At 26.6% G+C, this 65,813-nt stretch overlaps 1 protein-coding gene across 2 annotated transcripts; it reads right to left on the bottom strand.

Moving 5' to 3' along the window:
• Positions 1-36,546: 36,546 nt before the first annotated feature.
• LOC114130939 (E3 ubiquitin-protein ligase HERC2) lies at positions 36,547-65,352 on the bottom strand. Of its 2 annotated transcripts, none has more exons than XM_027996040.2 (76): positions 64,784-65,352; positions 64,553-64,717; positions 64,253-64,487; positions 63,934-64,191; positions 62,837-63,004; positions 62,662-62,773; positions 62,471-62,602; positions 62,203-62,400; positions 61,907-62,130; positions 61,677-61,771; positions 61,090-61,194; positions 60,825-61,028; positions 60,583-60,752; positions 60,094-60,294; positions 59,792-60,032; positions 59,624-59,731; positions 59,281-59,368; positions 59,034-59,200; positions 58,678-58,833; positions 58,426-58,611; positions 58,208-58,343; positions 58,006-58,147; positions 57,755-57,937; positions 57,528-57,693; positions 57,145-57,271; positions 56,888-57,074; positions 56,752-56,818; positions 56,553-56,695; positions 56,334-56,470; positions 56,085-56,267; positions 55,748-56,021; positions 55,490-55,688; positions 55,277-55,431; positions 55,011-55,202; positions 54,791-54,929; positions 54,511-54,722; positions 54,346-54,454; positions 53,042-53,245; positions 52,438-52,970; positions 52,172-52,372; positions 51,927-52,074; positions 51,684-51,844; positions 46,337-46,534; positions 45,734-45,868; positions 45,426-45,638; positions 45,191-45,352; positions 44,725-44,955; positions 43,920-44,162; positions 43,699-43,854; positions 43,362-43,587; positions 43,109-43,303; positions 42,958-43,046; positions 42,762-42,899; positions 42,365-42,530; positions 42,112-42,288; positions 41,842-41,988; positions 41,530-41,772; positions 41,245-41,465; positions 40,907-41,172; positions 40,612-40,826; positions 40,428-40,528; positions 40,255-40,361; positions 40,010-40,187; positions 39,716-39,865; positions 39,533-39,636; positions 39,373-39,479; positions 39,187-39,314; positions 38,793-39,080; positions 38,526-38,724; positions 38,257-38,451; positions 37,820-37,954; positions 37,580-37,745; positions 37,355-37,518; positions 37,135-37,289; positions 36,979-37,068; positions 36,547-36,909 (listed from the first exon to the last, which is right to left on the bottom strand). In XM_027996040.2, exons 1-76 carry the CDS (start codon positions 64,959-64,961, stop codon positions 36,766-36,768), a joined length of 13,221 nt encoding a protein of 4,406 aa, XP_027851841.2. In that variant the 5' UTR covers positions 64,962-65,352; the 3' UTR covers positions 36,547-36,765. The 2 variants fall into 2 exon arrangements, with proteins under 2 accessions (XP_027851841.2, XP_027851842.2); XM_027996041.2 differs by having other exon boundaries at positions 39,536-39,636.
• Between the last annotated feature and the right edge of the window lie 461 nt (positions 65,353-65,813).

Raw genomic sequence — 65,813 nt, 5'->3', positions numbered from 1 at the left:
TAATTAAATGGTAATTAATTAAATGATTAAAATATTACGAAGTATTATTTTAGATAAAAATTCAATTTTAATTTTCTTAAAATATAAATGAAATCAAAAGGATTTTTAAAGGTAACATTATAATAATTAATACACTAGTCATTACGATATAAGCCTCCACTCGCAGTATTAAAAAATGTATTTAAATGTCTTCTTTATTTAGAACATTTGATAAATCTCATTCAATAGCTATCATAGATGTATCTTTGAGAAACGATTTGGTAACATAGTTAACCTTACGTAAGTATTTATGCGACGCATTGCTGAAAATGTTCTTTGCAAGATGCAGAGCTTGTTGGAACGGAAAGTCCGAAAGTGCTAAATGTAGCATTTCATTTAAATTTGGAAAAACTGATTTTCGAATTATACTCTATAGGCCTATTTCACATGGATGCGTATCATACGCGACATATTTTGCGTTTTTAGTCCGTTCCCTTGCCGGTATAGCGTGTATGAACTTAATCAATGTAAATTAAAAACGTGCGCGTATACGATACACGTTTATGTGAAACTGGCTGTTTCAAATGCTCCAAATGATTGTTAGTCTTTTCTGAATATCGTTACCGATAATCGTTATCACCGATTATACTGATTGTTTAATGATTAATGATACAAAGATAAAACCACGCGTCTTTTCTTCTGAGTTCTGAAAAACGAGTGACGATTATTTTTGTATTAACTTTAATATCTTCTATTAAGTATTTATGTTGAAAAAACTACACTTCATGATTTTACATAGGGTCATTATATTATTATACTTTGTATTACGTACCTATACTGTAATATTATAGTTTGGAAATAACAAAAAAAAAAATAAAATAAAATATATTTTCCAAAATATTAATAAAAAAATTAAATGTTATTTTAAATTTATATTTAAAAATTAACTACCGTTGGTAGGACTAGGAATTATAAAGGGAACTAAAATCAAAATTGGGGAACTTAGTCCCCCGAATACCCTCTAGTTACACCTATGAATATATAATATAAACCTATAACTTACACACAACTATACATCATCAGGACATCAGATATAAAGCGTGCCTATCTATATGTGAATATAATATGATTATAATATAATTATATGAATGAGAAAGATAATTCATATTATGATGTATTGATATCTCGTGACGATGTAAGAGACTGTAAAATAATGAGCGTAGGTGCCAAGGGTACAATCGAAACGCAGATCACTGTCCATCGATAAACTAATTCGTTTTTAGATTTTGTTTTAGCTTTAATAATAATTATTATTTAAAATAAATGGAAGATGATAATATATACAATAAAATTATTTTTTATATATTAGAGAAATTATTATGATTAAAAACAAGTTGAGTAATTGGAATTTCCTAATAATAAATATTCGTTATAACATTTATACCTGTGGGCAATTGGCTATTAATTAGTTTTTAAATAATATTATAAAATGTGTTAAAAAATTGTTAATAGTAGGGATACTAGTATTATATAATGGTTGTTACTTGTTAGTACTTAGTAGGAATGTAGGATGACTCTAGATCTAACATGTTGTAGCAACTGCAGGGCAATTACAATTTTTGAAAGTAATTTATTTTGTTAATTAAATACACCAATGGTCTACCTGACCAATATAATATATAGGTTTAAAATACTTAGTAATATTAAAACGTTTTTAATGTTGGTAAGTAACTTATATTATTTGTGAAAAATATATTGTAATAATTTAATGATATAATATTCAAATAAATATGTAATATTTACAAAATAGTTAAATTATAGCTCTATAAAGTGTTGTCCTTTATAGACGTAAAGAGTGTGATTGTGTAAATGTTATTGATAAAGAACAAAACTGTACATTAATTATTACATATGGACAAAAGCAATCGCTATAATGTCATCATAAAGCCCATAAAGCTTGATGTATATTTTTAAAAAATCGTATATTATACATACAATTGAATTGGTTAAGGATCTTTTCATTGTAATTCATTTGATAAAAAATAAATAAAAAATATAAAAGATTGTAAAATAAATAGTTTGATACCTACATAAATAATCTAGGTACTAAATTTAATTATAAAATTGGTTTAGTATCCATTTAAAAATTAATGTAAAACATTTCACAAACATTTATTTAGAAAAAATATAAATATTAACATTTGGATAGTTATTTTACAATCCAAAGTAATATTAATATTACTTTTAGAATATAATATAGCATTTATATAATACGTTTCCCTTCATTTTATAAAGTATATCAAAGTTATTTATTTAAATGAATAATTTTTTTTTATATAAATATATATTATCTACAATTATAAATCTTAAAAATAATAATTATGTATTTTTTTATTATATTAAATAAAAATGCAAATTAAGAATGAATAATTAAAAGAATAATTAACATTGCTATTCATTGTTTAAATATGTAATTTGTCCAAACTGAGACCCAATAGTGTTTACAGTTTTTTAGATTTTTTAGTTCTATGTATAATGCACATAAGAACTTATGAAGAACAAGGTAGTAGCCAGGGGGAGGGTTTTAGGGTTCAATCCCCCCAAAATTGTTTATAAAATAAGATTAAATAGTTGGAATTTCATATTTTATTACATAATATAACATATTTATACTCTAACTCCCCCCAAAATATTTTTCTGGCTACGGCCTTGATCAAGAATCTTGTATTATTTTTTAAATCTTATATATAAACAGAATTTATTTATACATTTCTAACTAAGAATATGTATTGTTTAGAATGTTAAATTCAAATGGTTATCAAAAAAATTGTGATTATAAGTTTTTAATATTTGTATACTAAAATAAGAACATCTAATATAGCATAATACCATATCATACTTTCAAACTTTCAAACTTGTTGACCAAGAGAAAATTTTTTGGCATTTTAAAAAAACTAAAAAGTCGTAAATTTCAATTGTCTATAAATAGCTTAAAAAAAAAATTAAATACTTTGAAAATTATACCATGTAGGATAATATGATAACATCATTATTTTGTGTTCATGGTTATTTGTTATTGAATTGAACAAAATCTAATAATCAATTATGTCAATAACTATATAGTTAGGTAAGCTGTTTAGCATAAAATTCCAGTTCTCTTTAAATTTTTTATGGTTTTTTGATTACAAAAAAAAATAAAAAATACTGGAAAGTTGTAACTTTTGATCTCCCACCCGAAAGTATCAACTATATAGATAAAATTATCTACTGGAAAACCACTTCAAAACGACTTAAGATAAACTATGTGCTATCAAATTGTCTATTTCTCTCCTACAAAAATTGCAAGAACGTCACTGCCTCGTATTATAAATATAATATACTCAATACTATGAACAGTGAAATTTTAATGACACATAAAACACATTTTAGTTTTAAGAATCAATGCAATACATATAATTAATAGTTTTTCTAAAGTAAACATTAAATACTATGGCAGTCAATTTGTTAATAGGTTTGTTATTGATACGCTCTTAAGTGTTAGCAGGTATTTTATTTTGTAATTAACAAAAAAAAAAAAAAAAATAGTAATTAAACATCATGAAATAAAACATTAAAATTCAAATGAATTAATATATAGGTATTAATGGTATTATACTAATATTACAATACAATAGAAGGTATGTAAGTATACGTATTTTACTATTATTAACTAATAATAATACATAATATACGTACTAGGTTGAATCAATAATATTATAATAATTATAGCTGACTTTTATTTAAACCTACAAATCCTAATAATACAAGTAACATTAACCGACTTTAATTATTTCAAACTTTTTTATTTGAGAGCCTGGCTAAAATATTTATAACTTCATTTACAGTTTTTAGTTAAATAATAAATATAAGTATATAAAAAAAAAATATAAATGCAATAAGCATACATAAATAACCGTAAATTTTTAGTAGTTTTCACGACACTTCGTTGTATAGTATAATTTAAATTTGTAGAGTTAATTTTCCCCAAACTTTCAAATTATTATAGTTTTGTTTAATTACAAAATCTCTCCAGTCTTCACTATATGAAAAAAATACCTTAATTAATTGATTAATTTTAGTTAACGAACTGTCATCTATCTGGTTATAAAATCACCATATTAATTTTATAAAAATCAAACACGGAGTTTGAAAAATCCTTATCTAGATGTACCTAGATTAAAGAATCAATGCCATTATATAACACATATTATAATTGAATGTTTTAATAAATGCATTAAACAATAAAAATCCAATGTGACAGTTAAATCTGATACATCACAAACATACGCACAATCCAGAACAAAAATAAAAGTCATTTTGCTATTTGTTTCATAGTTAGTTGTATAGTTTTCTCATGAAAACTGTGTACAAATTTACAGTCTACAGTCCAATAATACAAGTATATAACATATATATATATATCATAAGTCATTCCAAAACCTCCAAAAGTCTTTCCAAAAAAATCTTACCTCTCTAAACACGGCCAAGAAATAAAAAAACTAAAGTGAAATGGTCCGTGATTTATTATAAGCTCGTTGCCAAAAAAAAAAAAAAAAAATAAGCACCATTAAGTAATAAATAATAATGTATATTTTAATGATAGGTGGTGACTTGGTGTGTAGTGTGTACTTAGTAAAATCATATTGTTCTAAATTTCTTTTTCTTATTACTATATACAATTATTATATCGCGTATAAATATTCAATATTTAAAATAAATAACAATACAATATAATATGTGTTATATATTTTTATGTAAATTGTCTGTTCAGTAATTTGAGTTATTAATATGAATAATTTATTTAAACAATACAATTATTATCAAGTATAAATATAATATTTAAATAAAAATAAAACTTCTTTTGAATGAAATAATATTTTTGTTGTTATTATGAAATGTAATAAATTGATAAATCCTAATAGTTGAGATTATTAAGATTGACTAATAGGTAGGAAATATTTTAAAATTAGAATTCATTTAAAATAATATATTTTTGTTAGTAAAGTTGTCAGTTTGGGTACTTGTTTATTTTTATTTTAAAATTAATTAAATAAAAGTTAAAATTTCTTATTGTAATGTACCTAAATTATCCGAGTTGTTTATTAAATACTGAACATACATTTATTAGTTATAGACATTAAGGAAGATTAAAATACAATATTATCAATATTCAATTTAGACAATTTAGTAGATAATAATATTAAGTCTATGGCATTTTAAACCATATTATATGTATTTACCTATAATATACACGGTAACACAATTATTATGATTTATAGTTCAGTGTTCAACTTTAAAAATATTATAACTTATTTCTTATAATTTATAAATTATCAGTTTTATATACTATATTATGTAAACTTAATTCGATAGAATTTCAGTATGAAATAAAATAATACTAAATATAACTCCAACTGGCAATCCTTTAACATCGCATACCGCAATATATACATCTAAGTTGTAAATTCCTCCTTTCTTTTCTTATATTCAATACAAAACAAATCTTTATCGTACTCAGCAAGAAACCGTGAATAAGGGTGTTTATTTTATTTATATATTATATTCATTATTACTTTATTTTTGACCACGTGTACCTATAACTAAACGTTTTTGACAGGTTCCGCTTGTAATGCAATAAAATCATATAAATGGGTGTACCGTACATAAACGATTATGAAAAAAAAAATGAAGGACTGAGTAAAAAAAACATCCCGGGCATGTAAAAAAAATAAAGCATCAGTCCCCCTCGACCTTGTATTCTTTCATTCCCATTGGTTGTAACCCACATTTTATTATAGAAGGGTTGTTTTTTTCTTTCTCAACCTGCATAATGAACTCGGGGACCTAAAAAAACTATACACCAATCAACGTTTCTTTTTCACTCCCATAGTCATAAAATATATCTACTTCATAAAAAGGGTTTGAACAAAAAAAAAGTAGAACACCGTCATTATGAAACAACTTATAACAGGGTGCGTGTATTCATATAGAGAAATCGTTTTGAAGCACATGTACGCATCGTGTAATATAATAATATATGTAATTATTGGACTATTAGAATCGCATTTGCTGTATTTTTAATTGATAAACACGCATACGTATACAATATATTCATTTATCATTTATATATGTATATACTATATAATAGTTTTAAGTTATATGCGTGTGCAAATCGTTTTTACCGTTTTTGTGCTAATGTTACCAGAATCTAATAAAAGAAATAAAAATCCACTAACGTAACGATGGGTAATTACTAATTTACTAAATTACTAATGAGCTAGTTCGAAAAAATATTAAGAAACCAAAGTCGTAATAATCGACTATAATGCTGTATTTTGTGAGCTAATATTACCGTAGAACCGTTGTACAGGTAAAATTTATTGTTTAAGACCAAGACACGGCACTATAGCAATAACCTGAATTTAGATAACAATTTTAAAAATTAGGTAAATGATAATATTTTTGTTGTAACTTATTATTTATTAATCATATAGAAGTAAAATTATTTACTGTATGTACTATTTATAGGCCTAAACTGCACTTAATTGCTATACTAATAATTAATAAAGTCAAATTGCTTGGTTTTCAGAGTATTTATAATTATTTATTATAAGATATAATTTAGATGTTTTTTGTCAAAATATTTTTTTAATACACAGCGTGATATGGTTTTGGGTAACACTTAATTTCTTAACTGGATTACTTTGGATTGAATAACAATTTTTTTTATAAGCTACCACCTAGGTGTATTAATGATTATATCATATTGTACTATATTTTAAATGACTTGAAATTTCTTTTGTTTTATCTCATATGTATAATTATTCTGTTGTTCAGTCAAAATTACTGTAAAAAATAGGCTTAGCTAGATATAGTATCAAAAATAGACATTGCTATTTATAAAAATACAAACTTTACTCCCCATGTACATTCTAAGAGAATTATATATTTATTTTAAATGTTCCTATATTGTTTAACATCTATACATAAATGGGTAATTCTTATTTTAATACTTATTTGTAAAAAAAAAAATCGCAATCGAATTAAGAAATTTAATGTTGTCTAAAGTATGATTTTAGACAGTTACTGTATAGTCTGTAAGACAATTATGACTGTTAATTAGGTTTGGGTATGTTGTATAGTAAATTAATAAATAAATATTCAAATATAAATACTATCAATTAATTCCGTCATTTTTACGTGTTTTCATCATATATTAAGTACGAAAATAAACTTATGTAAACTTATTTTATAAATTATACTATAGGTATTAGGTACTATTTATTAATTATAAGTTTGTATAAATATAAATATAATATTAAAATGTAAATAAAAAAAGATATATTATATTAACTATAAATAGTAAGTACTTACCTATGTTTTGTTCGACTACAGTCTATAATGTATTGTTGTAGTGTTCAGTGTTCATTCAATATAAATTAATATAAATAATATTTCTCTTCAATAATATGAATAGATTGATACGTCATACGTATTACGTATATAAGTATATTTAAGTATTTAGTTATTTGAATCAACTATCGATGTTTTGGACTAACAGTTTTATTCAAAGTATAATTTATTATTCAAGAATAGCTGCAAAGAAAAAAGAAATTTCTAGATGACCTGGTGCTGGGCTGGGTGGGTGGCCAATCCTTTTATTTTATATATTATTATTTATTTAGGATATTATAGAATATGCATTAAAAATTAGTTTATATTAAAAACCTTTCAATAACATGTAATGAATTTTTTGTTTATAATACTGCGCGAGATAGCACCAGGTAAAAAATATAACATAAATATAAACATAAAATTTAATGTAAAACAAAAATTAACTTATGCGTTTATAAGTTTCTAAGAAGTCGCGACGAACGTGAAAATACGGCCGGCCGCAGCTGGCTGATTGTTTTTATAAAACTGATATATATAAAATATTGTGGTTAAACGGTAGGTGGTATAAACCTATTGAACTTCATACAGTTCAATGTAAAACCACGGTCTTCTCAGAATACAAACCATTTCATAATATTAATCAACACTTATCAATATTGATAAAAGTCACCTTATCAACGTTTATACCGCGGTTGTCGCTTGTGTTTCGTAGATTTATAATTTTCACGAAAATTGCAAGAGATTGGTCAAGGTGACAACCGCTATGCACACAGAAATATTCAATATAAACCTAGCACTATTAATATTTTCTGTTTTTCAGTCTTCATCAGGAGTCGGACGTTTATTCTTTGATTGTGTTTAAATCGTATAGGTCACGTGACCGTAATTTCAATGAAAAATTTGAGCGTGCTATGTCAAATAGTTGTTTTGTTCTTGAAGATAAGTTGGTAAGTTCCACTTCTACTTAACCACAATATATTCGAATAGTTCATATACTTATAACCTTAAGGTTCCAATATCCAGTACATTTATCATATAGGTATCAATGGTGTCATAGGTAGATGCCTATAATATTAATTGTCTTGTTTAGTTGTTTAAACATTTCAATAAATTATCATAACGGCTTTTTTTTTTTTTTTTGTAAAGTGCAAAAGGCTATAATTTTTATAACAACTAGAAAAAGTGCTTACATTTTAAATGATAATGAACACAACTGTAAAAGTTATAATTATTCTTAAATTATTATTTCTATTACCTAACAATAGTTTTATAGAACTATATTAGAACTTTATTTGTCGGTGTGCGGAAAAATTTCTACTTATGTGAAAAAACCCAAAAAATAAACATATACTCCACGAACTTTAACTTCGTGATAGACAATAACCTGTGAGCCCGGATATTTTATTATTATATAACAGGTAAATTAACATATCAATTATCAACAATACTTTGCTGAAATATAATTTGTTCGTATCAAATTGTTTATATATTTAATAATATTAATAAATTAAATAGATATACTTTGGTATCTACCAGATCTACCATCTAGTTACAATTTTACTTAATTATAATAATTATTAATAGTAAAGATTCAGTAATTTTACAATTAGAATATTAGTCTAAAACTTATAATATCTTTAATTCTATTTAACATAATAGTACATTGTTTATATAGCTGGACTCGGTTCATGAATTAGCTCGTACACGTTTGGCATTAATTAAATAGCATTGATTAAATAAAATAAAGGTTGTAAAAAATTATTTTACAATGGTTATAAAGCATATTGGTAAATCAAAAATAACTTGGAGATGTTCAAACTGCTTCAAAGCCTGAATCGAAATCCAATCATAACTGTATGACGTAAGAGATAAATGATAATGATGGAGTAAATGTAGAAAAACCTTACGTATTATTATATTGTAGTAAGTCAGTACCCATAATTAACAAAATATTAAATAGAAAAATTATATGTCACTCGCATGAACTTTTATTTCCGTGGATTTTTTTTCCGGTGTATGCTTATTTTTTTGAGTTATTTCACTAAATTATTGTTTCCACACACCAACGACGCCGCATACAATTTTTTATGTTCAATTATTGTGTTGTTAAAAATGAAATGTATACGCTCAATTATGTTTTATCGAATTTTTTTACCTTAAAATTACAATTGGTCATTTGAGCGTCGATTTTTATTGATTCTTCATTCTAGTAACCAGTTTTTGTGCAGTTTTAGAGTTTTAGACACAATATATATATTTAATGTTATCGTTTATCAAAAATGTATTAGATCATTATTCGAGGTAAGTCATAATGTTTTCATTAGTTCTATTTAATTAAAATTTAATAATAATCATCAAAATTAACACAATTATCTTGTCAGTGTAATGTCATTTTTTTAGTCGTCAATCGTCAAAGTGAGTCTTTGATGTACACACGAACATTGGTATAATTATTCAGTTGTCATAATTATAGCTAGTCATCACTGATAAATTTTACCGAAGTCGTATCGTAAAAATAAGAATAATGTTACAATAACAATGGAGAACCGTCATTCGTTAAGTGCCCGGGTATTATTTTTTTTGGCTATAACACGATTGAGCATAAAAACTTCTGCGGTGTTACTATTTGCAATTTTAAACTATAATATTATATTAAATGGAAATATAAATAATTATACGATTTACCGCGGCAATAAGCGCTGCCGTGTGTTATTACGCGCGATGCAGATTATGCAAGCGGAATGGTTTTAGAACATCATCATTACGGTCGTCGCGGGGCAGCGAAGGCTAACGGGGCGGGCGCGGGTGCAGCGGGTAATTAACGTCGCGGAAGGTGTTACCCAACAGATCCCGTCGACCCGGGCGCTAGAGCCATCGCCAGCGCGCGCGCGCGCCGTATAATATAATGAGACGCAGACGCGTGCCACAGGAAATATTATTATTATTACGTTACATTTTCCCCCTCCCACCACACAGACACACACCTCTCGCCCGTCCGACCGTCAACCGCGCCGTTTCCCCACACCCGACGGTAAGCGAAATCATATATAATATACCGAGGTATGATATTGTACATACACACTCACACTCACCCTGTGCCGCCGCCGCCGCCGTCGCGTTTTACCATCTGCTCGCCGCCCTGAGGTTGCAGACGCACCACTACCACACTGTGCGCACACCTCGTCCCCGCGACGTGCATTGTTCGGCGGCGGTGCGCGGTGCGTTGGCCCGTGCTGCACGCGCGTATATTATTATTATTATTATTAATATTTATATTATTACTATTATTATTATATATATATAGGTACGCACTTATGTACGAAAACATTGTGGGGACTGTATGTCCGCCTACGATTTTCGCAGCGGTGTAGTGGCGGCGGACACGCGAACGGTCCGCGAGCAGTAGGTATCTATTATGACGTGTGCGCTGCGCGATATACCTATATTATTGTTAATACAATACGTTTTATATACATTTTATAATAACAGCTTTTGCGTTAGGAATAATTTATGTATTATGCCGACTACCACTGATAAAGTATATGAGTAAAGGTACAATTTATTATAATATTATAATATGCATTTACGTTTTTATCGTGTGCTAACTTTAAAAAAAAATTCTCATTATAAACCTATAAGCGCAATGTATAATACAACTACATCAATCGTATTTCAACGGGTAGCCTGAATTATAAAATAATAAAAATTTATTTTAATCACATTAATACATTGTCACTTAAATGTAAAATTTTTGAATTTTAATTTTATCTATAAAGGCTCGCGGTGATATTATTAGGCTTCACTCCATAAACTGCTCATCCAATCCCTCCAACTCGTATAAGTAATTTATTGTTGGTTATCTTTTTAACAGTTGTACACTTTAAAATTCGATTATGCACGTCGAGTCGCATTTCACTACAATTAATACTACATACATAAATAAAGGCTATTACAGATTAATATTATATTAATCAAACTGTTACTCTTTTTACATTTTAAATTTAAATTTATATTAAAGAATTTCACCATACATCCTAGCTAGAAGGTACGAAACTTAATTAATTATTAAATGCGTAGTTTCTATTTTTTTTCCATTTGTAGTGTACGATTTGTTTCACTTTTATTAACTACTCGTAAATTGATATAATATTATCACAGAGTTTGAAATAACATTATAGAACTAATTATTACGAGTTATTAATTATTATGAACTGTAGTATTTGATTTGTTAATCATTAATAAATGTAATCATTATATTAATATTATTTACATAAACAGTGTAATCTCTGTATCCGAAACATATTAAAGGACCAGAGTGTGTATTTTTTTTTCTTTACTTAAAGATTAGCTATAAAAATCAATAGGTTTCAATTAAAAAAAAAATCAATAATGAATCATAATATGTATAACAAATAATATACTAATATACATATACAAATTTAATTGTATAAAATATAAATAGTATAAAATTATTTTTTAAAAGTCGCGATTAGGTATGATAAATTACAATATTGATAATAATGTTTGAACCGTTTAGATTGAATGGTTTTTATTACTTTTATAGTTCTATATTCTATAGCCTTATCTTAATTTGAAAAATCCAATTTGGTATTATTCTGATGGAATTCGTCTAGGATTTAAAAAAAAATGAGTTTTTACCAGACTTCGATGGCTTGAAAAGTCATTAAGTGATGAAATCACACAGACGACAGGCGCCCAGATAAATAAATGTTAGATTTTAGTTGTAACTATAAGCATTGTGTATTGTGTTTCCCGATTTTCGGTCAAACACTAGTGTATATTGTAAATTATAGGAAATTTAAAGAATTATTTTAAAAGTTTTATTAAACTTAAATCATATAATATTATGACTGTATATATAATAATAATGTAATATACTAACATATTATATATTTCTAAAATATTATCTTTAAATTCATAATAAACAGAGCATAATACTATAGGTAGGTACTTAATTATATTATTAAATAACTAAAATGTTATAAATTACAGTGCTTTAAAGTATTTAGTTATACATTTTTGTTTATTTTATAAGATAATATTTAAAATAAGCTTCTACTGTGCGTAGTTGGAAAAATAATAATAAAATAGAAAAAGATTTTTCGAATAATAAATAGCAGCAAGAACAAAAAAATATCCAAGTATTCGCCCTTAAAGAATAATTTCTCTAACTTGCAAAACTTTTATTTGGTATTTTATTGGAATTTATAAAAGTACTATTCATTATACAATAAATATACTTCAATAAAACAAATTTGTAAATCCACCGCACTCAAACTCAATGCATGGGTATTAAAATGTTTTTATTTGTTTCCTTAAAATGTATGATTAAAACTGAATAAGAATTTATATTTTATAATTTTTAATAAATTATAAAATTCATTAAATCAACTACCGTATCGTATTTACTTTATACGAATACAAATATACATATATATAAGTAATGACGTCTGACGTAGGTACTGAGTATTTATTGGTATTATTATGTATAATGTACCTATGTATTATAGAATACTATATAGATCAAGGAAGGCCAACCTTTTAATGGATATTATCTTACATCATACAACAAAAGTCAAAATTAGAGTATTATTAATATTTTAGTAATGGAAAATGTTGTTTTAGTATCCATTAGTCATTAGTGTATGTTGAACTTGGCTAGATTATTAGATACCAAGCCAAATTTAAACACTAACGAAATCTGTAAGCGTTTAAATTTAAATAGAATTTGAATGATGATTTAAATACCTAATATATATATACCAGATATGGAATTATTTTGTTTTTGACCACATGATACACACCGCCGATTTAGATTAAATTATTTAGTCAATATTTTAAGGGCCCATAGTGTTGTCAGCTTAACGTTTATAAAGTGATGGTCATTAGTACTTCAATGATTAAAAATATAATTAACATAAAAAACAAATTAAAGAAATAAAAAAAGTCATTATACAATATTCTTCTAAGTGCAAATATTGTTGTACCATGTCCAGACGATACTTTCGACTACTTTTAAAATATTAATACTATATCTTCCCCGAAAGATGACGAGTACCAACAATAATAATTGTTTCAAACATTTTTATCATTGATATTATTTTAGACATTTAATCAAAATTATTCAAGCAAAATTTTAATCATAAATGCTTATACGAGTAGTCAAATATGCATGTTAAAAAATATTTAAGTATGGAGGGTACCCATAGATAGTCACGCGATAGTTATGTCTGAAACAAACACACGCTTTAGTGAAGCAGAGCAAAGAAATAAGAAGGAATACATGAATATCTTTGTTAAAGAATATGGGATTGTTATGATTTAAAAATTTAACAAAAAAAAAAAAATTAACACATTAAATCATACTTTCATTTTGTTTTTTTTAGTAATTTTAAAATTAAATTAATTTTTATTTATTTAGTTGTTATAATATTTATACTTTTTGCAAGTTTCAACTTTTAAATTATAATATTTTATTTTAATTAATAATATAACGAAGATAGCAGTATTATATATATAATTTAAAAATATTAAATATAAGAGTATATTTTGTTAAGCGCAAGTTTTGTGCCATTATATATTAATGTTTTTACTTTTTAGATAGCTATGATTTTTTTTTTAAAGTAATAATAAACTGTTCAAACTATTAAGTTAAATTATTTTATAAAAAATTAATATTTTAATTTAAATTTATTAAGAGTATATCATTAATTAATTTTACATGATTTATTAATTTGTATAGTTACACACTAATTAATCAATGAGAATAACTGAATACTGATATTATTCCAATAAGTTATGTGTACGCCAATGAAGCCATTATTAAAGCTTATCTTCAAACATGGTCACAAGGATTAAACAAAACTGTTTTTTTCCTGACAATAATAAGGTGCCATAACAAAATATCGGACCATCTAAACTTTTATAGTCACGGACAATATTGATGTAAACCGGGGCAAGAAACTATTAATATTATCTTAAGGTAACTTCTACAAATTGTTTCATATTAGTAAGTATATTTATATAACTTTATATTTTAGTATGAGCGGAATGTGAATGTCAAATAGGCGAATAAAAGCCGAAATTTATAATATAAAGTGTATATTTAAATTATATGGAATTTGTAAATCGTTTTTAATTTTTTAATGAATGAAACCAAAAAAAACGTAATTAAGAATGTATGTACATTATAAACATATGTATATAAATTAGGAGGTTAATAGTCTTCCTGCAGCATTGTGAAAAATGTATAGAATTGTCTCATAGATATTTTTAATTCGATGGATAGTAAAAATTATTTTATCAGATATATTTTCCAGACTCCCAATCGTGTTAGTCTGTTAGTGTTGTATATAGTGTTGTATTGGAAGAACATTAAAGTTTATTTATATAGGTATATATGTGTATCGTGTGTGGTGTATGTAGGTTATGCTTTGTATTATATTGTGTATTTTTATACTTCTGCTCAATATCTGGTTCAGAATACGATAAACGTGTTATGTGTGTTGTACTGTTGTCTCCATCTTAAAAGTGAAAAATATAGTAATTTACATTCAACAGTTATCATTGGCATCATTTTTACTTATTGACAGACTTAAAAAAAAGAGATGAAAGTAACAAAATATTCTATGATTTGTTGTAAGTGTTTTTTGGATATTTTAATTTTGAAACAAGTTTTGATAATTTTAAAATTGTATAATTTTATACGCTAATATAATTCGTTTCGAAATTATTAATTAAAATATAAAAATCACACTTTTAATAAATCACAGAGTATTGTTACTTTTAACTTTAATAAATAATAATACGTAAATCCATTCAATGAAGAGAAATGACAATTGCTCAACGTTAATTTGCTATGTTACAGTGTTACACACACTTGTAAGACAGAGACAACACATGCGGGTGAGAGACGTTCTAACTTCACGCAGTGCAACGTTTGGGAAAAATCCGGAAAGTGGTATCCTATAGCAGTTATATTCGGCGTGTGTGTTACGCACACGCATTGTATATATGTGTGTATAAACATATATATATAATGAAAAAAACGAGACGGACGGAATTATGATAATTGCATATCGCAGCACACGAGGAGGGCGCGGGTTCGCGGCGGCCGATCGGTGGATTTAATGTGTTTGTGCGTGGGGCAGCGATGGCAGAATAACATTTGTTGTCCGAGCCATTAAGTATTGATGGAAAAAATACAGCTAGAGAGAGAAAGAAAGATATAGAGGGAAAGTGAGTGAGAGAAGAAAAAAGAAGAGTGGAATTTATGATTTTTCGGGGGCACCGAGTGAAAAACGAGAAGAAAACGATATCCAAGCGGGGGACTGTGGCGGCGTGGTCCGGTGGTAGTGCAAAGGGACCGCAATATTTCAAACCTACTCCCCCGCCACCCGCGCACCACCCTGATGCCCAATGGTCATTCGTTATTTTTCCCGAATGTCCACGCAAACACCCCGTTTACGTACCCCCTTCCGATTGCTACCAAATTCACCCTCAGCCTTGGAATAAAAATAAGGGTAGTTGCAGCGACCCGGCCGTTTGGGGTCACGTTTATGAGAAACTGAGTCATCCGTTGGAAACAATTATTGGTACTGAAAAGGAAACCCGGTACCGTCATCGCAGCTTCCGATGAAATGTTGTTGGACAATATCTGGACAGATATAAAAGAGAAAATAATCGTTGGGAAAATATATACATAATTAGGTTATCTAATTAATTGTACTTTATACATCAACAATATGATAGAAATTTCGAGTCTAGGTAAAAAAATTTAAAAAATGTAGATTATAATTTATATATCTATTAGGTTTAATCACAAATCAAAATCAATTTTTTTCATAGTTGTACACAAATCACGAGAAAAGATTTCAGTCTCGTTTTAAGGTAATGTAAGTGCATGAAGCATATAATTAAATAAATATATAAATAATAAAATAATACACTGTACATGTAATTAATTAAAATTTTTTTAATCTTATTAATCTATATTCCTAAATATACATAATTATTTCAGAGCATTTAAATTGTATTGATTTCAGTCTAACACTATTATATTACACTATTGAAGTATTCAGTGTCGGTCGAGATTTCATCGCTTATATAAAATCTTAACATTAATCTATGGGCAATAGGCTTGTTGAATTGACGAAATATATTTAAATCTTTCCATTTTATTTTGACACATGTAGTATAATATATAATTTAATAATGGATTATGTTTACATAATTTTCAAATATGCTGACCGCAGATAATATTTTTTCAAACGAGATAATTTTTATTGTTAAAATAGTGATTACTATTCAATCAATTTAAAAATTAAAGAACAATATACGGTTCTAAAATATTTTAATTAAGTACAAATCAAATTTGAAATGAGTGAAAGAAAATTGTATAATTTGCATCAGATATAAGTACCTAACCTAACCTAACACCATTTGAATATACGAAATAAATCGTAAATAATTAATGAATATAATATATGTATCATAATATGAAGAATGCATTTAATAATTTTTAATTTATTTATTTAAATAATTATTAAATGTTTTAATAAAAGAATAATTTATAATTACATATTTATAACGTATTATACTTTTTCAAATTTATCTTATATGTTATATTGATTTATTAATATTTGAGTTACTTGTGCGTATAATATATTAGTATTTATTTTAAAATAAGTTTTATTTTTACATTATATATCTCTATCTAATAGTGTAGTAAAATATAATTTATCATCTTCTACATTAATCGATTTTAAATTACCATTAATACTTAATAATTATTTTCCCCAAGATATAGTTTAGGTTTTGACTAAAATCAATAGAGTATCAAATACATAGTATTATGTCGAAATCATCCAGTCAATTATTTGCAAATTTTTATACATTTGGAAAATTCACCTAAAATAATTTTCATTGAAATATGAACATATAATAAAAATAATATATTATCTAATAAAATATTTATAAATTATTTTTATATATATATAAATAGTTTCTTTTGAAATAATTGTTATGATGGCTTACTATATGGGTTTTAGAAATATATTTCGTTTAACATTTATTCATCGAAAAAGAGAATTACTGAATCGTTTTTATACACTATACATATTTTCAATAAGAACCGCAAACCACAGGGAGTAACCATTTATGATATTGAGAATAAAAGGTAAAAAATAAATATTCAAGAAGTGTGGAAAAAATCGGTGAATTCATCAAAAACATGAATATTCTGAAAAAAGGGTATTTTCAGCATATTTGTCCTTTATATTTATGTGCAGCTGTTCGCGTAAAAATGCAAACCCTTTTTAAAACCGAGAAAAACAAGGACCGGATGGATACACCAGGGTGTTCGTTATATTTGGACCGGCCATTTTGTTACAAACCATAACCCTTCTGAAAAATAGTTATTTTCGATCGATCCTTTCATAAAAGACACACTGTCACGTACAATAGGGTTTTTTCCACTACCTCCTCATCTCCTTCTATGTGCACATAACGCGCGTTACCGATCGATCGAATCCTGTATAGAGCCCCTGTCCTTCGCACAACACCATTGTTAAATTTATTTCTACCTCTTTCCCCCTCAATACTTTATTTTTTTGCCTTACGTTTTTGCCAGTGAACGTATTATTTCCTTTTATTTATTCTATATATCGAATTTTATTACTTTAATGGTCGTATAGAATACTTCACCTGAAGTACTTTAAAAGTTTAGTATCAAAAGTTTGAAATATATAACCTAATATAAACTTATTAATAAATTATAAAATATATAAGAACAAAATACAGACTAGGTATATGCTCATCGTGGCGGTTGTATGCAGTTATTATGTTTAATACACTCACACTCGTTCGCTTCATTTGCGTTGATTCGACCCAATGTTACATAATTACTTACTTCGAATAATAATTTATTATTTAGGAATGTCATAAACATAGCCAATAAGTTTATTTATGAATATTCTTATTTGGAATTTAGATAAAAGGAGTATTGAAAAGTTTCATGCAACATGCCAACATCAAAATATGAAATATAAAAAATCGAGATTATAAGTTCGACTTAAAGCCTTAAAATCATTTTTAACGACCATTTGTGATTTGTCATTGCTTTCAAATTCAATGTAACAACTCATCGTAGTATTGTGGCGAGAGAAATGATACAAGTAACCTACCTACCTACTATCTAAATCTAACACCCAGGTTATGCTAGTCATCATTTTTATTTTTCATGAATATTATATCTTAAGGTATTCTTTCGACAGAGACTTTAACTGAAATGTATAAAATGCTTTAAGACGTCATTCATTATTATTATAAATTAATTTTTAAATAAAAAAAATGTTATGATAATAAAATGGTCAAATGGTGCAGTATTTGAAACGAACGCGTTCATGTTCCCATTGTTTGAACAACACGTGAACGTCACTCATTTATTTCAAATAGAACATGATTCGTGGACGTGAACAAAATTCATATTTCTAAGTTAAAGTTGAAAGTGTTATTACGTCTAATAAAAGTGACATATAAGTACCTATGTTATATAATAATATACAATGTATGTACTTTATTTCTTCATGATAAATTAACCGTTAATATTTGATTTTAAAAAATAAAATCACTTATAAATTATAATTAAACTGATAAATGACAATAGTTGAATAGTGACTAATAAATAGTAGGTTAAGTTGTAGTTATGTATTTTCGAAATAATATCAAAGACTTGTTTGCGATGTATTGCAAATTGCAATTATTTGCAATGACCATATGATGGGATCAATAGTAATATAGTATTGTCTAATATTGTTTATATTATTTAATCTGTTTGTTGAGAAATGGTAAGAATGATAAAGGAAAAAAATTATCTCTTTAGCTTCTCTTAGTTTTTGGAACAGAACTTAAAAGTGTAAAGTAAATACTTACTATATTTATTATAACTACTGCAGATAATGCCTAAGCCCTAAATACGCAATGGATGTTAGTGTTCATGTCTTTCTCAATGAAAGAAAAGTTGTGATTTTTTTATTCAAAAACAATCCATATAGTAATAATTATATAATCATAATTAATTAAAGAATCAAATCGAAAAAAAATATAATACTCTAATACCTTAAATAGATTATTTTCTCCATTTATGATAAACCTATATTGGTTGCTGCTATAGTCACGGTAATTTTCTTTTTTTTCAAAATTTATCCCGTTACAGATTTTGTTCAGATTTTCCCTCTTTTTTGAAAAGAAAAAAAACAGTTGGTATTTTTATTTGTAAATTGCTATTATTATTACGCCAACGGGGGTCAATTTAGATGGTCAAAAGGGGGTTAAAGGGTGTCAAAGGGCAGCTGTATAAAACAGTGGTACGACATTGACCCCTAAAATATACAGAGTCCAGCAGCCGTGTGACCCGTCCGGCAAAAGAAATAAAAATTCGGAAGTCCTATTGTCCAAAACCCATTAATCGACCGGACATGTCAGAGGTCAAACAATTGAGCCTTTTTATGTAAAACAGCGAAAAGTCCATAAATTTTTAAACTTGTCATCGAATTATTTGGGGTACATTTTTAAAACGTGAACGATTTCATTTTGTACAGATTTTTTCCCCGAAAAATGAATAGATTTCTGAGCTTCCCATATTTAAAGAATCTTCTACATTTTATTAGTAAATTCAAACAGAAGGGTCAGAACAATAGTACGTAATATATATTATCCAGCATATATTACGCAGTATGTATGTTAATAAAAGGTTCACCTATTGGTAATTCAATATTATATTTAAAATACAAATTCCCATGTAAAATTAGTCGATAGATTTTTTAATACAAATGTAGAAACTATAGGTACATTAAATTTTAATAAAAATGTTTTTTGTTTTTATATGTTATGAATTTATTTCGCAATATTTAAATAAAACTTAATATTTTCACAAAATATATTATTTTAATTATAATTTTCTTAATTTTTATTGAAAAATATATACTTATTTATTCCAGCAAATAATTTACTAAAATCCATTATCAAATGCTTATAGACTATAGCTCAAAAGTAATTAAAGTATTTTGAAAATGTTATCATGCATAAAAAGCAAATACAAATATAAACAATTGGTGAAAATAATAAGTATTTAATATTATTCGTATTTACTACTTATTGAGTTTTGCCAAAAATCAAAATTAATTTTGTTGAATATTAGTTTTGGGTAAAAATTCCTGTTTTTCCTTAATTTTCGGTCATTTTTAAAACTATAAAGAACTATAGGTGAAAATCAAAACATTTTTAATGCTCCAAGAACTAGTTACAAACATAAAAAAAAATAAAAATAACATGTACGATTTGTAAAAATAAATGCATTTTTCACTCCTCTCAGAATCTAAAAATGTACATCAGAAAGTATATTACAATTAATTACATTAATTTATAGAAAAATAAATTATTAAATTATACAATATTAAATAAAAATTGTTATTTATCTCTGGAGTTAAGATAATTATTGTATATATAAGCAAGTAAAATCTAGAAGGAATGAAATTACATTTAAGTATTTAACATATGTAATTATAATTTTTAACTATTTATAATTTTACTGAATAATATATTTTGAATTCATCTTATACATAGTAATATCGTTTAAAAGTTCCTTAACCATTTGCATTTTTATTGCTGAACTTAGTTATTCACTTTCACACACACATATTTAGTTATTTTTATAATATTCGATTCTTTCATTATTAATATACTCAAGTCCATTGATTTATAAATAGTAATAGTTTAAATTTTTACAATTACTATTTATAAATTATAATCAATTCTAAATCTTACTTGCAACATATAAAAACCCATAATACTTATTTATCGTGTATTACACTATATACTGCATTACTGCAGACACATCAGTAAAATGTTAAATGTTTTTCTACGTCTCGTTACACACGTGTAATATATTATGTATTTCAAACCACAGGTAGTCCTAAGGTATTCACTATTCAATGGCCAATGTCTGCAGCAGTCGTAAACATAAAAGTAAAATATTTAAGTTATTTATATTAGCTCATTACATTTTACTATAAAAAAGTATCTATAGATTTGGATCATTTTATCACACTATCACAGCTTCATTAAAACCAAATATTTATCATTTTCATAGTTATTGTTACATACCTATTACAGGCTACAGCTGTCTCATGTTAATATGTACGATTTTAACTACCGAGCTACTAAAATGTATTAAAATCTAAAAATGTATACAAATAAAACTATTTTATACTTATTCCAATTAAATATTAATTTCAAAATAGGTACTATAATATATTTATTTAACTTGAACATTATTGTACAGCAATAATATTGGGTATAACACTACTTTACCGAGCGAACTTATTTTTTCAATTTTTTTTTTTTTTTGATGAGGGGTGTTATAACGAGTTAAGAGGAATGGTGCTAAAATAAATTGGCGGAAATCATTAGTTATTAAGTTATGACGACTTATATTTATTACTGTATATTGTATATGTTAAATACCTCAGTAACCACATGGTTCGAAAATTCATTGTTATAGGTAGTCTAGTGGTAACTAACACTTACTAGTGCCGAGCAGTACATGCTAGGTGATGTTAAATATTTTCCCTACATTAACCAATTTATTTTGTTAATAAACTTTTTATAGGGTATTTTATTATAAAAATTAATTTTATGCATACTTTTAAAAATTATTCAAAAATAATGTGATGTATGAAAAAATCAAAAATATTTTCAAATTTAATAATTTACTATTAAAAAATACATTGGTACCTATCCATGAATAATTACGTCAACAATAATAAATTATAATATACATTATACACATTACAGTATTACACATTCATTGTTACTTTAATTTGTATTGTATCAATTGAACGGTGGGCGGGAATAACGTGCTATGTAACATTTTTTCGAATTTCATGTTTTTGCGGAATAACGTGCTATGAAGCATTCCTCCCGATGTATTTTAAGAATTGAATAATTTCTAGAATATTTTTATCGTACAGAATCATCGAGTACAAACTAAGAAACATAATACAATTACACATATACTTTTTTCGTTTTTAGATGTTGCTGAACAATTTCCGAATTTCTACATAGCACGTTATTCCTGCCCACCCTTCAATTTAAGAAATTTAAAAATAAGTAATTTAATGAAATCACCAATAAAATACATACTATTAATAGTGTATAATATTCGATAATATTAAAAATATTGAAGGGTAAAGCTACACGTCATTTAAACGCATCTCAGTGTGTAATAAAATAATATATTTTATTATGTGCGGGTTCGTTTATAAGAATTCAGGCACAAAAAAGTCTGTTGTTAGCAATTATGACAGAAATTGTAGGAAATGGTACAAAGGGTCAGAACGATTGTGGACTGTGGTAGCGCGGTGCGTCGGTTCGTGTTTTTTCTCTTTCTCCTTTTTTTCGCGATTCTCGGAAACGGTCAGCTGCACACGTTTTTGGGTTATTTATTTTTATGGATTTGAAAGAGGAGACGGGGTTGAAAAAGGAAGAAAAATACACACTCACAATATAATATGTGAGAAAGTATAATATGTAACTATCTCTCTCTCTCCCATATACATACTGGATAAGAAACGAGGGAAAAGGGACAAAAAAATATAAAATGTGTATCGACTTCTTTGAACATAAGAATCCGATGACCACGGTCTGTAACCGCATATGTTTACCTAAAAAAATATTCATCTGTGGCATTAAAAAGAATATACTATTACTTATATAAACATAATTTATAATATTAAAAATACCATTTTCGATCCGACATAAGGTATCTATTAAAATAAAAATATAAAATTGTAGTTGGAATATGTAAACTCTGGGCATTATATTATAATATTCAATATTAACAAATAAATTTGTATTGTAATGCAATATTTAACTAGAGTTTTTTAAATAATCAGACAAAACAGTTCACAATAAATTGTGATAATATCTGAATGATGTTTATATTAAATAGTAAAAATGTCAAAACTGAAATCTTATTAAAATGTTTAATTGTATTAATAAAATAGTTACTTAACTAAAATTATACTAGTATATTTTTAATTTTAGTAATATCAATATTATATTATTATATAGTATAGACACGATAAAAATAATGCTGCAGAAACAACAATCGGAAAAACACGAATATTTAAAAATAGTTTAAAAATAACGAGAGTGATCATTGATAATAAATTATAAAAATAAGTGGCTCTTTAATTAATTTTTTTTTTTAATGAAAAAAAAACCCAACAAGTAGAAAATAGTTCAAAAATATAAAAAAATCTTAAAAGAAAATTTTTAATTTTGCCCATTTCTATCACAAATATTTCTTACCTATAAACTATAATGACGTCTTAATGTTACAAAAGTATATAGATCCTAAAAAATCTGTTTAGATAAAAATTACCAACCTAGGTATTTATGATACATTTTGTAATATGTATACAATTTAGTGTTGTATATCAATCAGTTAATATGATATTATGAAACATCCAAAACATCTTGCCTGACACTTAGTGACCATGAACGTCTTTGTTGAATTACGAGGGTTAATTGTGTGTTGCGTTACAACGGCCATAATTCAAAATAGGGTGCAGAAGAAAAAACTAATTTTATACCCACTAATTAAGCATTTAACCATTGATGTGTTAAATTCAAATGTTAGCTAATTGAAACAGATGAGTAAAAAAATCATTTATCTACTTGAATTTCATGTCCTAAAATATTATGTTTGCCGTTATGGTTCATATGTCATAATATAATATATTTACAAAATGTTTACAAAATACTTCGATTTTTTTTATTTAATTTTTTCTACCTTTATGGCCTCGCATAAAAGTATAAAACGACCGAAAATAAAAACACTACACAATGTTACATAATACTTAGTTGTATGGATATTTTCAATATGTAACGGTAACCGTGCTTTTTTGATGTTTTCACACGTATGGCACGTTTATACATTTATAATACCTACATAATATAAGGAAGCAAAAAATTTTCCATTTTATTCTTAATCATATAATAGGTATTGCTGCTTATAGTGCTTGAATAAAAAAAATGTTATGACCTGCTTTTTTTCCACATTACAACAATGTAATTTCTTTACTGTTATTGTACGTCTTTTGTTCATAAAATGACCCGGAGAAAAATGACGCAACCATAATTTCTTAAGGAGAGAGCAAAAAAAAAGAACAAAAAAAATGGTTAGACCTGAAAACTATCCTTGGGTTTAGTTCTTGCGCAATTGCCTTTGGCGGATGTCAAGTGTAGCTAACGGTTCACAATTTCACAAAGCAGCAAAAAAAAGTTTTTTTCATCCAACAACCGCTATCTTTTTGTCTTCTTTTAACAGAACATGTCAATACTCAAATACTATAACAGTTTACCTCAATATATCATGATATTGTATCCTTTATAATTCTTACATTTTATTTAATCTTGGCCAGCCTGATATTCTTACATTTTATTTTAAAATATTATTTAATTGTTATTACTTTTTAGTAGTATCCTATTTTTCGTTTACTTCAGTTTATTTAGATTATTGGTAATTGGTCCAAACGTCTCGAACCAAATACTGATTTTTGATTATTCTTATTTTTATAATTATTTAATATATTTTATAATTATTAAACTAGTTTACATATTATTTGAATGAAATAAAGTAAATACAAATTCCCGAGTTCTATATATTTTATTGGGGTTTATTGTTAAATCAGTTAATAGTCTTCGACCTTATTAGACTAACACTAGTGAGTATTATTGACTCTTTGTCCATTTTATTAATATTTATTTTTCCTATCCACATTTGGAAAAAAAAAAGAAAAACTGATTTATAAATTAATATGTAAAAGTAATTCTTGTTGTTATTAATTAGACGTTTAGTATTATTATTTTTAATATGTAAAATTTCTTTGATTTGTACGATTACGATTACATGATATATAGTTACAAAGTAATTAGTGATTAAATTTTTTTAATCATTAAATATTTAAAAACCACAACCTATTTCTGAAACTAACAGAGTTTAAAATTAAATTGCAACCACTGCTGTACAGTATAATATATATAAATAGTGTATTTTAAATTAATGTTAAATTTAAGATTTATTTTGATACAGCTAGTATTTAAAACTATCATATTATTTTCTCAGGTAATTTACAATAAGGCAATATATATTATATCCATCGACAATCATTTAACTCGTATAAATTATAATAATTATAATAGTAAAGACTACATTATAAATTATCATAGAGTACCTATATAGTATATACCAACACGTATTATCTAACTAATCTACAATATATTGTGCATGGCGTATATGTTTTCATTAATTTTCCGTCAATAATTTGTAACTTGCAAAATAAGAGCTTTATTAAATAGGTAAACACAATTATTATAACTTTAAAGTACTTTTTGGTTTATTAATTGTATTTAAAAAAAAAATCAACATTTATGTATTCGTGTCCATATAATATCTTGGAAATTGTCTTTGTTAAATACTAAAATAAATTACACATTTAATAATTGATACATAATGTTAATACAATGTTGCATATTACGTATCTATAATATTCGGCAGTCGTTTTTAAAATTATAGAGTATAGGTTAGGTTACACGCATATGTTGTCTCCGTCTATTTAAAATATTAAAAAAATTCTACCTAAGACTGGATACAATATTCTTTACCAGAGTTTGCTACATTGCGACGTAGTATACTTATGGTCGCCTTAAATAGGTGATCTTAATCCTATAGAATATCTTTATGCAGATTACCCAAGTCAAAATCCAAAGGTACTGCGTGGCTCGTCACATAATCACATGCGTTCACGAACCATAGGGAAGCTTTTATGTGTTAGTAAAACAGACAACACATGCGGGTACGAGTATACGACGCACTTAATTAATTACGAATTTAAATGGCAGAGAGGCAGGACAACGACGTAGAAAAGATGCAGGCATATTATCACGATCGTAGTTATAACAATTTTTGAAAAAAAAAAACAATAATTTCGACCATTTTCCTTCATTACCAAAATAAAAATTGTCATCTACTAATTCATTTTAATAAGTACCTACGTAATTGGTATTTTGGCTAAGAAAGTTTTTTTATATATTTTTCTGTATACCTATAACTTGTACATTAAATATGAAATTAAATTAAATTAAAAATCAATACTCATTTTAAATATACAATTTTACTAACTACCTAATTTAATATTACATACGATTTTTATGATACCTGTAAAAGAAAAAAATGAGTCTTTATTTTATACATAATACACATAAAATAATTTTGATATTAATTGAAGGTAAACGGTCCTACCCTATATAGCACGTCATGTAACATGTCTACATAAACCTATAAATACATATTAGATATAGCCATATAGGTAATTCACTAATAGATATTCACTACACATATACATGTACCTATGATGTGTTAAAAATTACAAGTTATAAGGCCATAACGTATACCTAATGGTAATATAACATAATATTATAATCTATAGACTATAGGTGCTTTCTGTAGTCTATACCGACTTCTTAGAGAATATTTTATACAAATAGTATAAATAAAATAATACAAATACAAAACGTATTTGTAAAATATTTGAATACGGTTTAATAAATGATTAGTATTTTTAGTGGTTCTAAGTTTTAATAAGTATTAGAAAGAAATCGTGTAATCATCTATGTTCGTTAAATATCCTTACGTTAATATTTTTTGTATTATTAAAGATTAAAAAAAAAATATTATCTCGATGTTTCAATATAATTATTGTATCATAGTCGCATACTATAAATTATTATACATAATATGTTATAGTTATTTATTTTAATTATACTTTTTTTACACATTAAAATTAGTATTAAATAACCACGGTTATCTACTAATAAAAATAATTTTTTACTATCCAGTTACTATGTATATTTAAAACTTGAATATATTTTGTATGTACATATTAATGTTCTAAGAATTAGATATTTGTATGAATAATGCATGAATACACTACATATTTTTTAGTTATTTTTTGTCACTCCCACTTTCTATAGAGGAGGGTACAAATATAGGGTAGTATATAGTAAGAGGGTAAGGAAGTGATAAATATCAGAAACGTCCGCGAGGGCGTTGCTAGGATACCCGTGGACTGTCAATCCGTTGCCGGTGGCTTTAGCCTCTGGGCTATGTCGTTGTTCACCACCCCTTTCGTTTCGGCATTTTTATATTAAAAATAGAAAAACCGTTTCACACGTTTCTTTGAATAAAACATATTATTACTACTACTATACAGTACAATTTTAAAAATTCTGTCTTAGGATCTTTTGTCGGAGTGAGTAGATTTCTTTTTTTTTTTACCTGAAACCTACCAATGTAATCCCCTGCAGGGCTGCAGTGTATACAAAATAAACGGGTTGTATTGTTGAGGAATACAAAAAACCTTAAGAAATATTGTATACGCTATATTTAAGATTAAATGATTCAGAATACGATGGAAAATCTCAGATAAATCGATGATGAAATATTATTATTATTATTATTATTATTATTTGATCATTTGATTTACCTATATATATACATCGTGAAAAATATTACAGATTTACTTTAAAAAAATAATACCATTCTATGAAATTATTATTAATAATTAAAACATTAATATAAATTATAAGTTACAATTTATAAATTATATAATATTCTAACTAAATGTATTGTTTTTGAATTTGTCTTATGTAAGATCAGTAAGTAATAATTTAAATAACTTATATAGGTATTATATAGATAATTTTAATTTTGAATATCGTGATTTTTTTATATCTGAGGAGTATATAATATCTTGTCCATGTGGCATATACTATTTTTTCATAGTTACATTTTATAAAAAATTATAATCATAAATAAAATGATAAAGCAATCGACCAATTTATTTTTACTTCGAGAATAAGATGGATAGCTGATAGATTTAAAAATTTTAATCATTGCACAAAATAATCACTTATTGCTTGAATAAATAAAAATATTTTTATCTTAGAAAAATTTCTGTATAATGTAATGTTAAAATAGTTTTCAAATCTTAAAAGTTCTTTAAAGTTTTATTAAATATTTCAACAAAAATAGGTACTCGTGAATCGTGGTTAAACCAACAACTTATGTTCAAATAAGAAGAAGCTGTCTGCCAATGACATGCTTTTAGCCTTTAGGCTGTTATAGTGAATGTCACTTGGGGAGTTTCTTCATAAACAATATAGTATACCTTAACTAATATAGAAGGGTGGACAGTTTCACATACTTAATAATATATATATAAACATTATATACTCCACAGTCCAGATATTTACAACAAATAAAATAGTATTGGATTAAAGTACATTTAATATTGGAATATATATTATCATTTACCATTATTAATACTTAAAATTCACGAAAAAAGTATTTTTCTTCGAATATATGAGACATTTATAATAAACTCAGCAATATGTTAACCCACGTGTACACAAATGTGTAATGTGTATAATGTAGGTATTATATAATATTAGTATACAGTATGGTAATCGACTAGCCTGAAAAAACAAATAACTAAAGCTACAATGGAAAACTAAATGGTTTCATAAATTATAGTACGCCTAAGAATGAAATAAACAGTAAAAATCATAAATTATTTGTTAAGCTATTGCATAGCTTTTATCGCAGGCGTGGTGACTGAAAATATATTTTTCGTAACGAAAAAGCGTGACCGTTACCCGTTAATTGTTACCATGGTTACCGAAAATAAAATAATAATAATAATAATCGTTATCATTTATTTATTATTTTAGTTTAATATTATTCACTGTTATCTACCAACAAAACAAATGCATTTTGTCAAATCTTGAGATATGCGGTGTTGCAGTTTCAGCGACGATATACAGTATAATAATAAAAATAATATAATAATATAATAATATTATATTATATTATTATTATTATTTTTTTTATTAAATTTTATTACTTCTTATTTCGTGTTAATATGTAATACTGCAATAGCTTTATCGCGGCAGTCCCCGAGTGCCACTTGACTTTTTTTATTTAAGAGTAATCTCCCTATAATATTTGGACAAAAATTCAAAACTACCTATCTATAACTTCATGCTTATAGGTATTTAATTTAAAAATGTCAACTTTTTTTTAATAATTACCTATATTAATGTTCAATAACAGGTAAATAAATAAAAAATAATTTCATTACGGTATAGCTTAAAAATTATTGTTAAATAAATATCTACAGTTTACAGATATATTATTTAAATACATAATTAATGATTTTTACTTTAAATTCACGAATGTCTTGTGTTATTCTACGTTCGGTTCACCCATTTATTTCGACCATCTTCCGTCTGTGAACTAACGAGTAAAAAAAACCTCACATGGTTGTGCAAATTATTAATAATAATTATCCGTTTGTTTCTATTCACCGAGTTTAAAAATCATGTTGTACCGGTCTCTAACGACGTCTGTTCTCGAGGATGTCCCGCGACCCCTCCAAGACCTTTTCGCGCTTCCTGTTAGACCCTTTGGCCCTTAACTACCGGACATGTCAAAATGTTAAAAATCTTTCCGTGTATGTATATACGTAGGAGGATTTTAATATACCTCTACAGTAGGCTCACGCACGTTTGACAAAATGCACATGCGGTACACGTTGATTTAATGTCGACGACGGGAGACCCGAAGGGAGTACACAAAAATAAAATTAAAAAAAATAGAGAAGAAGGAAAACTTAAATATAGGCTACCCTATTAAAAGAGGGACCCTAGCATTAACCTTATGTGCATGTACAAGTACAAACTCTGAATTTATTGTGCGCAGGCTGTGACAAAATATCACAGGTTTAAACTAATTAAAAAAATACTTAGGGTCTTCCGTGATGATAAATGTATTGAACTCTGCCACAGCGAAAGTTATTTCACTATTATTGTTATACTTTAGTGATCTGTGGAATTCAACTAGATACATAAAATTACTGTATTAGTAAATAGTAATAATAGTAATAGCTATTGGCTAACTGTTATAACAACTAATAATAGTGTACACCGGATTTATAGAAACTTGAAATTGAATAGCAATAAATCCTAAAAAATACATTGTAGGAAATGGTATAATTTTTTACCTATAATAAATATTATAAAATAGAAATATATATTTGGAATAATACATAATACATTAGTACATATTATACTATAAATATTTAAAAATTGTTCAATTTTTAAAATATTTCTATTTAATCTTGTATAAAAACGACACTTTAAAGTGACTCGTTCTAATAATAAATATTAGAAGGAGAAGTTGTGTTCATGTCGTATATTATTCTTTCTTACCGTTCTTCTATTTTCTATTCCAAATGGCAGATTTATGGGAGAGTGAATTACAGCATAGTAAAAGAGGTGGATCAATTATAATTTATAATAGCTTTTAACTAACGTTCGATTTAATGTTTATCTAATTAAAATGTTTTAGTATGTAATAATATTAAGATAAAAAGAAAATGTTTATTTATATATTCAATTTCTACCCAGTAAGTACTTATTGTTGATGAATTTATCAATTGTAAATATTAATAATAATTTAATAATATTATCAGAATTTATCAGTTATAGGCTATAGCCTATAGGTATATATCTCGAAGGAATTCATTCATAATTTTCATACATATTTTATTTCATTTGCTTTTATAACTCACACATAACATAAACATCAGTATTTTTAGCTTTTATCAACTTTTTAATTTTTATCCAATAGGCAGGTAGGTAGGTACTATAACTATAGGTAATATATTATAACATTACTGTCTATTGATAAGAGTTTCTAGTTATATTATTTATAAAAATCATCAAGGATGAAGGATTAATAATTATTGATTTTTATTTGGCCGATATACAGGTACAAGCGTACAATACAACTATTACGTCATACATATTTCATATAAACGTAAATATAATATAATGTATTATTCATTTGACTTTTTGGACTACCAACTATTATATTGAGCTATAGATATAAGTTACGATACGACTTGTACGACAGAAATACCTAGCCCAATGTCTATTCAATAGCCCGTGTTATGTATAAATAAATAGAAATGTATTATTTAGTTTTTGTACAAAAACCACTAAACCAAGAGCGTATACTGCAGTAGTATATATTATATTATGTGTGTAGACCGGCCGCCGGCGCAGCAATACACAGCGGATAACTAACCGACTCGGAGGTTGTGTAAGGGCGGTTGGTGGTGGGGTGGTTGGGGGGCAGTTCGGTGGTGCGGATTGTAAGGCTTGCTTTAGAGCTACTTGCAAAATATTGACAAGCCGAGATGTGTGGTGGTCCCGTAAAACCATTCATAACGTTATTTCCGTGTTTTTACCAGAAACATTGCGGGACTTTAATTCCTCTGGGGTCGGTGGAATGGAAGGGAGTTGTTTTTAAGGGAATTGATTTTTGGGGGGTGAGTGGCGGTAGACTTGACCGGACTAAGAAGCGGGAGGGAGATGCGCCGGAGAATTGATTGGATTTGGTCAGCTCCTTTTTTTTCCCCTTTTCTCTCTATTTTTTTTTCTCTACTACTTTCCCCGCACACATACACACACACACTCACACACACACACGCTCGACCGTTTCTTTTTCAGCTCGAGAAAACCCGGGGAATTTGGACAATACATAAAACATACACACGCACGCACGGCCGCTGCCGTCCACCGTTCCTGCAATCAGCTTTCTGGAGAATTAATGGTGTGCAGTGCGTATACATATATACATATATAGATATATACTTATATCGAAGTGGGTTTTTTTTCTTCCAACTCCCCGGGGGAGAGAACCGTCGTGTACGGTTTGTATCAGTGTGTGTGTGTGTGTGTGAGGGGGGAGGGTGGATGAATTCACACATTAGGAAAGTATTTTATAGTATAAAAAAAATATATTTTTACACTTGGAATACATAATATAATAATTACACATCGACAGATATCGTACGAGTACCTGTACATAAATCAGTCAACAGGCGTATAGAAAATATGGTCGTGAATATTATATAATATAATTCGTCAACTTGGAAAAATACAATAAAATATGGTATTAAATATTAATTACAAATCATTATAACTATATGTGATATCTGCTAATCGATAATTGTACCTATACGTTATTTTTTCTCTAAAGTATATAGTATATTAATTTATTAACGAGTAAACATTTTTAAAAAAAAAATGTTTGAATACCACATGCGCGAGTTCGTGAAAAACACAACATTTTTTTTTAATTTTTATCTAGCCACTACGCCCTTTTTACTACACATCTCCGGGCTGTTATATACGACTTTATGCATGTTATACTCAGATATTGCATATTATACTTGTATAGTTATATAAGTAAGAATAGCATACTAATATAAAATTTTACACTGGTAACGCAGTTTTTAAATCATTGATGAGAGCTACACTCTACTTAATTGTTCTCAATACGAACACACCCATAACACTATACCTAACCTGGCTATAATTTACATTATAACTTCCGTTAATGGGTTACGGTCTATATTAACGATGCATTAAAACATTTCAAAGCAACAATTATTCGTCGCGGATTCCATTTTGCATTACGAAATACATCACATTTTTAACACAAGTAATCACTAATCATATTATTGATACCTATAGATATGATGTAAATAACATAAAGTTCAATATTTTAATATTTCGGTATTTACCTGAGATTTGTGTGAGCCGTGTAAATCAATGCTGTTGCCATCTCCAAACAGTTTGCGCACGTGTAGAGGGGTGCTAACCCCACCCCTCTACGGTATTATTATTATTATTTGTTTCATATTTATGAAATTCAAACTAAATAGTAAACAAGGACGTGTATTCGTATATACGTCTTATTAGTTATTAGTTTAGGTAACACCTACATACGTGATACATAAAAAAATGAATTATTGGCAAAAGTTTAAGTTGTACAAACATTTTCAAATACATATAATAGCTAAACGTCTGCAACTGTTAGACTGGAAAAAATCAAAATCAAATTTGTATTTCATTAACTTTTATTTTTATGATAAATCTTAAATGTTAAAGAATTTTTTATTTTATGTTTCACAAATCAGTAAGAACTATGCAACGAAAGTACCTACTTCATTTTACTAATCTATTAAGTCTTGTGATAACCGACCGATTATTTATTTTTGAGCACTATTTCACCTCCCCGCCCCGTTGAAAAATCATGCGTATACGCAGTACGCCAATGTCTCCAGATCTGTATAGATATTTACAAATAAAAGCAATACGCATGTACAAATTGTACACAATTCGAGTGACGTGAACATTTACAATATCAGTTGAATAGTATTTTACGCGGAAATTTAAGCATCCGTCTAGAAACGGCAAGAACCTTGTTAATTAGTGTCCGAACTTATATAGAGATGAATCGTCTAATTGTGTTCCGACTGCTTTCGAATATATTAATAGGTACCAAATATCTATCTACATATAATAAAATTCAATTTTAATTAGTTTATTTTAATAGGTTACAATATTATGTTATTTGTAACGACGCGCACCTACAACTCAAATAAGTTAATAATTGTCACGTTTAATTCTATACAAAAAAAATACGGAAAACAGTAAAAATAGTCGTTAGTTACCTATCGATGTTGAGAATTTAAATAATGAACAATTTAAATAACAGTGAATGATGGATAAACCTACTCAGTATTCTACCTGCCTACCGTTTTCCAAATTTATATTGAGTGTGCATTTTTGAAAACATTTTTAAATTAAAATGTCGTGATGAACTATAATTATGAGGCAATTGATATGGGACTATAATATTGTAAACGATAGCTCATAGATTAATTATTTATATACTCTGTGCGCTAACTATACACTCGTAGATGCAGCAATGTAGCGTTGAAACAGGGTTTTTATTTGAAAAGTTAATTTTAAATTTCTTATCGTCAGATACCTGTGAAATTATTTTTAGCGCAAAATTATCCATAAAATGTATTAAATCTGAACTTCTAGCTTTTCCCTACTAAAGCCTATTGAGATAATATATTCATTTATTATAATAATATACTATAATGCATATTATCTATATGTATAATGGTATGACATATAAAATTATTTTATTTTATTTATCTTGTTTTTAACGAGTCTTTGTCTGGTGGAGATTGACCACGGTCCGCCAATGGAAAATTTCACGGAGTTATCGAGTAGGTATTTACGAACAAAATGTGCTTACAGACAGCCGTCGGGTAAAATAAGAGAAATAAAAAGTTTGTTGTATCTACTCGAGTTCTCGACAATATCCTAAATGTATTTTGACATGACATTTCAAAATTAAATATATGTTTTTGCCAATATTGGTCTGACGAAAAACCACTGATACGGATTTTTGGAATATTACGTTCAATTTGTAATGATTATTAGTTATTACATATTATTATTGGGAGTAAATAAATCCTATTTTATAATCTTGCTTCTCGGGCCTAGATAAAATTGCAAGTGTAGGAAGTATAGTCAATTAAACAAACGTCAGCAGATATTATTTATTGTCATTTATCGGATAGACAGGACTAGACGAGACATAATAAGTAGGCGTAGGCGTAGAGTGATATTTTTATGGGGAGAGGGACTAAACTAGGGTGACCATACGTCCTGTTTTTTACTGGTTTGTCCTTTATTTCAGCTCTGTGTCCTGTTGTCCTGACAAACTTCTTTCAGGACGCTTTTTGTCCTGTTTTTTTATCAAATTTTTTCTTATAATTATTTCCTATTATATTATGTACATTTTAAATATTATACTGTACAGTGTACATAATACGAAAATAACAATATGTTTTGTTTTCATGTGTTAAACCATGAAAATCTATTTATATCACTGAAAATACGCTTTGTGAATATGATTATACAATATAGCGGATGGCCTGAACATCAGAACAAACGTCATCAAAATGAATCATCAAGTTTTTTTAAAAAGTAAAGTTCATGAATTTAATCTTATACAGTGTTATCAAAAATTATGTTTTTTCACAATATTATTAATCAATAAAAAATATATATTTATATTAAGGCATTAAGTATTAATTTAAAAAAATTATTATTATTATTATAATTAATTTTATCCTGTATTACTTTTTTTAAATATGGTCACCCTAGGCTATACTATATAATTATTCGGGTACACAAATGATTACATGAACGTATATAACTGATATAAAATAGTACATTTTTTCACTGGGGGGGGGGGGCTGAACAGAATTCCGACAGGGATATAGTCCCCTTAGCCTCCCGTTCCTACGCCTATATATAATATATATATATGAAACTGATAACTATATAAGTATTGCTATATTGGTACTTTGGTACTATATGTGTGTAATCTAAAGTATAACTTGTAAGTATAAAATAGGTACCTAACCTACGCACTAGTAAAGTAATTTGATCATCAATCATCATGATTCATACTACTGAAGCATCAAAATAATAATAATTTTTTGCCTTCACTGTTTTAGATGATTAATATCAGTAAATAAAACTTAATGTCTTATAGAATATCAAAATGATTATCAGGTCCACCTACACTGACCTGCTTTACTTGACATTTTTTAAATAGACACACTTTAAGAAAATATGTATACAAATATAATATTGTGATCTGAAAAAGTCTTATTGGATTTGATATCATCTTGTCCCAAATAACATTAGCTCTTTAATACATATATTATTACAATTCGAACGTTTAGCCATTAACTTTTATGTCTTATACCTGTATAAAGTATATTATCGAGAAAAGATACAGAGAATAGGTATTTGATCAAAGGATTGGCATTATGTGTTTAAACTTTAATTGAATTCGTTAACAAAATGCATTTTAGCCAGTTAACTGAGTTTAGAAAATCTAGGAACTAAATATTTATGGATATTTAAAATTAAATAGTTAAAAGTATAACTCATATACATTAATCAATAAATAGGTACTGATTAGTGATTATTCTTCAATTAGTGATTTTAAGTTGAAGGTTGTTGCTAATTAAAATACGATTTTTAAATTTCATAATAATTTAAATTAACTTCTTTATTAAATTAAAAGTACACACAAAAAAATAATTGATAATGGAAATTTAATTTTTAAAATAAGGAGATCTATTACATTAATAATAAGATAAAACATAAAATTATAATAGTTTTTGACTAGTAAAATAAATTAAAATTAAAAACATTAGATTAAATAATAAATAAATGTATTATAAATATAAAATTTTAAGGATCATCTTCACTAATTAAACTGTCAGTGTCTACAGATGAGCCATCCATACTTCTGGGTAATGCAATTCTAGCATAATCATCAGTGTCAATTGATTTACAAAAATGAATAGCATACTTAAGTTTCTCATTCATTATATCCTATAATTTAGTAAAAAAATATTATTGTAAAAACAATTTTCCATATCATTAAATAATAAATATACTTACTTTATTACTGTAGCGAGGAATCTTCAAAAGAAAAAAGCATGTATAGCTTTCAGGCAAAAAATTATCTGCCGGTGAATAACGATCAATAACCTACAACAAAAATATAATTTTAAATAAAAAAAAGTAGTTATATAATAATAAATATAATTTACTGACATGTAAAACAAAATCTCGGCCACGAAAATCTTCAATAGTTCTTGGTAGTCTTGTACGCCCCCAAACAAACCGTAAAAACAATGACCGCTCTTGATTAGTAAATTCACTCAAAATTTCCCAAAACCATTGAACTAGCTTATCATGAGCTTCAACACCTATTTTAAAAATTGTTATTTAAACTCAAATTTAATTATGTTTTTTAGCTGCTATTATGATGTACCTTTATATGTAACAATACTGAGTAGCATATTTATAGGTATTTCTGGTGATCCACAAACCATGGCTTCTAATTCACTGCTTGTGAATATAGATAATAATGGTACAGGTATAACTCTAGCCATACCATCACGAACAATTTTTACTTGTTCGTCAAACTCATGTAGCCTATATAAATATGTGTAAGGTTAAAAATTATTTTTTGGAAGTTATAATAAATAATTAATACCTAAAGTTTAAACAAGCTTGAATGTATTCGTGTTTATTATTCAGTGTAACATGTTTATGTTGACTGCTCAAAACAACTGTATGTCCTGTGGAAGATGTTGTACAAAATGATATATCAAGGTTTGTAAATTCATCTTCTGCTTCTAAATCTCGGACATATAGCAATCCTGTAGGGTGTAAAATGTATAGTTATTACAATTAAAATGAATATTGTATTAAAATATTAAAAATATTTAATTACCAGGAACATAATCTTTATCAATTTCAATCAAATCGGCAGGTACAAGCTTCATGCCACACAATAATTTCCACATTGGTTCAGCAAGATTTAAACTCAATGGACTACAGGTTCGTACTGCTATTCCAATTAATATACCTATTCATAAATAATTAAAATTAGAAATAATAATTAATATTTAAAAATTAAAATAATACAAGTAGCTAATTTTACTTTATCTATAATTATCATATTATTTATCATAAGTTATAACTTATAACAATCGATATAATGCATTAATGCTTACACAAATCAATTAAAATATACATTATTAAGAACAATTATAATAATTGTATGAACTATTGTTTTGTTTTGTTTTGTTTGTCAAGATCTCAAAAATATAATTATTCTTTTAAGTATTAATTATTATTGGTAACATAATACAAAAATTAAATTCTTACCAAGAAATTCGAACATTCTCTTATGAAGTTTGGTTGTAGCTGATGGGTTTAGTATGAAACAATCTCGACTTGTTCCAGTATCTTCTCGGCCATTTGGAGTTTGTATTAATATTGGTAAAGATCCATTTTGTAGCTCTTCACACATTTCAGCTATGCTTTCACTATATCCACCACCATAATCATCTACACTCTCACCTATAAATATATGAGAGTTAAGATTATTTTTTTACAATTTTTTAAATTAGTATTCATAAATATATTAAACTAACCAACAAATTGAACTTTCCATACACGATGACACAAAAATAAAGAATCTTCATCTAGAAAGTCCATATTGTTCACCATTTGTCCAAATACTGTATGCATATAATCATTACATGTTGATTTTCGTGTTTTACGTGTTCTAATTCTATTTAATTCGAACATTGGTCCATGTCGCTGTTCTCTAACCATTGATAATTGAAGTACCTGAACACAAATTAAATATATTATTATCTCTATACTTTTTATAAAAGCTACAGTAATATTTTTCATACTTTTTTAAAGATGCTTTCTTTAACTGAATATACCATGTATGGTCGTATTGCATTTAAACTAATTTCTCCGTGTATAGGCATAAATAATAATGCAGTTTGATTGATTATGGTTGAAAAATGATGTAAAAATAGTAACCGATTTTTTAATTCATGCACACTGAATTCTTGTAATAAGTCATATTCTAGTGGTATTGTAGTTGGAGTCGAATTATCTGTATGACAAGCCTCTTCACTAGCCCATGCAAATGAATGAGCAGATCCACAACTCACTTGTTGAATGCGTTTTCCCTAAGATATTTAAATCATGAAATAATGTTAATAAATAAGTTGTGTATTAAAATAGAAGTAATAATAGCAAACAAAATTGTACATATTTAATCAAATTTTAATTCACCTTAAGAGCTGCAATAGGACGAGGTCTTGAAATTGGATGTGATGTACCATCACCCAGTTGACCTTCATCATTATCTCCCCAGGCATATACCTCTCCATCATCAGTCAATGCTAGCACATGAAGTGATCCTAAATAACAAGGTGAATTATATTTATGAGCCTTTGATAAAATACAATTTGTTTATACCTGTGGAAAATTGAATAATTTTTTTGCCCTGTAGCCCTTGAACTGGTTTAGGCTTACGTACATGATCACTAAATCCATGGCCAAGTCTAAAATAATCTCCTTTACCCCTAAAAATAAAAATGTATATTTATAAATAATATTAAAAGTTTTAATTATTTACCACGTGTATAGTGTTCCGTTTGCTGACAATGCAACTGAGAACTGTGATCCACAATCAATTTGAATGATTCCTTTGCCCGAAAGTGATTCAATTTTACAAGGTAACTAATACATATAAATATTAATGATACATTATTATTATTTATTAGTTTTTACCAGTATTTTTAGTTATAATTGTACATACTTTACATGCATCTGAAATATTGTGTCCAAGTTTTCCATAATCTCCATCACCCCATGACCAAACATTATCATCTGAAGTGATACACATTGTTTGGGCATCTCCACTACCACAAGCGACTCTCACAACATGATAGTTAGCTAAAGCTTGAACCTGAAAAAACAATATTGTGCAGCAATTCTTTTATTTTTATGAATATTTATATTTTAGTTTTTATACTATAATAAATAATATTATTATATTTAAACTGAACTAAAAGCGTATACCAATCATAATTAATTAATGTAAATAGTTTACTATTTTTGGGTATAGATAATCTTCATAATCGCCATGGCCTAAACGTCCATATCGACCTTTTCCCCAAGTATACAAATGACCATAGCGAGAAATTGCAGCAGAATGGAAACCACCACAAGCAATGTCAATAATACATTTATCATTTAAGCTTTGTACTGGTTGAGGTTTTGAATGTGAACTATAAAATTGTAAATATGTATGTTATTGAAAAAAAAGTGAAATTGTTATACAAAAAATTCATTTACATTCTATTTCCAAGTCCCAGTTTGCCATCATCTCCATCTCCCCACGCAAAAACTTCCCCAGTACTTGATAAAGCTAAACAATGACGACCCCCAGAATTGACAGCAACCTTAACAAAAATAATTATAAATTGTAAATAAATAACTATGTAAATATTTTATAAAAAAAATAGTACCTTAATTATGTTATTAAGGCCTAGGACAAGTTGAGGAGTAACTACAAAAGGGTTTCTTGGATTATATGGACTGATACCAAGACGTCCACTTTCAGTATATCCTGTATGTACAAATATATTTATAAGCTATTGTGCTAATATGCATATTATTTAATTAAGGCAATCATATTGTTAATTTATATACCTGAAGCGTATACTTTTCCATATGAAGTAACTGCAAACATAGTTTGCTCTCCTCCAATGACTTGAACGGGCTTCAAAATAGACAATGAATCACATGCCAACGGTTTTTTAACTTGACTAGAATCCATGCATGCCAGTTGACCTCTATGATTGTGACCCCAAACATATACTACTTGACCATTTCCTCCCCAAGTCATATTCCAATCGTCAGGTTTACTTAAAAAAACAACAACATAGTTTTGGTTAGAATAAATTAAATTATAATTATTAATTTACATTATATTTATGTTAACTACCTATTTAACCACTGTAAAAGTTGTTCATCGTGCTCTTTTGTGAATTTTGAATTATTGATGAATATATGTTCAGCATCTCTATCATAACTTTTATCAATGCATTTTATTTTTTTGTGGACTTGATTAATAAATTCTTTTGGCATTTGTTTTCGATTAATCAAAGCCCAAGCCACATCAATACCAAAACAGTAATCTACAAACCAAGACGCATCAAAGTGCCAGATAGGTAAACTACTGTTTAAGCATTTCATCATATATACTAAAGACTATCAAAAAATAAAATAAAAAATATTAATATTTATCAAATTTTAGTTTAAGTTTGGTAGTAAAATAAATACCTTGAAATATTCTGAATAACAAAGTTGTTTTCCGCATAATACAGCTGTTTCTTCATATTCAAATTGCTTAAGCATCAAATCTTCAGTACGGATAAGTATATCACTTACCTTCATCACATTACCTTCTCCATATTGTAAGATAAATAAATCACAAACCATTTCTCGGTCACGTTTGATTAGTACACTTAAATTTTTAATACACCAAATTTTTTCTTCAAGAGCTATTTCATAATGTTTCAAAAATTAATAAAGATAATTCATTTAAAAATTAAATATATTTCATACTTAGTGCAGTTAAATGTAATGTCAATACTAATGTAGCAGTAAGTCGTTTATTAAGTGATGGATTGTTTAGACGTTTTAGACATTCTTGTAGTAAACTACGAACAACTGGTAAACACGGTCTTGAAAGAACTTCACGGTCAGTACCACTTTGTCTTGTAAAAGGCATAATTGGATACACAACAAAACGCCAGCCCCAACCATTACAAGATTTGTCACTCATAAATTTCCAATGAAGTTCATTACCTTATTAACATATAATAAATTCAATTGTATTTACTATTAAGTATTAAATATTGAATAAAAATTACTAACGTTGAATGAATAATGGTATAGTCCATTCTGTATCTCTTCCTGATAGTACACTGATGACATTTTCAGCACCATCCATTAATGTTAGAGTATCTTTGAGTTTTTCAGTTGCACAGTTTTGATTAAAATCAATATATAAAGCAATTGCACCTAAAGATAAAATATTTTTAAATTTGAAATAATTTATAAATAGTACATAGTGTTTTAAATATTTTTAAAATAAATTCTCTAAATGAAGAAATTTAATTATAAAAAATAAATTTGTTGAAATACCAGGTACAGATACATATCCAGATAGATAGGTATCATCTTGATAAGGATGAGAACTCTCCTGAACTGTATGTTTTGAAGGCGGTGATACAAAGAATGAACAATGTGTGTAAATAGTTTCCATCTCTGACACACAATACTCCAATAATAGTTGTATATGTTTGTTAGAGTATATAAATGCTATAAAATGAATAATTTGTACATTATTATTCAGTTTATTTTTATTATTTATCATTGAAAAGATTATTTCTCTTACAAATAAATGTATTTATTAAAATAGACTCTGCAGTTGGGCCAAGCCTATAAACAGATGCTAATTTTGCCAAGTCCAATAATAGTCTGATGTTTTTTTCATCTAATGTAATTAAAAAACTATCAACTGTTTTATTGGCAAGCAATGATGTGTCATTTAATCCAATCACCTGTAAAATACGTTTCAATTTTAGCATACATTTACAATAATTGAAGCCAGTGGCGTATACAGTGGGATATAGGGGATAGATCCCCCCTTAGTCTTTTTTTTTATTACCTAGTAAGTTTAATAATGTTGGTAAGTGTACCCCCCCTCCCCATTGAGGAAATTATGTTTTCTAACGTATATCTCACCCCCAGACAAAAACCTAAATACGCCACTGATTGAAACAATCATTTACTTGATTTTTTGATTTTATAGTAGCAGCAACAATTGACATAGTGTTGGTTGCCTTTGAAGACAATGTACTCGTTGATGTGGTAAGTGAGGATGGAACATGTAATGAATTTTCTAAACTGTCTGGGGTTACCACATTACTCTAAAATTTTAAACAAATAAAAGTATTGTCATTTAAAATGCCAAATTTATTTACGTACTAAATGTAAGAGATTAATATCTAAAACTGGAGCAGGTGCTTCGCCACCCCCTTGATCTGATTGAATTATCTCGGGGTTTATGTTCACATCTAAAAACGTATGAAAATGAATTAAGAATTTTTTCAAAAATAATTAACAAATACAATTCTACCATCATTAGAAGGTGAGACAAGAGCAGCAAGTACAATTTCACGAGCTAAAGTAATTCGTAAAGCATTTAAGACATGCTGAAGAGCATTTTGTTTCGCAGCAGCTGAGTCTAATGATAATATGGTCCTTGATAAAGAATCCTTTTCAAAATTATTTTGATCTTCTTCAATTTTCATTTTGGTTTCAACATTCTCATCTAATATTGAAATATTTAATAATAGAAACTAATACTAAGATAAATATTAAATACATACATAAAGCTGTAGCTCCCATTGAATCTTTCATTCGAGTAAATTTCACACATTCACGAGACACTAGCACTGGTAATGCAGGGCATTTCCAGGCAATAGATTGGGAAGAACCACAACCGACACGATTTATTTTGTTGTTATTGAAATTAGTAACCATCCTAGGTTCCTTGCTAGGAATTGTTGCACCATTACCTTGTTGACCATGATCATTATCACCCCAACAATAGACCTGAAATTATACTTAATAAGATTAAAAATAGGAAAATGTAGTAAATATAAATATCATAAATATTAAAAATTAAAATTAAAGTATAAATATTTGAACTTAAATACAACTTACATCTCCTTGTCTAGATACAGCAATACAATGTAATGTACCAACAGCAATATATTTAATTGGATTTGATTTGAATTGAGTAACTAAAGTTGGTATTCTTACATGTTCGTTACTACCTAATCCTAATCTGTAATAATCGCCTTTGCCCCAAGTCCACACCTTATAAATGGAAATAAAATTATAAATATTTAAAAATATGAAAAAATATAAATAATAATTTTTACTTGGCCGTTTGATGTCAATGCAACAGAAAATTGGGCACCACATTCTATTTGTGTAACTACGTGTCCATCTAATCTTTCTATTTGTCGTGGAGTAAAACAACTATCACTTCCACCTCTACCAAGTTTACCAAAATCTCCATCACCCCATGAATAGATATTACCTGCACCGTCTAAGGCAAGAGTTTGAGCATCTCGACTTCCACATGCCACTTGAATAATGTTTATTCCTATAAACGCTTTGACCTGTGATGGATAAAGAAATATATTAAATCATATTATTATGTTAGTAAATTATTTACATAATAATAGGGCTATAGCTAGGGAGTGGCACTAAAGCTCTTACCAGAGGTATAATATTACTAGACAAAATCTTGAGAATAATAATGAAAAAAAAAAAATTAAAAATATACATATACAAATAAGTAAATTATATTATTAAGATAAGCAAAATATTTTTTATAGATATAGTTATAAATCAAAACTAATAATATTATAAAAAAAAATAATATTGTGAAAATAGCATTTAACTATGTTATTATCTGATAATAATTATTAACTGCAAGGTATAGCTATAATAGTAAAAAATATAATAAATGGTGTGATAAAATAGGGAAAAACAAGGTATTAATGTAATAAATAGAGCAAAATATATGGCAAAATGATTAAACATTTTATTGGAATAGGCTGCTGAAAAACGTAAACGAAAAATTCCACTAAAGGATTAGGAAACTATCAATTGTGATTTTGGATTGGTTACAGAATAAAATAATGACCCTGTATAATTAATAAAAATTTAATAATTTACAAGTTTTGGAGTGTATTGAGAGACTTCATCACCGTGTCCTAATCGACCATATTGTCCTTGACCCCAAGTATAAAGTTCTCCTTCAGAGGTAATTGCAGCACTATGAGCACCACCACAAGCTATATAAAATATTCTTTTGGACAACAACGAGTCAATTAGTTTTGGTGTGTCCAAAGTAAGAGTATCACCATGACCAAGTTTACCATCTTCACCATCACCCCAAGATAAAATCTGTATAACAAAATTAAAAAATATGTATCATTTAGGCTTGAATATTGATAAATAATAAACAAAGACAATTTTTTGACAAACATAAACATATTAATTTAATATGGTTCAAAATCAAGCGTACAGCAATATTTCATGTGCAATAATTCACATTTTTCAATTTTTGGTAGAGTAATTATCGTTAATTATTTTTTCTATCTTTGATAATTTTTATATCAAGCAATAAAAAATTACTTACTTTTCCATCAAATGATAATGCTATTGCATGTTTTCCACCAGAATGTACAGCTACATTTTTAATAACAAATTGGCTGAGACCCGGAATTTGTCGTGGTGAACAAACTTTACCACAAAATGGTATACCTAGTCGACCACCACTGCTATCTCCACACACAAACACCTAAATTAACGATTTTAATAAGTAAATTAATATTGAAAAAAAAATTACTTTAGTTTAGCTATAGTAAGTTTACCTTTCCCTCGTTTGAAACAATAAATAATGATTTTGATCCTCCAACAATTTCAATTGGCTTAAGTGCAGTTAATGCTTCATTAAAAGTGGGTTTTTTTATCTTGGATCCATTCAATCCTCCTAGTTGTCCCTTATCATTTAAACCCCAAACATAAACAGCGTATTCAGAATCCACTCTGGTTTTTGATTCTACTTCTGGCTGAGGTGGAAATTCCTAAACATGTTTGAAATAATAAAATATTAAAATCAACTAATTAATGATTAAAAATAAAAATATTTATAATTATTAATAACAAGGTTATTGGTTACTTGAACAGCATCAAATTGAGGCGTTAATGAGTTTGATACAAATTCTTGACTTGTTATCATCACATCAACTTTCAATCCAGTTAAAATACAAGTTGTATTATTAGTACGCATTGTTATTTCTATACATTTATGGCACTGAAATAAAATTTTCTAATTGAAGATTTTGTCATATTCAAATACATATATGAATGCATTTTTAGTTACTAACTTCTGAGCTCTATATGACTATACTATACTCTATTCAGTTTAAGTTAACCCACTTACACTTTTCACTTTTCACACATTACTTAAACGTTGAAACAATTGAACTCTCTGATTGTTACAGGTAATCCATGATTTGTTGCTGATGTTGCTGACCGTTGTTAACTATCACAGTCTGACAAGTAGATCAACTTATTCAACTTAAACTGAATAGAGTATAATAAGAGTATAACCTAACCTAATTTATGATTTTACCTACTGGGTAGTTTATTGGTAACTTAAAACTTATCCAGGATATGATAAATTAGAGTCATAACTTATTCCCGGTTTATAGCTATAATTTTCTATCTTTTCCAATAAGTTAAAGTAAAATAATATATTTATTATAATATTTCAAATTACTTTATTCACTGAATGCAAAAGTTCTAAACATCGATCCAAAGAATTTATTACAACGCGATTAACTTCTTCCATCATATTAAAATTTACACCAGCATTCACAATTACAAATAATGGTCTACAGTTATCATTTTCTTCATCTAATTTTATTAGCAAAGAACAAATTGCTATATTTGGCCGAAGTTCCAGTTTTATCCAATGCTAAAAAAAATCCAATAATAAATGCATTAAAAAAATATGTATTAGGACATCAGCATTTATGCCATTCCTAATTAATTTTCTTAAAGTCAGTTTTTTCATTTTATTCTCATAATACACATATAGCTCCAATATCAACAATATAAAATGGAATGAAATTGCCTATTACTTTAATTTTATTATTTAATTGTAAAGATTTTAAAAACCATAATTATCTACACTCATAACATGGAATCTTGGAAGTCATATTAAATGATTGATTAAAATATTGTGTTATGTAGATTAATCAACAAGCACCAGGCACAGTAGAACTCATGACAAACATCATAAAAAAATGTGCAAGTAGCAGTTCTCAATATTTGAAGGAAATTTTATTTAGTTTAATTTTGATGTGCTTTCACCCACATGTGTTGTCCAGCGCCGTAGCTAGGCACCTTAAGGGCATTTACTAGGGGCGAAATTTCGTCAAGTGGTATTCTCAATTCATACATGATAACTTACAAAAATAAAAATATGTTATTTATCTTGTCCTCTTATCGTAAAGCAATCGCATGTTGAAAACCAAGATATGGTATTTATTTATATAGCACTGCCCTAGTACTCCCGACTGTTGGAAACCATACACATTTTTTTTAAAATAAAGAGCATTTTATATTTTTATGGTAGTAGAAAAAAAATTGGATGAGGGGGCGCAGATATAGTATTCTACCAGGGGCGCTACTGGTTCTTGCTACGTCCCTTGTGTTATCTCCGTTTTACAAGTTCGTAATATAGTAAATTTACGCTCAGTAGATCACGTGTAGCTCCATTAGTAAATTTAGAGTGAATCAACCTATTATGAAGCTTGATGGTAAGAAAATTATCTGTGTTGGTATGTTGATTTTTTATGATCACCTAGATTTTAAGTGAGTAATGAGTATTTTTAATTTATACTATATAATATATGCATAGCTAGCTAATAGATTGAACAATCGTCAATTCACTATAACTTTTAAATTAATGGAGCTATTAGTGATCTGCTGAGTGCAATTTGTCATGTTACGATTGTTACGTACTTGTAACTTGTAAGACAGAGATATGCTGGATGGCGTCTTTATAATACTAACATTTTTTCTTTTATTAACTGTAAAATTGTATTTTCATTGTGTATATGAATTTAATTAAGAACATTTTAAAATTTCTTTTATTATCCTAATTATTATGTATTAAAAATTAATTATAAATATAAGTATAGTAAAACTTCATTAATCCGGACAGCCGTTTTTAATACATAAATTACGCTCGTTTTTGCTAAAACCTAGAAAAGTACAAGAAGGTGTGCTTTAATACTATATGTAAGTATATTTAACGATTATAATACAACATTATGTACTATTTTAGATTCTGAACGGAATGATGAATGTATTGATTTTACAATGATGTATGTTTTAGATTCTGAACGAAGTGATGAATGTATTGATTTTACAATGATGTGTGTTTTTTTTTTTTTTTTTTTTTTTTTTTGTGTCTGTGTACAGCATAACTAGTCGAAATAATGCTCCAATTTCAAACTATGGGGGTGGTTTCCGATGTAAAAGTGAATATCCTGGTGCATTATAGAGGTAAAAAGTTAACATTTTCCAACAGTTTTCAAAAAAATCGAGAAAAACAAAAAAAAATGACGAAAAAACGGCAATTTTAAGCAAAACCAGTTTTCGACCAATCGATTTTTTTTTATGGTTGTAATTCAAAAACTAATCACTGAAAATACTTGAAATTTTCACCAATGTTATGTCAGTGGTATCCGTATATAGTTAAATTTTCAAAAAATTTTGACTTTTTTTGAGTTATTTATAGACCACTGAATTTCGATTTTTTTGAAAAATTTTTTTTAAAGTGTCGATAAAAAATTTTGATGACCAAAAAGTTTTGAAAATTTAATACAAGGTTCCTTATGAGTTGTTTTTAATGTAGCTAAAAAAAATTAAAAATCGTTAGTCACAATTTTTTTATAAGCGTTTTTAGTTCAAATTTTTACGAAATCTGTCGAAAACGCGAAAATTTGCAAGTAATTTTGAAGTTGAAAAATCATAAAATTTCTTTTATAACTAAGTTTTGAAAATTTGGTACAAGGTTCTCCATACATTTTTCTTCAAATATCTGTAAAAAAAACTCTACCGGATTCAGGCAAAAAATTTTTATGAGTGTTTGAAATTTAAATTTTTACAAAAACCGCGTTAATAACAGTTTAGCCTCAAACGATTTTTGATATTTGTTATTATTCGAAAAGTATAGTCGTAGATACTTGAAAATTTTACCAGTTATTAAGATTCGCGTTTTCTTTACGTGATTTAAATTTCAAAATATTTTGACTTTTTTTGAGCTATTTATAGACAACTGAAATTTTCAATTTTTCTGAAAAAATATTTTTGAAGTGTCGATAAAATTTTTTTGGCCCTATCAAAATACTTGAAAATTTAATACAAAGTTCCTCATAAGTTATTCTTATAGTGATTAAAAAATTATAAGAATACATAGGCACAATTTTTTTTTATTAGCATTTGAAGTTCAAATTTTGACGAAAATTCGTCAAAAGCATGAATATTTGCAAATTATTTGAAGTTGAAAAATCATAAAATTTTTTGTGTTTATAACTAAGGATTAAAAATACAACACTAAGTTTTCCATAAGTTTACCTTCAAGTATCTATAGAGAAAACTCGAAGCATCATTATAGGAAAAATTTTAAGTGCGTTTGAATTTTAAATTTTAACGAAATAGCGTAACGATAACGATTTATCCTCAAACGATTTTAAATATTTGTTATTAATTATTATTCAAAAAGTATAAGTCGTAGATACTTGAAAATTTTACCAGTTATTAAGATTCGCGTTTTCTTTACGTGATTAAATTTTCAAAATATTTTTTAATATAAGCTGGTTTTTTAAACCACTTTTTTTACCAACCACTAGAAATTTATCCTAGGCTGACAAATCATCTTCGTTCAGAATCGTTTTTCGTATACAATGATAACTATCATTGGATTCAAATTTAACACTCCTATAATATATAATAATGATCCATACAGCACCTAATGTACAGCAGAGCGGTACTCACTTGCCCACTTTTTTTTTTTTGTGTCTGTGTACAGCATAACTAGTCGAAATAATGCTTCAATTTCAAACTTCGGAGGTGATTTCCGATGGAAAAGTGAATATCCTTGGTGAATTATAGAGGTAAAAAGTAAACATTTTCCAACAGTTTTCAAAAAAATCGAGAAAAACAAAAAAAAAATGACGGAAAAACGGAAATTTTTACGCAAAACCAGTTTTCGACCGAATCGATTTTTTATATGGTTGTAATTCAAAAACTAATCACTGTAAATACTTGAAATTTTCACCAAATGTTTATGTTAGTGTTATCTAAATACAGTTAAATTTTCAAAAATTGTTGACTTTTTTTGAGTTATTTATAGACCACTGAAAATTTCGATTTTTATGCGAATTTTTTTTTGAAGTGTCGGTAAAAAAATTTTGGATGACCAAAAAAACTTGAAAATTTAATGCAAGGTTCCTTATGAGTTGTTCTTATTGTAGCTAAAAAAAATTAAAAATCGTTAGTCACAATTTTTTTTTATAAGCGTTTATAGTTCAAATGTTTACGAAATCTTTTTGAAGTTGAAAAATTATAAAAATTTTTTGTGTTTATAACTAAGGATTAAAAATACAACACTAAGTTTTCCATAGGGTTTTCTTCACGAAGCTATAGAGAAAACTCGAAGCATCATTATAGGAAAAATTTTAAATGCGTTTAAATTTAAAATTTTTACGAAATCGCGTAACGATAACGGTTTATCCTCAAACGATTTTAAGTATTTGTTATTATTCAAAAAGTATAAGTCGTAGAAACTTAAAAATTTTACCAGTTATTTAGATTGTCATTTGCTTTTTCAAAATTTTCAAAACATTTTGAGTTTTTTTGAGCATTTATAGACAAATGAAATTTTCAATTCTTCTGAAAAAATTTTTTTGAAGTGTCGATAAAATTTTTTTGGTCAAAACAAAATACTTGAAAATTGTATACAAAGTTCCTCATATGTTATTCTTATAGTGATTAAAAAATCATAAGAATACATAGGCACAATTTTTTTTATTAGCATTTGAAGTTCAAATTTTGCCAAAAATTCGTCAAAATCATGAATATTTGCACATTATTTTGTAGTTCAAAAATCATAAAAATGTTTGTATATGTAGCTAAGAGTTGAAAATTTAATACAAGATTTTTCATAAGTTTAGCTTACAATAATTATAAAAGAACTTAAATTTTGGTGTATTCAGGCCATTAAAACATAAACCACCTTTTTCACCAACAACTGGAAATTATATCCTAGGCTGACAAATCATCTTCGTTCAGAATCGTTTTTTGTATACAATGATACCTATCATTGCATTCAAATTTAACCTACCCTAGTCCGAGGTCCACCCCACCCCCTAATGTACAGCAGAACGGTACCCACTTGCCCGCTTTTTTTTTCTTTTATGTTCGAACTGTTCGAAGTGACTTCTATTATCTGTACACATAGTTTAAGCTTTTAGGACCTAAGCATTCTTAGTATTTCTTAATTTCCTAATTTTTTTTTATCTTTCTTAAAGATAAGATATTAGTATATTACTAATAATTAGATATTTACAGATCGCCATCGGGTTCTTGTCTAGATTGATAAAATCATGCAATTCATGTTTTGCTAAGTGACATAATTATTATTTTTAGAAATTAAAAAACATAATTTGCTCTAACTTTAATTCAATTTTAATATATATATAATATATATTTTGAACCATTTTAATAAATAATAAGATCAAAAAATAGTTATTTTGAAAATTTAAAAACTTATTGCATACATTTTTTTTTTTAAATGTTTGAAAAAAAAATCGAATTTTATGCCATTTAATCAGAATTTTTATACTAATTACTGTAAAAAAAAAACCACCTAAGGGTGAACAGGACTGTTGGGACATACTGTGTAGTACCTAAATAACATTATTTTTCAATTTATTTTTAATAGTAAATATTTAAATAGCTAATGCAAAATAAGCCTTATGATGAGATTAATTCATGCTAAAGTAGTCATGCAGTTTTCCAAGATCAATTTATTAAAAATATTTATTTCTTACAACTCCTTTAGGATTTTCACTAGTCCAGCGACTATCTGATTTCCAATCGAATAAATTTGTGAGTAAACTTTCTTCAGCAGAAGAAGTGCATTTTGTAATGAATTTAGAAATTTGTTCTTTATTTGGATAATTGGATAGTATTTGGTACTTGGTATATTTTTCTGAAAAAAAATCAATCATATATTTTTTACTATATTCTGATTTCTGATCAAAAATAACATTGAATATTTAATTAATATTTACCATCATTAGATCCTTGAGGTAAATTTGTTTTCTCATTGGATTTATTGTTGTCTACCGAATCACATTCATTGGGTAAAGTACCACTATCAATTATTTCAATATGAATATATCGTACCCAATGTGCAACACCAATAGATTTCCAGTCCACCTATAAATGTATTAATAATATAATTATTAAGTATGTTTGAATATTTTAACTTTGGTCATAAATTAATATTATATAAAATGCATAAATTCAAAAATACCTCGATATTAAGATCATGCAGTCCGCCTTCTTTCTTAATTTTGATAACTTTACCTTCATATCCAACATCGATATTATCATACTTTCTACAACAACGTACTATCATACCTAAATCAATAGAATATTTCACATAGTTTGCATATCCATCAGCACTGTCAAAATCATTCCGTTTTTTAAATGTTACTTTTTCTTCACTGATAGGCTATACATATATATAAAAAAAAATCATTTAAATAATTTGAATGTCAAATTAGTACAAAAACTTACATTTTCATGACATTCTTCTGTTGCTGATGATTCATCTCTATCTGAAATATCTTCATATGATGATAAAGTGTCAGTCACATCAGATAAACATTCATTTTTTCCTTCCATTAATAAGGCAACTAATGCATCTAATGAAGTGTAACCATGTGCTTCAATAGCACTAAACACGCATTGCTTATTGAAACCCAAATCAGATAATTGAGCTAATAGCATATTTAATGTACTTTTTGAAAAATATTTTGACCATTTAAAATGCCGTATAGAACTAGATTGAACGTCAACTGTTAAGTACTGAGTTAAATTGATGGCCGCTTCTTCTAATTCTTTTTTTGAGTATTCTGGTTTTATTGGGGAAGGTTGAACAGCTTTTGACAATATTAATTGAAATAGGTTTTCAGATTTTCCATCATTTGTTGTTAATTGTGTAAGTATTTTACGAAGCAGTATTTGATTTTTTAACACAGCATTAACAACTTTTATACCAGCTAATAATGCTTTTTGATAGCAAAGAAGAGACTCGTTGACTAATTCTCCTAAGAGTTAATAATAAGAAAAAGAATATAAAATTTTAAATAAATTTTAATTTGATTTAACTATATTTTACCTGTAACAGTTTTAAAATTTTGATTAGCAATGACTGCAGAAAACATTGTTGTCCATGTATAAAGCATAGATTCTGATATAAAGTCTAAAGAAATTGTACAACTTGGAATATGTTCTATGTCTTTGATGAAAAAGCTTTCTGTTTTCCCAGTGTTGTGTATTAGTACTTTGAGTTTTCCTTTTTTCTCAATGCTCATCACAGTAGCTTCAATTAAATTAAAATAATATTAAAAATATACTAATGTAAATACACTAAAAATACATTATGTGTTATCATATAGTATAATTATTACTTATATTAAGTACAAAATATACTTGTATAGTTGTACATGAAATAACCAAGTAAACAAGAAAAAAAATATTATTCAAGATTTTATGCTTTAAATCGAACCTCTTAGTTTTAAATAATTAACTTAACTCAAACTTAAAAGTTTACATACTGTTATAATATATAATTAACTAAAATATAATTTATTTTTCCTTATATAGATAATATTCAATATTGTCTTCTTCTTAACAAACAAGTACAGTGAAAACTCTTTATAACAAAAAACTCTATATAACATTAACATTACATAATAATGTTTGGTTAGCTATATAACTCATAAATGGATTTATTCTCTTAGCATATTAGTTATTCCTAATAACGAAATAATATTTTATGTTTTATGATACAATATACGTATTATCGTAATATAAATTATAAAAGTTAATCGGCATAAATGCCGAAATTCACAAGTAGGATTATATTCTTTCATTATCTAACTTTTTGGACTTTTCTCTTTTGATGGCTCATCTGTACACCGAGTACTTGCGTTAGGAAAAGAAATTATGAAAATCGATCCAGTAGAACTTTAAATATAATTGTCATAAGAAATCACCTCAAGTTTTAACAATGTAGTATAAAGATAAAAAATAATAATTATAATATATTTAAAAAAAATAATAAATAGTATGTAATTAACTTCTCATGTAATTTAAAAATAATAATGTGTATCATAAATAATAAATAATAATACATAGATTTATACATAAATAATTACAATTTTGATCTTTTTAAACTCTCTATATTACGATAACTTTGTACAACAAAAGAAATCTCTTGGTCCTTTTAGATTTGTTAAAAAGAGTTTTCACTGTGTTTAAATTTGCAGATATAAAATACAATTTAAATGTTTAAGAATTTTTTAATTAATTTCTTTAATTCTATAATATACAATAATGAGAAGTGTAAGGTAATATACCTTAATGTAAGGTATATTTGAGTATTTTATAATAAAAATAAAAATGAATTAGATTACTAACCTTCAGTTTCTTCTTTAATCAAAACATTTCCTCCAATTCTAGGTCGGTTATCAAAACCCCCAATTATCATTAATGATGCCATCGCACTAAACGACAAACTTTGTAGTTTCTATAAAATGACAAAAAATTATTTGAGTACAGGTTAAAATAAATATTTTTACTTACAAATACATCTTTTTCAAAGGTGGGGTTTGCTAAATAATCAGTTGCTGATATTATATTCAAAACAATCAAAGAATCAAGATAAGAAGGTAAATCAGTAGTTTTTTTTGATTTTATACTTTTGTTGTTATTATATAAGGTACGTAACAAAAGAATACATTCTTCAGCAATGGTATTCGAACATGAAGCAGTTAAAGGCACTGTTGGTTTACCATCTTTATAAACAGAAGTATGTTAATATACATTTAATAAACAAAAATGATATAAAAACAAATATATTTACCGATTACATCATATTTGGAGTTACTTTGTAATACTGAAGATCCAATAATTTCCATAAGAGTTTCTACTATAGATGAAATGATGGATGAATCAGTCATTTTAAGAGTAACCAAAAGTTTGATTAACTGTATGGTTTGCACCTAGTATAAATTTGATATTTGATATGAATAATGTAAGATAAATTTAAAAATACTATAAATAGTATGATTTTGTAAATCAACCTGGGTAGTCAGAGTAGAAGATACTGTTGGAGAATGAGAAATAATTGATAAAAGCATGTCAATCCACTGTTTGCATGCAAATTGCTCTTTATAATGATCAGATATTTTAGAAATGATTTTTAATAAAGAAATGTTGATCCATTCTGAATGAAAAAGAGTGGTATTTGAAATATTAGAACTTAACCAACCCTTCTAAAAACAAAGATAATATCATAAATTATACAAACATACACATCCAGATAAAGATAAGAAACAATTAATTTTACCTCTAAAGTACTATAATAATATTTAGAGAGAATTTGAATTGAATTTTCATTTTTATTAGAATGTACAGCACTCGATAATGAAAGACAATTAAGAAATTTTATCATGACACACTTTAATATATCAAATGGATTTTCTGTTGAGTTTTCATGTATTTCTGAAAATTAATTCACAACTTTATTTTTAAAAAATAAAAAACTAACAAAAAAACTTACCGCCATTATTTGTACAAGAAACATTACAATCTGATTCTTCATCATCTCCTGCATCTAATCCGGATGCTAGTTTTAGATCATATTTTTCTTCTTTACCCATCCTATAAGAATTAGATACTCCATGATCCCAAAGAACTCTAATCCAACCATCATCTCCTATTTTGCTAACAATTTGCCCTTCACCAGGAGGTATACCATCCTATAAAAATTAAAATTTGACATAATATAAATTAAAATATAGGAAAATTGATTTTATACTTGATTTTCCCATTTCCAATCTTCACCACGAACAACTCTAGCACCTAATTTTAAATAAGGTATGATCTCTGCTCCTCTTAAACACTTAATTTTATTTAAATCCTCTTCATAAATAATCTGCTTTGTATTTATTTTTTCAATTGGTCGCTTTGCAGCAAGGTCTAAGGTGTTAATAATAGAGTTAATAGCTGATAATATACTAGAGTTAATTAACAGACTACATTCTTTGTCATTTAAAATTTGTGTTATTGATCCAAATGTTGCAATAGCAAATCTAAAAATACATTGTTATAGAACACATAATTAAATTAATTAACATTTTGAATAATTAAATTACCGGCACCAAGTCATTTTTTTTATAGTTGTTATTTTATCTCGAAGCCCTACTGATTTGTGAATTTCTCCTATTTGAGATACAAGCATTTTAATTTGTTCTAAAGCACATCTCATGAAATCACATTTAGCTATTAAAAGCTTAAGTTTATAAGTCACTGATACGAGTTCTACTTCATTATTGTTTCTATAATAGCAGTATAAGTTTGAAATTAGTATATAAATATTTTAAAGACATATTATAACATAATACCTTGATGAAGAACTATTTGGTAATACAGATAGCCAACCTGATATAATACTATATTTTACAGAACTTATTGATGTAGGATTTTTAAATAATTTATAAATAAGTTCATAACCAGTTTGTATCATATTACTTCTATCTATCTAATTTAACAAAATATAAAAAGATATTAATAAATAGTAAATACAGACCAAAGCCATGCCAATAAAAAAATCTTTTACTTACTTCTGAGTGTAATAATTTTCTTATTTCACGGATGTTAACGTCTGACAGAAGAAACGATAAAATCATTTTACTAATTTCTATTCGATTATGTTTATTAAATATTAATTCAGTATCATTTGTATCTTTAATTTGTTCAGAAACACCTTATAATAAAACATAATAATTAGAATCAAACTAAAAGTGTAAGATTATATTATACCATTTTGTAAATTATTTGATGCTGGTACATATTTTTTTTTATTGGGTATTGTAACAATCATGTCTTCCTATAAAAATATCACAAAAATTACAAATGTTATTAAATACCAAAATTATATATTAAGTAAATTACTAACTTCATCATTTAAAATACTTTGTAATTGATTTCGAGCTTTATGGTTCCTAACATTTTTCTTAGTTTTTATACTAGAAACGACAGAGTTAATCACTGTTTTCCATCGAGATTCAGCTTTCAAAATAGGTAATTTTTTAGCAGCAGTTATTTTAGAAGACAAAATTGGACTTAGTTCATTTAGTAAAAACCTAAATAGTTCCATAATATTTTAGATAGAAATATTAATTATTAAACTTATAAACGTTTATTATAACAGACCTGCATCGATCCAAAATAGGGGAACATGTTTCTTTATAGTTTAAATTCAAATCCTGTTTCATTTTGAGAATTTGTATCTTAACTTGACCAAACTGTTTAAAAATGATATCTAACGGTATTGATTTTTCTGTAAAATCAATATATAAATTATAAATAATTATTAGATAAAAAATATATAATAAGAGTCTATAATAGCAACTATAGTATGTTAATTTAAATTTTAAATGTTATACTTTTTTTTTTTTTTAATTGAAATAAAGCAGATGTTTCCACTTTAATATATCTTTAGTGTAATAATGAGATGAAATTTGTTTTTAATTATGTATATCTTTTTATTATGTTTATGTTTATTTGTTTTTTGTGATAATTTTTTTTTTAACTACCTTTTTTATTAATTTCGGTTTTATTCAAATTTAAATGTTTAACTAGCACTTTAGCTAAATTTTGAATAATTTCTTCAACAGGGTGATCGGGTCCATATTGTATTTGACTATCAACTGATTTACAACTTTCTTTATATATTAATACTAACATTTTTGCACATTCGTCCTAATTAAAAAAAAAAATAGTATTAAATACAGATTTATTTTTAATTTAAATTCTTACTCACATAGTTATTATTTTTACTATCATCAATACCAGCGCGTAATAAAGGAAACCAAACATTAAAACATTGATAACTAGAATGAGATTGAGATAAAGTAGTAAGCCAATGTGCATGGAGCCCCAACAAGTAACCAAGAGTTCGATGAATGTCTAAAAGCAGCGGTTCTGTCAAATTTGATTCAATAGGCTATACAAAATAAGTAATGATATTATATATACTGAAATAAATAAATTAAAAGCTCACTAATTACTTACTTCAACTATACCCTCATCTGGATCCAAATAATTTCCAACAAAACAAGATTGCAAAGTTTCTTTAGGCATTTCAGCTAATACATGTTCATAAATAGATGACGAGTGTAACATAGTGACAAATGAATAATTCATTTCACTAGACCTAAAACGTGTAAACAATAATTTTAGTAAGAATAATGAAATAGAAATAACCTAAAAATACCTAGTTTCTTGAACATCATACACTTTTTTATTAAACACTACCCAGTGTCCTCCATTTCTATTATGATTTTCTAAATCAGGTTTTCGAATCAACATAACATCTTCAACATTTTTATACCATGTATTACAAGTATAGCCTGTTAATATGTTATAATTTTTTAAAATAATTATTAAAGAACCACCATAAACTAGAAGTAATGTTTAGTTTTATGCTCTTACTAGAAAATCCAGGCCAGGACAAATTATCATCTTCTTCACGTTCTAAATTTGGAGTCATTAGATTAAATGCATCTAAAGCATTAAGTAAAGGTAAGAAAAGATTAAACCAATCAGTATTCTGTAAAAACAGAGGGGTCTTTTGATGGACCATAATTAAGCTTATTAAAAGTTCCATAAACAACTTATCTAAAAAAAGGTTAACATTGAAAACAAATATTAAAAAAATTAAATTAATTTAATTTAACAACATACCAAATCCAGTCACACTTATAACTTTTGTAATAATTTGATAATGCTTAGAACTTCGAGATGCTACATGATTTGCTAGTTTTATAGTTTGACAGGAACCCTTAACAAACTGACTTATATATTTTGAAAGCAATATTTCAGCACCTTGATCGTCCATATCTTAAATATACATTAAATAAAAAATACTCATATTAAAATATCATCTCAAGCTATGCCATACATTTTGCTATAATTATATTTAAATAAAAATTCAGGTTTATTTTATTATTTTGTTCATAATGAAATGTATAAACAAAAGAATAAGATAATACATAAAATAATAGCAATAATTAATGTATATATATATATATTATAATTACCCAGTTCACAGTGGCATTTATCATTTTTATTTTTTTTTTGACGATATATTGACATTATTAAAAGTCTTTGGAAAGTCATTATAAATTTTAAACTGGGAGATTGGTTGAAATCATTTGAAGGCACTTTTACTGTATGGATTTGTGTTGAAAGACTTGTAAAGTAATTGCTTTAATTAAAAAAAGTTATCCTTACATTATTACAACTCATAAACTTCAATAATATAAAGTATTACTAAAATTTACATACTTAAGTAACTGAGAAACTATAAAACAAAGAGATATGTTTGTTCCATCAAAACTGTATTTGAAGCTTTCAAAATTTTGAATTTTTTCATCTAAAAATTAAATAAATATAGAACAAAAAAAACATTAAATATATACTCTGTCCAGAGAGAGAACACGCCGCGAGCCGACCAAAATCGGATTTTCTGCGCATCACCAAACGTCATCCTGTCATAGGGAACCCGGTTTTGATAGCAGGAAGGATGCGCAGAATCGGCTCTTGCTGGACAGACTATATATAATTTCAATACACAGTATTGACATAAATGTAATATAATAAATAGTATTATCTAAAATAATAAACTTACCTTGAATAGCTTTTTGTAAAAATGTATAAAGAATATTGTCACCTAATAAACTATTTGTAATAAGATTTATCATAAATTCTTGATTATCATTTACTGATTGGGATTCATCTAAATCATTAAAATAGTTTTAAATAATTGGAACAATATTAATTATTAATAATTTCATACCATTTGGTGAAGTCAAAGGTTGTAATATAGTACATAACATATTAGCTCTTTCATTTGGCGTTTGAAACAGTATAAGCCATCCAACTTCCAAAGTTTTTTGAGCCGCTAACTTAACAGTATTTATTACTTTTGTGCTTGATGCCAAGTCAGTAACTGTTTTACGTATACTTAATAATAACTTTGAGCTTCCGATAAGTCCAACAGAGTCAGCACTCACATGATTGTTAATCATAGAGTGAAACTATACATAGAAATAATGTATTAAAAATAATTTAACAATTTATTTAAAAACTTATATTTACCTGCAAAGTAAGTAAATGTAATACAGATATTAATACACATTCTTGCTGTTGAGATGGTGGCCAATCAATATATGTTTTATATTCTTTAAATTCATTTGATAAAAGTTGTTCTAAATAGTTTAATGTTTGGATTTGTAAGTCTGTTACAAATGGTGTAGTTGTTCCGACATTAAATTCTTCACAATCATACCAAGCAAAACACTTAACAAATAACAAAGTAAAATTATTTATGGTTATTATTGAAATAACCTGATTAATAAATGATAATTTATTTATATTTATTAATGTTTTTTTAAAATATTTATATCATAAATTAATAATTTTAAAACAATAAATTAGTAATTTCAATTCACTAAAATTTTTAGATTATAAATACAATTCATAAGTCAGTATTTTAATTATTATATGTGATTTACTAAATAGTTACTATAATTAAAAACATAGATATTTTCATAAAATTATAAATTTTATTTTAGCAACTATATTTACTTGATTTGGACTACAAGCTATTTTTTTCACTTGTCTATTCATTAAACACTTGACAGGTCTACATTGTGTGGTGATTTCATTGTCTAACTGACCCCAACAATAGACTTGGCCAGTAGCAGTCAATGCTAGTATATAATTATCTGCCAATGAAAGAGATGTAACTTGTTTGCCTGTTTGTAATAATAATTTTATAGATTAATTATAACATAAAAAACCCATTATAATATGTAATAGCAATTTACCACTTAAAAATTTGACTTCCTTAGGTCGATTTACACAAAATGAGTTATTGTGACCTAACATATTATTGTTACCTCTTCCCCAAGTAAACACATTGTTAGCACAATCAATAACAGCATTTACATCATTATGACAATACACTGATACAATTTCATAATCAAATACAATCATGCTTGGTATTACATTTAAAGATTTATCATCACAACCTAATAAAAAATATATAATAATAATAATAGTAAAAAAATAGAACAGATTTGAAAAACATACCTCGTTCAGAGTTTCTATATTCAAATGAAAATACATATCCTTCACGGGATAAAGCCAGTGTATTATTAATAGATGCTCCACAAGAAACTTTTGATATATGCCATTCTATCAAAAATAAGTAAATACATGTGTGTTATAAGTAACTATGAATTTGGTTATTATTATAGATTGCGGATTTACATACATTAAAAAAGTTTAAACATGCATACTGTATAGAATATATTATGCTCTTAAAAAGTTCAAATATACACTAAAAAATTATCAAAAAATATATATATTTATTTTTCATTTATCATGATTAAAAACATTTATTTATAATAATAATTCATATAATAATTTTTTTCCTGAGAAAATTTTAGAAAACACTTAAATTTGCAGTAAAAGATGAAATATGCATTTAAAGATAAAAATATTTAAAATTAAATATACAAAAAGATATTTTGACATTAATAATTCCATGTATGATGTAATCAATATTTATGTTAAAAAACAAATGTTATGTTTACTTAGTATATCATATAATCAACTAGAATAAAAATATAATTGCATAGAAATCCACATCTACCTATTAATATGTAAGTAATTACCTGAAATAGATTTAACTAATTCTGGAGTATAGCAATTACTACTGTGTAATATTTTACCCCACATGTACAATTTACCATCCTCAGTAACAGCAGCACTAAAATAATTTTAAATCTTATATTATTCTCTAGCTAGACTATTTCATATTTATATATCTTAATTTTAATCATAAATTAGAACATTTAAAAGTTTATAGAAAAAAATTATTAGTAATTTAGTTATTAATAGTTACCAGAAATCTTTTCCACATGAAACCATAACTACTATAATTTTTGAAAATGCTAAAATTGGTTCTGGAGCAGAAAAAGAAGAGTATTTTTGACCATGGCCTAAAGCACCAAATTCATTTACGCCCCAAGAATAAACTTCTCCTTTTTGAGTAACTACTAAGTATGTTTCATCATAAACATCAACAGATTTTATAGGTACATTCATCATTTGTTTTTCTTCAAAATTCTAATCATATAATTATTATTTTTTCAATTATTTGAAACAATATTAAAAATTAAGTATAAAAATTCAAATTACCAATGAGTCAATTGAATAACTAATAAAATGTAGATTTCCACTAGTTGTTACCACCAATATCTCGTTTCTTGAACACACTACAGACTCAACATGCAAACGCTCAAGAGTTGATATTACTTTTTTTTTGGTTTCAGGATAAAATTGTTTACCCCAATACTGTACAATATTTTTTTTATTCTTAATATCATACATTTTTTGCTATCATTCAAAAATTTAAATACTATTAAGTAACTGTAATAGAAATAATATTATATAGAGCTTATATTACCTGAAGAGTTAAATAAGTGATAGCTATTTGGTCTAAAAATGCTAAAATCATTACAGCTGTTTGTTTCATGGCAGTAGGTTGTAGATTATCAGCATCGCAATTTAATCTTAAAAAACTTTTTGTAACATTGCCCTAAAATAGTTTAAGTAAAAATTAGTATAATATAGAAAAATTCAATAAATACAGAATACTTTGCTTAAATGATTCGCATCATAGTTGAAATTGTTTTGAATTCTTGATACTACCCAATTTAAACGACCAAGTGTTATTGTTAATAAATTCTGTAAATGTCTACTGTAAATTCTAAAAATAAAAAATATATGTTATATTATTTAAAAATTGAATATATAAAACTAAGATAATTACTTGTCACAGTGTAATCCCAATTCAAAAAACATTAACACACATTGTAATATTTGACTCAGTGACTTTTTTTGTAATCCTAGTTCTAATGAAAGGCATAAAGCAAATTGTCTGTCAGTATTTGGAATGTGATTTATAAGAGTATTTTCATTTTTGGATTCATTGATGTTTCTAAAATTGCAATATAAAATAAATATTAAAATAATATTGTTATTATTAAAAATAAATATGTATATACAGTGGATGCCGCTATAAGACTCAGTCACTTACTAGACTCAAAATCGTCCGGAACGATCCAGATGTATCAAATTACATAAGACAATATTTGATTATAAGACTCTAACTATGTAAAAGAAATGGTAGAAAATAAACATTTTTTGTTAAAATTTAGAAATAAATTGGTTTTGAAAAGATACATATTTTTGTTATCAAAATTTATCGCGATAAATAAGTTTTATCGTATATCACATTTATTGCAATTATTGTAATATCTGATTTCATTTACTTCCTAATAAGTAGAGCTCAGGTTTATATGCATTAAAAACCAACCAAATATGCATAAATATATGTACTAAAATGTTAAAATATATAAAGTAAATAAAAATATGCAAAAAAAAGTTTTTGAACAATAGTGAAATAATTTCAGTATTAAATATTGGTCGTAACCGATATTTTATCTTAGTTTACGTATTTTATTTCCCCGAATATTGATATAAGCCCTAAGTCCATATTTGGAAAAACCGTTTATTCCTACAACTAACTATAAAAATATAAAAAATTTTCTTATATTATAATAGACAATAGTATACATTAAAAGTCTAAAAAAAAACATGGAAATATGCACTAAAAGATGAATTATGTAATTAAAATGTTTAAATATAAAAACGTCAAACTATGCACTAATAAGTTTCATTTTTTAAATTGTTATGTAATGAAACAAATTTTGTGCTCATTTAGCATATCATACGATCAACCAGAATAAATATGTAAACGTATACAATTCCAGGCTTTACTAATAACTAATTAGACTTACTAGACACAGCAGCGTCTACCATATATACATATATATAATATTTATACATAAATTAATTTTATAATACCCATTGACTACTTGAAATAGGAACTTTGATGATTTTTCTAAAGTTTCAATCCAGAAAGTAGGAACATTGCTTTCATCAACAAGAAAATCTTCTGGAATACATTGCAGTGCTTCTAGTGAATCTTTAAGCATTTGTGTGCATAAATCAGTATTATTGCCTGATCGCCAAGTACTGACTAGAAATCCAAATGAGAAGTTTAATGCTATTTGTGTACCAATTTTAGCAAATAAAGTCATTTTCTCTTCATCATTAGTATTGCTAATAAATGAAAAAACAATTAATTAATAAATAAAATTAAACATTGTTAAATATTATTTACTTTCTTATTTTAATGGAATTTTTACAACTTTGGTGCATCATTATAGATGACTGGGTTTGATTATTAGATTTAGATTGAAAAAAAGAATCTCTATAAAAAGCACCAAAGTAGCGAGAAGCAATAGCCATCCGAAGTTGAGTTCGATTAAAAAATAGTGTTGAATAACATATATCTTCACATAGTTTCCTTTGTTCAGCTGCAAATACAGATATCAACGATTTCACATCTTCTTTACCTAAATAAAAGATATTAAATTAAAGTAGATGTAAATCATACTATTATGTATATTAGAAAACTTACTACAATTAGGTTTCCACATTAGAGATTCAAAAATTTGTTTAGACTTGAGTGTTTCGCTGACATCATCTGGCTTACAAGAATTACAATTACATACCTTGTCAGATGGATCATCTTTACACGGGCAGTTTACTGCCCACAGACCAATATAATAACGTCCAGGTGATTCTAATAAAAAAAAAAGTTGATTTTTAATTAAAATTTATTTATTTCATTACAGAGGACATGTTAAACCTTTTTTTAAATGCTGTAAATTGCTATTATCCACAGGGATCAGTTCAGAATCTTCTATCATCTCGTTCCAATAATTGTTAAGTTGGCTTTCGCTCAATGCTTCATGAAGTTCTATCGCAAGCCACTTGGGATCAAAAGCAGTTTTTTGCTTTATGGTAAATTCAACTTTAGTACTCATTTTGATTTTGGTTCTATTAATGGAATAAATTTATGCAAAATCACTGTTAATCAATTAATTGCTTAAACAGTTCAATCAGTCGTAGATTTAACATTTTTTTTTTTAACAATCATATTTTTGGACGGTTGTTGAAATAATTAATTAATGGAAACAAATTTATTTAATAAAACGATATTTCATTTTAGGATTTAAAATGTATATCTTATATTTAGATCCTTTTAAATGTTTTTACTTTTGGGCTTTAGTGTTTTAGTCAATTGGCTTTGAAATCACAAACAATATAATATTATATATTTGTATACATTTAAAATAAAATAACACGACGAATTGACGTCTGACGAAGCATAAAGCAGTGCTTGCCGCTTGGAATAACCGATTAACCGAATAAGTTTAGTTTGTCATCACTCATCGCCTAAAATCAATATTTTATTATCAAACATTTTAAACTGATAACAATAACACCAACATTACACTATCATAGCCGAACAGCCTGACTATCACGGTTTAAACCACAGTCTTAGAACTAATATGAATCGTGATGGTAGCACAGAATAAATTCTTTTCTATTCTGTGGATCAACTATGAGATCTCTACATCGTAATAATAGGAATGTGAGCGGGAATTTATTAGAACTGAAGTAAACTTTTGCCAATAATAATAAACGTACAATCATGGATAAATAAACATCAATAATATTTTTTCTAACCACCCCGCTTTTCTCTATCAATCACCCAGGTTTTTACCTCGCATAGGTAAAAATAATTTCACTCGACCAAACGGACTATTATTTTTGTTTTCAAAATTATTACCTTCCCCCAAACGACCATCGCCATATTAACTAGGCAGTTAGAG

The sequence above is a fragment of the Aphis gossypii genome, chromosome 2 (genome assembly GCF_020184175.1).
Source record: "Aphis gossypii isolate Hap1 chromosome 2, ASM2018417v2, whole genome shotgun sequence".
Lineage (NCBI taxonomy): Eukaryota > Metazoa > Arthropoda > Insecta > Hemiptera > Aphididae > Aphis > Aphis gossypii.
This window is presented reverse-complemented; position numbering and strand designations above follow the sequence as displayed.

Bases quoted from the DNA above. Each gene is read 5' to 3' on its own strand.
- LOC114130939 (XM_027996040.2), bottom strand. From the start codon at position 64,961: ATGAGTACTAAAGTTGAATTTACCATAAAGCAAAAAACTGCTTTTGAT. The intron at 42,900-42,957 runs GTACGTAAATAA...TTAAAATTTTAG, and splicing joins ATATTAATCTCTTACATTTA to AGTAATGTGGTAACCCCAGA. The intron at 37,069-37,134 runs GTCAGTAAATTA...TTTTTGTTGTAG, and splicing joins GCCGAGATTTTGTTTTACAT to GTTATTGATCGTTATTCACC.